This window comes from Syzygium oleosum, unplaced genomic scaffold, assembly GCF_021117445.2.
Source record: "Syzygium oleosum isolate NSW1041296 unplaced genomic scaffold, Sole_v2.1 Sole_v2.15, whole genome shotgun sequence".
NCBI lineage: Eukaryota > Viridiplantae > Streptophyta > Magnoliopsida > Myrtales > Myrtaceae > Syzygium > Syzygium oleosum.
In genome coordinates this window covers 4,265,392-4,325,907 of record NW_026607499.1, presented here as the reverse complement: position 1 = coordinate 4,325,907, position 60,516 = coordinate 4,265,392, and the positions used below count along the sequence as shown (strand labels likewise).

General features: G+C 41.8%; 8 protein-coding genes and 1 long non-coding RNA gene across 12 annotated transcripts in view; 3 read left to right on the top strand and 6 right to left on the bottom strand.

Moving 5' to 3' along the window:
- Window positions 1–727: 727 nt before the first annotated feature.
- On the top strand, window positions 728–4,342 carry LOC115689218 (uncharacterized). Its single transcript, XM_030615211.2, has 7 exons — window positions 728–1,142; window positions 2,046–2,216; window positions 2,790–2,954; window positions 3,027–3,191; window positions 3,608–3,742; window positions 3,838–3,935; window positions 4,027–4,342. Exons 1-7 carry the CDS (start codon window positions 960–962, stop codon window positions 4,220–4,222), a joined length of 1,113 nt encoding a protein of 370 aa, XP_030471071.2. The 5' UTR covers window positions 728–959; the 3' UTR covers window positions 4,223–4,342.
- On the top strand, window positions 3,198–3,589 carry LOC130140047 (uncharacterized). The gene is made up of 2 exons (XR_008818055.1): window positions 3,198–3,407; window positions 3,480–3,589. It is a non-coding gene; the product is annotated as an uncharacterized LOC130140047 (long non-coding RNA).
- Window positions 4,343–4,870: 528 nt separating the features above from the next.
- LOC115689231 (60S ribosomal protein L15-2) lies at window positions 4,871–7,317 on the bottom strand. The gene is made up of 4 exons (XM_030615225.2): window positions 7,221–7,317; window positions 6,428–6,594; window positions 5,400–5,597; window positions 4,871–5,289 (listed from the first exon to the last, which is right to left on the bottom strand). Exons 1-4 carry the CDS (start codon window positions 7,222–7,224, stop codon window positions 5,044–5,046), a joined length of 615 nt encoding a protein of 204 aa, XP_030471085.1. The 5' UTR covers window positions 7,225–7,317; the 3' UTR covers window positions 4,871–5,043.
- A 1,375-nt stretch (window positions 7,318–8,692) lies between these two features.
- Window positions 8,693–12,734, bottom strand: LOC115689230 (uncharacterized). Of its 3 annotated transcripts, none has more exons than XM_056318619.1 (10): window positions 12,464–12,734; window positions 11,619–11,678; window positions 11,496–11,535; window positions 10,468–10,646; window positions 10,286–10,324; window positions 10,007–10,093; window positions 9,796–9,847; window positions 9,351–9,475; window positions 9,050–9,141; window positions 8,693–8,939 (listed from the first exon to the last, which is right to left on the bottom strand). In XM_056318619.1, exons 1-10 carry the CDS (start codon window positions 12,509–12,511, stop codon window positions 8,825–8,827), a joined length of 837 nt encoding a protein of 278 aa, XP_056174594.1. In that variant the 5' UTR covers window positions 12,512–12,734; the 3' UTR covers window positions 8,693–8,824. The 3 variants fall into 3 exon arrangements, with proteins under 3 accessions (XP_056174594.1, XP_030471083.1, XP_056174595.1); XM_030615223.2 differs by having other exon boundaries at window positions 9,787–9,847; window positions 12,464–12,733; XM_056318620.1 differs by lacking the exon at window positions 10,286–10,324 and having other exon boundaries at window positions 9,787–9,847.
- A 6,318-nt stretch (window positions 12,735–19,052) lies between these two features.
- Window positions 19,053–24,281, top strand: LOC115689258 (probable glycosyltransferase At5g03795). The gene is made up of 6 exons (XM_030615259.2): window positions 19,053–19,270; window positions 20,071–20,707; window positions 20,805–20,935; window positions 21,761–22,109; window positions 22,762–23,633; window positions 24,043–24,281. Exons 2-5 carry the CDS (start codon window positions 20,213–20,215, stop codon window positions 23,449–23,451), a joined length of 1,665 nt encoding a protein of 554 aa, XP_030471119.2. The 5' UTR covers window positions 19,053–19,270; window positions 20,071–20,212; the 3' UTR covers window positions 23,452–23,633; window positions 24,043–24,281.
- A 2,226-nt stretch (window positions 24,282–26,507) lies between these two features.
- Window positions 26,508–27,760, bottom strand: LOC115689259 (transcription factor MYB1-like). The gene is made up of 3 exons (XM_030615261.2): window positions 27,418–27,760; window positions 27,148–27,277; window positions 26,508–26,921 (listed from the first exon to the last, which is right to left on the bottom strand). The coding sequence occupies exons 1-3, from the start codon at window positions 27,551–27,553 to the stop codon at window positions 26,603–26,605; spliced, it is 585 nt and encodes a 194-aa protein (XP_030471121.1). The 5' UTR covers window positions 27,554–27,760; the 3' UTR covers window positions 26,508–26,602.
- A 9,059-nt stretch (window positions 27,761–36,819) lies between these two features.
- On the bottom strand, window positions 36,820–42,433 carry LOC115689253 (uncharacterized). 2 transcript variants are annotated; one of them, XM_056318461.1, is made up of 5 exons: window positions 40,552–42,433; window positions 38,636–38,782; window positions 37,697–37,813; window positions 37,391–37,614; window positions 36,820–37,172 (listed from the first exon to the last, which is right to left on the bottom strand). In XM_056318461.1, exons 1-5 carry the CDS (start codon window positions 42,079–42,081, stop codon window positions 36,941–36,943), a joined length of 2,250 nt encoding a protein of 749 aa, XP_056174436.1. In that variant the 5' UTR covers window positions 42,082–42,433; the 3' UTR covers window positions 36,820–36,940. The 2 variants fall into 2 exon arrangements, with proteins under 2 accessions (XP_056174436.1, XP_030471113.2); XM_030615253.2 differs by having other exon boundaries at window positions 36,820–37,614; window positions 40,552–42,432.
- An 8,955-nt stretch (window positions 42,434–51,388) lies between these two features.
- LOC115689213 (ethylene-responsive transcription factor ERF039) lies at window positions 51,389–52,680 on the bottom strand. Its single transcript, XM_030615202.2, has one exon. The coding sequence runs from the start codon at window positions 52,409–52,411 to the stop codon at window positions 51,728–51,730; it is 684 nt and encodes a 227-aa protein (XP_030471062.1). The 5' UTR covers window positions 52,412–52,680; the 3' UTR covers window positions 51,389–51,727.
- A 5,111-nt stretch (window positions 52,681–57,791) lies between these two features.
- Window positions 57,792–60,516, bottom strand: part of LOC115689268 (transcription factor KUA1) — a 2,747-nt gene continuing 22 nt past the window's right edge. Inside the window, exons 1-3 of the mRNA XM_056318403.1 lie at window positions 59,946–60,516; window positions 58,863–59,071; window positions 57,792–58,598 (exon numbers count right to left, since the gene is read on the bottom strand). The exon at window positions 59,946–60,516 is cut by the window's right edge and continues 22 nt beyond it. Of these exons, the coding sequence (XP_056174378.1) occupies window positions 58,095–58,598; window positions 58,863–59,071; window positions 59,946–60,237 (1,005 nt within the window). The 5' untranslated portion in view covers window positions 60,238–60,516 and the 3' untranslated portion in view covers window positions 57,792–58,094. The remainder of the gene's footprint in view (window positions 58,599–58,862; window positions 59,072–59,945) is intronic.

The window sequence follows — 60,516 nt, the reverse complement described above, 5'->3', positions numbered from 1 at the left end:
CTGAGTTTTTCTGATTTTTATGGATTTTCTGAGAATTTTTCTGATTTATATGAATTTTGGGAATTTTTTAATTTTCTAATTTTTTATGGGATTTTTATGAAATTTTTCTAATTTTTATGAATTTTCGGAATTTTTTAATTTATTCTAAGCCATTATGTGAATTTTTTATTTTTATTTTTTTTGGGGAAAAGTTTATTAAAACTTTTTACTTTCCTGAAATTTGTCTCTTTTTATTTTCTAGAAAGCTTTTTATAAATTTTTTTAAAATTTTTTCAATTTCGGAATTTTGCAAATTTTTATGGGTTTTCTGAGTTTTTCTGAATTTTATGGATTTTCTGAGAATTTTTCTGATTTTTTTTGAATTTTTGGAATTTTTTATAATTTTATTATTATTTCCAGAAATGGACCGGATCGGTCTTTGAGACGGTTTGCCGACGAAGGATGGAGGAGGAGGGTCGCGCGGGCCGGACATTTCTATTTCTATTTAGGAATAAAGAAGTAGATTTTTTCTTCTATTCCAAATCATTTTGTGACTTTTTATTTCGAAATAAAAAATAAAATGCGTTATCAGATTTCGTTCTTTTGTTTGAGAACGAAAAATAAAAAATAGCGCGTTCGCGCCTTTTCGATCGCATCACGTGCGCATCGCATGTTTAATGTCGCATATTCGTAGGGACATTTTTCCTCTTCTTTTTTTTTTTTTTTTTTTTTTTGTGGAAGCAAACTCCACTCTGTGACACTGAGAAAAGATCTCGACTTTGAGAGAGTTTCTGGCATATTCCTGCATTTTTGAAGGTCCGGACTTCAGACGAATACGGGGGCCCGTGATTTACATCCATTGCCCCTGCGTTCTTCCCATTACGACGATTCGGATTCCACTTGGAAAGTGGACAGTGTGACTGGGAGTGAGTCCCCCGTGTTTGACTGAAAACTCGAAACTCTCTTGAGCTCCGAGAGCCATGGAAGGTGACAACACCGTGAAGTATGGCATCATCGGAGTAGGGATGATGGGCAGGGAGCACCTGATCAACCTGCACCATCTTCAACCCTTTGGCGTCCAAGTTGTCGCCATAGCCGACCCTCATGTCCCTTCTCAGCAGCTGGCTCTCGATCTCTCTGCTTCTTTTGGTTGGCCATTGGAGGTATTGCTTTTTTTTCCCTTCTCTTCGTCTCTCTCGGTTTTTTCTTTCTGGGTATTTGTTTTTAAGGGCTTTAAGAGTTTTCTCCATCAATCATCGACGCTAGGACTGATCATTAACGATTAGACTCAACTGGGCAATCGAATTGGACCGTGTGGAGTAAATATCGGAAGAGTTTTTGCGAATTAGACTGGAACGTATGCGATTCTTGGTTTTTCGGTGGTTCCGTCACTAATGGTCTTCGAAAATTACCGACTTGATAACAAAAGTCAGTAGCCCATATTGAGGAAATTACTATCACGTCGAGGGACTTATTGTCGCGGGACGGCTAACCCGTGTTTTTCGACCCTAAACTGTAGAAGGGCCGTGATTTTGTTCATTCATATTGCCTTGCAAATTGTAGTCAGAGAGATAGTAGGAGCAAGAAGTTGTTTTGCTTTTCCAAGGATAGAAACGAGAGTAAGTGGACAACCACACTCACATAAGGGATAGAGGGAGAGACGGGGTTCAGAGTAGGGTCACTGGCTCACTTCCAAAATTTTGGACAAATGAAACCGTTAAAGTTTCATGGTTGAGCTAGTCGTCTGAACAACTGCTTTTCTTTGCAATTCAAGTTTCATTTGCTTGATTCAAGGATTAGATATTCTGTATGTCCCTCACGGTATCAAGTTTCATAAAATTTTCTGGTCTGTTGCTTTTACTGCTCTGCTATATTCCTCTGGTTAATCCAAAGTCACGCCCTAGATTGTTTTTGAGGTCCAACCTGGTGTGTCTGCATTTCCTTGCTACTTCATTTGTTGTTACATTGCTAAAAGTTGGCTTAGAGTTTCATTTGCAGCATGTTTCATGGTTATCTTTGACAATTAGCAAAGTAAAATGGCCTAGTTGTGACCGCGAGATACACAGGTTTTCTCAGGACATAAAGAGCTGCTAGACAGTGGGCTCTGCGATGTGCTGGTTGTATCTTCTCCAAACATGACCCACTATCAGATCCTTATCGACATCATCAACCACCCAAAGGCACATCACGTTCTTGTGGAGAAGCCACTATGCACCACGGTTGCTCATTGCCGGGAGGTCAGTTTGCTTATAACTCCTGTAAGATGTGCTACAGAAAGAGACTCTGTGCACTAGAAGCAACATGAGACAATATAAACTGGTAGGTGTCTATGAGAGGAGGTGACCATTGCACAGTGAGTATGGTAATGGAACTAATCTGTGTCTAATGTCCTCTCTCAGTCTGTTCATCTGTGTTCTCTTCCTTTCCTTATAAATAATTCCTCTCGAACACTAAATCTAAATCGTTTTGTTTTCTCATCTTTACATAACTGCGATTTCACCAGGTCTGATGATAAATGACGATCCAATTAATACCTCATTATCATCTCTGATGGTTGATCTCTCTTCGTGTTGTTTCAAAAGGGGTGCACAATAACTTGTGTTCAACAAACTTTAAGTCTCTTAGCTAAAGAGAACCGACCGAAACGACGTGTTTCTTAAATGAGGAATGATTTGCAACTTTGGATCTTCCAGTTTTTAGGATATGCTTGCAACCTTATATAATTAATGACATTATAAGCTCAGTTCTTCAGGATTATACAATCTTTCCATATTAATTTGATTGATTTGCTAGCATAATCATGTAACCAGGTGGTGGAAGCTGCCAAGGGAAGGCCAGAGATGCTGGTGCAAGTTGGTTTGGAATACCGGTACATGCCACCTGTTGCTAAACTGATTGAAATAGTCAAGGGCGGTGCACTTGGAGAGGTCAAAATGGTGGCTATCCGGGAACACCGCTTCCCCTTTCTCGTCAAGGTAATACAAGTCACTGAGTCAGTATCGAGTACGTAGTCACGAGCAGCGAATAATCTCTCCTGTGGATGTCAGGTACACAATTGGAATCGGTTCAATGTGAACACAGGAGGGACTCTGGTGGAGAAATGCTGCCACTTTTTCGATCTGATGAGACTCTTCGCTGGGGCCAATCCTGTTCGTGTGATGGCTTCCGGAGCTATTGATGTTAATCACAAAGACGAATTATATGACGGAAAGGTAAATTTTTCATTAACCCATCGACTATGTATGTTTCAAATTAAGGTAATGGCTGTAAATTGCTTGCCATCAGATGCGGAAGAGCAAATTTTATTTTCTTTCAGTTGTGATGACGGTTAAGAAACGCAGTGTAAGGAAGAGCTTTAGGCAATAGCATAAATGACAGAGAGTACATGACTTATGATTAACATTACCCTGAACTCCCAATCTCTCATTGTGAGTCTGACCATCTGGCTCCTCTATGGCTTGGGGACACTCAGAGAATTTAAGATTGGTCGTTCCCTTGAGCTCTCTTCCGTGAGACCGTGGTAGACTTTGAAGCTGTTAGATTTCAACACTACCTGTCTGCTCTAGCTTTGTGATTCAATTCAGTTGTTTATCTGCGTATTATTTTGTGCTATGGTGGATGCTTTTAGGTGCCGGATATAATTGACAACGCGTATGTTATTGTCGAGTTCGAGAATGGTTCACGAGGCATGCTCGACCTTTGCATGTTTGCTGAAGGCAGCAAAAACGAGCAAGAAATAGCTGTCGTGGGTGATATCGGAAAGGTCCCTCTCTCTCTCCCCGGCATCTTTGTCTGACTGCGTGTGTGAAGTGGCATATTTTCATTCTTTTGTTAAGTAGCAAGTTGATCGTCCAACAGGGTGAGGCATTTGTTCCCGAGAGCATTGTCCGCTTTGGCTCTCGAAATGCTGGCAGGGAGGGTGTCCAAACATTAACGGCGGCAGATGACCGGATAAAGTAGGCTACCCACTTACCCGTTTCTTAATTCGAGACCCGGATTCCGCCATAGACAGCAAATGCCAACCTAACCAATGTGATTGTGTCGTAGATATGACGGCCTGCATCACGGATCAAGCTACCTGGAGCACCTGAACTTCTTGGATGCAGTTAGGGCTAAAGGCATACGTGCACCCGCCGTAGATTTGCAAGATGGGCTGATCTCAGTGGCCATTGGAGTTGCAGCACAGCTTTCTATAGAGAAGGGCCGGTTCGTTAAGATCGCGGAAGTCATTGATGAATTCTAAATGTGCCTTCGGGGCCCTGATATAACGAGTTTCTGAAGCAACATTCTAGCACTGTGAGCTAGCTTCAGCTTTTATTGTATCTCAGCCACACAAAAATTGAGTATGGATCCCTTTCAAACATCTAAAGTTCGATATCTGCTTCTACCAAAGTAACAAAACACTTGGGTCAAGGCCATTGGTATAAGCATGAATGATTTATATGAGACAGAACGCAATTCTCAAATCCCAAAATAATGCTCGGCGAAGCGTAGTATAATGGGAAACAGTTGGAAGGTCAGCAAAAACCGTAGATGAGCGAAGCGAAAATGAGAAGATTACTGAACTCGACCATCGTCATTAGGATCAGTAAAGAAATCAAGTGAGAAATTAAGGTATAAGGAAATGTTTAAGCATTCCTCGAATCAACACGCCACAGCAAAGTGGGCATAAAATTGATAGAAAACGGTGGAAGGAATGCCAGTTTTTCCAGTTGAAGAAGCACATAGTTTTTCCTTTTGGATTAAGAAAAATTAGGAAAAAACTGCCTTGCACCTGAATCATACGAGGACGGTTCAGCAACACATACCTTCGAAACAGGCAAGGCAAACAAGGATCGATTCATTAACCATCAATCAAGACAGCATCCAAAAAGCAATAAGCACCTATGCGTAAAACAGGCAATAGAAGTATTTTATCAAATAGAACATGCTCTTAAACAGTTTGATCTCCAAAATTTGACACCTCGCTCGACAAATACTACGCCCCTGAGAAATATCCAGGAAACAAAAGTACTGCAACAAATAACCAGAAACAAAAATAATCTGACAAGCAATGAGGCCATATCAACGGTATCGGCGCAGAGACAGGCTGTTGTTTCTCTTCCAAGTTGCCCTGCGTGAAGGGCGGGCCTTGTGGTGCGAGTGGCCCTTTCCACGGAGGCCTCTGTACTTCTTTCCAGCAGAGGTAAGGCCACGAAGCTCCCTATGTTTGTGCACAGCATTGCAAAGCCAATTGATTCTCGGGTCCGTTCGGATGGTCTTGTGGGCAACATCAACCAGAATTACCTCAAAATATTTGTAGGTCGAATCCTGCAATATATATTTGCAAATATCAAAAGCAAGCAACACGACAAGACATAATAGTTCAACAAAATCATATAAAGAATCAAAAGAGTAAGCCCATAAGAGAATATACAAACCTCATTGATCCAGTAGGAGTTCAGAACCCTGAGGCCTCCCAACTTTCTGCCAGCACGTTCCTCTGCAACAGACCTCTTGCTTCGCTGGAACTTCAGTTGAGTAACACCCTGATTTGTGGGCTTACCATACACTATACCCTTGGGAACAGGTCTCTTACGACCACCCCGTCTTACACGGACACGATAAACCACGTAACCCTGAAATCACTTAAATTAGTCAGATTCCGGAGAGTTGCCCCAAAAAAAAGATATTGCACAATGTCCAAAACCTCTATCTAAACAAGCATAAAATCGAAACACCAATAAGCTGCACTACAGAATAACCCATGACCCAAAAGAAATGGCAAGCCTCCAGCATAAATAATCAGACAACAGGCAATTAACCCTTGTAATCACTCGGATAAGACATCAAAGAATCCAAGCCATATGTGAAATTGCATATCCATATAAGGGAGGTCTTATTCAGGAACATAGACGTCGTGAAGCTTATAATGTATCGATCGAGACAAAATAAATTTCAAACTAATAGAACCTACTCAGGCAGTTAATACCTCGAGGAACATAGAAGTTGTGAAACTTATAATGTATCGATCGAGACAAAAGAAGGTTCAAAATCAGAGAACCAACTCGGTCAGATGATCGACTTGCTTTCATATAGCTGGTCTCAGGAAGCATCTAATCATAGTACGTAAACATCCTCCTGACGGAAGTAAACGTATCATGAAGCCGCTTAACCAGCGAATGGATATTCCCAGTCATGCCTGTGTCGGATGGATAACATGCTTTTAATTCATATTCATACTTCAAACCAAGAGCGAATGAGACATCAAATATCGACTTCGAAAATTGTTCATAAACAACCTCGCAGGGCAAGGTTTTCTGGGTCTTAGGAATGATCAAAAGGCAACCATTACCATTCAGCTACCATCTCAGCGACAATTAAATGACATAAAACTCCGAAAGCAACAAATTATCCTTCTAGAGGTCAATGAGCAACTCAAGTAGGCCATTGGAGTGTCGTATTTTACCTGCTTGGCCTTGTAACCCAAACGGCGGGCCTTATCAGGGCGCGTAGGATGGGTGACTCGCACGATAGAAGGGTGCTGTCGGTACTCCCAACACCTAACCCTCTGCAAGAACCTCATCACATCGGACTGCTTCTTCCTCCATAGCTCCGACACGTACTTGTAAGCCCCTGAAGACACACAAACTAATATTAGAACACCAACCCAGAATAATTGACAATGAAGCATCACACATAAAACCTGGCCACAGATATCACATTATCTCACAAAGGGGGCACAAGATAGACACAGAGCTACCCTGATTTGAATTTACTGCCAACGTCAACAATGAAAAAAAAAAAGGACAGATCTCGAGCATCCCTAGTTAAATTGTCGAAACTTTTGATCTTCACATACAATGAGCAAGTATGGAAACAGCGTTCCCATACTGAACGCAGTGACTTTTCAGCTCACTCGAGCTCAAGCTTCACCTTTTCTTCACCCCGAGGAAGCGAAAAACCGTAAAGCACAATCTTCTCAATCTATTGTCCGAATCAACTCCCAAGCCAAACCCGAAAATGCTAACAAGCCTGTCACCGACCGAAACCTAAACGCACGTCCACAAGCAAAGATTGTCCGCCCCCAACCAAACAGACGGAAAGAGCCAAAAGACCGACCAACCTAGCAGAACGAAGCTCTCCAAAAAGCGCTGAACCTAGACAACATCGACAGCTTATAAACGTGAACAGACTCGTCGGAGACCGCACGATGACTCCGAACGGAAAGCGCATGCAGATGGAGGAGGAGGAGAGCGTACCCATTAGAGTGGCGGTCTGGTAGCTAGGGTTTCCGGAGCTGCAGAAAATGAACAAGGGTTCAGTCGATGACGATGGTATTTATACCGGTCGAATCGGGCATGAGGAGTTCGTGGGCTTATTGTCCAACCGGATCCGGCCCGTTGGGCCCATGGATCGTCTCACGCTTCTGAGCAATGGAGGAATGACCTTTAATTTTTTGCCTTTTTTTTGTTTTTTTTTCCGTTTTATCTATCCTTAAGTGCTTGTGATTTTGACATGTATTCGCATTCAAATGATGTTTTCCCATTCATACTCCCAAACACACGCTTGTCCACTTTTTCCAGTTCCATATACTTGTTATCGTCACAATCGCGACAACGATGCATCGCGATTTCTAGAGCAAAAAATTAGGTAAAATCGTATGGCTCGACGTCGTTTGTGTATTAGTAATCAAAGGATTTTCTTTCGGTGAGGAACACGTACTAATATCCGAATTAAATTTAACTGTAAGGCCAGTGTGCTTTATTTTAACTACTCATCCTATCGCCGTTGATGTGGGTAATTTTGCTTTCAGTAGCTAACTAACTACCCATATCAACGGTAATAGATGCGGAGATTAGACAAACTACATACCCAATATTTATTTTAACATCCATAGCTTAGACATAGTTTGTTACTTTCATCTTAATATATCCAAGCTTCGCCGAGTTGCTTATGAGATTCATATATCTCCCTTCGGGCCTTTTAGAAACACTATGAAGTTTTATCACAAAGGGCGGCTTTCAAAACTATATTGATTACTTTTTTCTTGGGTCGGAAAATTGATGCAACTTTGAATGTTTGTTCATTACATGCTTTCTACAACGTGGGTGTTACTGCACTAGCCAAAGTTCGACATGAAGGATTAATTATGGCAGTTAAAAAAAGGGACAGTTAGAATCAAAGGCAACATTTTTAAGCACCCAGTATATCATCGCGGTTTAGTCGCAGAGGACGGTCTCCCGCAGGTATTGCAGTAGCCACTGGGTCGACCAAGCAAGAGGCAAACAGAAGATTGCGATGACCGGGAATCGAACGATCATCAGGAAAAGAGTGATACACAGTGCAACTCGAAGTAGCCCGGTGGATCCAGACATTGTATTTGCATCTTCAATCATTCATGGACAATGAAACCAAACTAGAGTAGGAAGAACGTCCATTGAAGCAATCAATTGGCACTTTTGATTCTCACGTGGTGGAGTTGCATAGCTCCATTTGGTAGGTACCATTCCTATTATGTCGACGAACTGCTACAGTGCTATTAAGTAGCTCGAGGAATCCGAACCGCAGTCATGAAATCAGATAATTACATATATGCAAGTTCAAAATTTCATCTTGTTAGGTAACCCAAGATAATGGAGATCAGCACAAAGTTTCATCTACAGCAACAGTCAGCGTTCTTGGCATACACGAAAGAAGCTTCCTCAGTAGAAGGGTCAGAGCACATCAAAAGTTCAAACACCGATTGAAATTCTTTCTTTGCATATATCTGCCTATACCATAAAGGATGAACTTGCATGACAATCAGTCAAAAGATCTAAGAGGGTCCGGAAAAAATCAGGCTACAGAAAGGTAAAAGAGAAAGTTATACATCTGTCAAGATCAATGAAGATACAATCACAACATAAGCAAGAAAGAAGAAGATGGCTATCTGAACGAAAAACTTGGGGTTCTCCCTCATGTTTGGAGAGGTTACGGACCTGCAAAGAAATGACAGCTAGTTAGTTTAACCACGAACTACGGATCACTAGAGCAAGGAAAAGAAGTAGTTTCGTAAAAGAAGTTTCTGGTAAATCTAAGAGCTCAATACCGAGCGATCCGCTGAGAAAGTCTATGAAAGGGCAAACTCTGGATGAACACGATCCCTGGCCCCGTCAGAACAGCTGTTACTAGATTGTCGCCCTGCAATTGGCAGACAACATGTCAGCGTTAATAGTCTTCCACAGAAAATAGATAGAGGCAGAAGCTGTTAGAACATGTGGACATGCCTCACAAATAAATTAACCAAAGACAAAAAGCTAGCTTCCATGGCCAAAAGCAGTCATATAGCAGAAGCATCTACATAACCTGAACTTTCAAATTTGGAATGATGCCAGAGAGATACAACTTACCCCAAAGACCGCTCTTCTAATGGGACCATTGTACTTAATTTGGATATTAACCGTGCCTGTTACAGCAGCAATGCAGGATACATCGACAGCTAAGACTTCTCCGACCTCAAGAATCTTCTGCACAACTGTACCAAAGAGACAAGGCAAACACGGGCTCTTTCAACTAATTCAAGAAGAATGCAAATTTGCAAAAAGTATTTCAAATTTTCAAGAACCCAAATACGAGTGTACTAAAAATGAGTGCAAAAGCAAATGGATCTTGATGAAAACTTCCAGGTACACTAAGTACAAAAGAAAGTATCAGTGCTTAAATTGCATGAAAAAGGAACAAAAGGCATGGCTAGATTCTCTACAGTTGGACTATTAACAGCAACCGTGCTTATCCCAACAAATGGATGTGCTACAGGAATTGAACTATGATCGTGGAGGAGCATACCAGACCCACCCGCAGCTAAAAATGCAAGTCCTTGGCCCGAGAGTTTCTGTCTCAAAAAACCCTACAATAGCATAATATACTTGTCAACCAAACAAGAAAAAATGAATAACTTAGCAATAATTATGTCGCAGAGGCAAAGATCAGGCAAAAGAGAATTTCCTAATTTCAACGGTTGGCAATGGTAGCCAACCAGAAAGTGTGATAAGGCATTATATCTCACCTCTGCACCAGTAACCACATGGCGTGCTCTCTGATCAATTGTACTACTGACCTTCACATCATTGATAGAGCAGAGAAATGCATCTGGCTACAGATTAAACGCAGGAAAATCAATTGATATACCAGGACACGGTAATAATAAGCTAATCAATTCGACCATCAAATGCACAATGGACCATATGCTAAAACATGACTTAGAAGTATCCAAACTGATTGCGACTGATAAAATTAGAGTAAAAGATTACAAAAGATAACGACAAGGCAACAGAGTAGGCTCTACCTGGCATAAAATTTCTCCACCAAACATAGCCAGGTCAATCTAAGCCATGCACAAACCAAGGACTGTAATTAGAGATACAATATACAATATGGCTCAATATGTTCGAGTAATAAGATATGCAATAACCTAGTACATAAAAACAATCAATACTACAATGATTTGACTTGTCTAGAAAGACAAACCGGGAGAATTCTTGCAAGAGAAGGTGCGGCTATTCCAACAAATCCATCATCAGGACCAGGGTTTCGAAGAATTATGCTCGTCACATTCTTGCCAAAAAGCCATTGCCACATACCCGCTTCATTCTCAGGTAGATAAACATTGTCCATTTCAATAGACCCAGACATGAAGCACATAGAACCTGCCGAATTTCCATGTATTAATTCCACAAATGTGGCAAAGGAAAAAAATAATAGCTGTTCAGACAGCTCAGCACCTAGCAAAATAGCAAATGAGAATTTCCAAACGAAAGCTGTTCAGTGATTCATGCCACGGTTCTGATCCAACCACTGAGGCATCCAGAATCAGCAAAAAAGTAGGAGCCCACTTATATACTCAAAAAAAAAAAAAAAAAAGGCCATCCCTTGTGTGGCCACAAAAAGATGTGCTCAATAGTACCATTATTTTCAGTTTATGCGTGCAGCATTTGTCCAAGAAAATATATAAAACTAGTACCTTAAGTCGCATTCACGCACAAAAGAAATAAGGAGAAGAACACATCATCGGTAACCAATCCTACACTGCATCAAATGAGCTGATAACATTCACCGAACAATAAAAGCCAGGATTACACAGTTCATTTGCAATTACCATTTCTGTTTCCGCAATCCGAAAATAGAAGACCGGCAGATATATTACCAAAAACAGATTTAAGAAGGATACTGCAAATAGCAAGGACTATTTGCCCCAACTCCATCACCCGCAAGGCCCAAACAGTTTAGGGAAAAGATTTATGAGTCACGACATGACAATGAAGAGCACAAAGCAATCTTAAGTTGGTGACCTATCTCTAGATACTAGATGCAGGATGCTCTTTCCTGAAGATCAATAAACTAACCTACTGCAGGGTCAACATTCCTTCACCGATATGTTGAATGGTAAGTAGATTGCCGAGTCATGTACTAAGCAGCTCATAAACGTGTCTCTTCATTCTTCAATAGTTTAAATATAACATAAAGGAAAAAGAAAAAAAATATTGTGGGCAACTTACCAGGTCTCGCAACAACTTTTTCTTGTGACTTCAACATTATCTAATAGCAAAAACATGGATCTGTTCAAATATGCAAAGAGATGATGATGGAACAAAAGAAGCCCAGCATGAGTAAATGTATACCTGGACCACCTGTGCTTCACCACCTAAAATCTGGAAGGGTATGACAGCATCTTGAGGACTCTGCAGCAAATCGACCCACATGAAATCAAGTGGGAAAGAAGAACCCGTAAACAGAGAAGAGGGCAGGAAATACTTGACAGTTCAGAATGCAACAAAATAAAGACAGCCGGTCTCTTTCAGATTAAGTTACAGATCCAAGTCCAACCAATGGCAAAGAAAAGTCTATCTTAGATCATGTAACATCCATTTGGTAGACTGAGATATGCTCCTCACAGCGACAGCACTAGAACTCACACTCCAATAACCCCCCCCCCCCCTGGTCACCGAGCATTATATCGGCATTTAAAAGGATTGCCGATGCTCTTTGCCGAGGACTCCTTCTCCAATTCCTTTTGAGGAAAAGTAAACTCATATCACCATACGACATACAGCAAGATACGCCTCGACCCATATAAACAGCTCATTCGGCCCATTTTCATCTCAACAAACTGTCTCGGAAATCTACTGTTTCTCATACCGACACCTCTGAAACTCCATTCCAGATCAAGGAACCTCGTTCACGACCAAACTTGAAATTCCACTCATCCAGACACTGATTCACTGAAAAGAGGAAAAAAATAAAAAAGAAGCGGCGCAGAACCTCTTCCTCCCGTCGCAACATACTAATAGCTGTCCCGCGCGTAAAACAAGCGAACCATCGTCCAAACTCGCCGAATTTTATTCCGAACAAACCAGCTTCACACACGGCACGAGCTAAGAAGGCGATGAAAACGAATCGAAGCTCCAACCGAACACGAAACCTCTTCCCTCCACCGCAATTCCGAGGCCAAAGATTCACGACTCACCTGGTAAACGTAGGGCTGAAAAGGCGTGGAGAAGAATGGCGCGGCCATGGCGAGTGCTGCGGCAACGACAAAGACTTCCGAGCTTCTTCCGAGACCGTCGTCACCAGCTATCCGAACGCAAAGCCCTAAATCGCATCGGAGGTCCACAGGCGAGGCTGCGACGGTCCTCCGATCGGAGACCAAATCATCGGCAGAAGAGATCGGATTCCAGGATTTCAAAGTAGGGGAAAGAAGGAAGAGGCTATTGGGCGTTTTCCATTTGGGTTTTGCATCTCTTTTTCCGCCTCTAGCACCGGGCCACGAGGGGCATTTTTGTCATTCCCGGTGATTGTCTGCTCGTCACCTGAGGTGTACACGTAGGCTCGATCCTGACGTGGCGTCGCATCATTGGTTCCGCTTTGCCGCCTGGACGTGGTCAGGCTTTCGCGATTTTGGGCCGATTGGAATGCGGATCTGGGCGTTCGTGATGGGCCGAGACTCGACCCGGCCCAGTCTGTTGGTGAAATGAGGCTAAGGGCCTGTTTGGCAACTTGTCAAATAGTAACAATTTCTGTTCGTTTGTTCCCAAAATCAGTTTGGGAGCAGAAATCCGTTTATTAAATTTTTCGTGCCCGGGCACAATTTTGCAAAAAATTGTTCCCAGAATCAGTTTTGGAACAGAATCAAGAAGAAAAAAAAAGTAACTTCTTGATTCTGGAACAATTTTTTCATTTCTGATTCTTCTTCCTTTTTTTTGGTTTGTTGTTGTTCTTCAGCTTACCGTCGGCCACCCATCGGCCGCAGGCGACCGGCCACAAGCCGCAGGCGACCGGCCACAGGCCAGAGCCGGCAAGGGCGACTCGCGACGGCGACAGCGAGGCCGACCTCGCCGTCACCACCCAGGCGACGGACCTGGGTGGCGACAGCTAGGTCGGCCTCGCCTTGGCTGGGCGAGACTCGACCTCACCTAGATTTGGCGAGGCCGGCGGCGAGGGCCGCAATGCCCTCACCAGCCCTGGCCTATGGCCGGTCGCCGGCGCTGGCGACTGGCCTTGGCCAAGGAAGAGAAGGGAAAGAAAGAAATATTAAAAAATTCAAAATATTATTAATAAAATGAAATTTTGTGTAGTTACCAAACGCATTTATGTTCTTATTCTATCCTAAGAATAGAAAATTTGGACAGTTATCAAACGCATTCAAATGCTTAGAAATTGTTTCCGGGCACAGAATCAAAAAGAATTATTTCTGAGCAGGATCTGTTCCCGAGTATAGAATGGTTGTCATGCGCAGCCTAATTCTCATTTGGAGATGATTATTGTAGTCTTTTATCTAGCTTTTGCCATGGATTGAAAACTTTTCAAAATACGTTTTAAACGCCACGTCAACATTCATTCAGACAAGTTGAAGTATCTAGTCTTATCAATTTATATCTGTATCAATGTATAATTGCAACTTTTTCCTTAAAAATTGCCTCTAAACTTTTAGGGGTGTCGACAACAATAAAAAAAAGCTTTATGGTATTAAAAAATGGTCAGCCCGGTCCAAAGTGAACTTGAACCGGAAAATTATGATAGTATTGGCATTGCGTCCGAATCCCTTATTTCCTCTATAATTCGTTGTTTTCGGCATTTCTTGATCCAATTGAGAGTATTGTAGAATATATGAATCTCACTGTTCCTAATTCATTGAAATTGATGATTGATGGCGTAGATAATCAAATTGGCGAAAAAAAAATTGTTTTGATTCAACATCCATAATCAGTGAAACCAGCAAAAAAAGAAAGAAAAAAAGAACGAACTGAATCAATCCGGGTCAATTTCTTGAGTGTGGTCACAGAAAACACGCGGCCATGTTCGGCTTGGTTTGGGTATATGTGTGATCCCAAATCCTTACCTCTCTACTAAACTTGAAACTTGGGAGTTTATGTAGCAATAAATTGATATTGTCCTGTTTTCTTGAGCTCTTCATTCTTTTTGCCCCATTCAATATCATGAAAATTATTAGCATTAATGAGTTTTGATGTTCTAAATTCACGATGCATTTCCCATAACTCTTTCTACTAAGTATTTCATTAGAAATTTTATTATCTTCTCCCAAATCTTTTGTCCAAAAAGAAAATTGAATTATTTTGTAATTAAATTATTATATTATGCGTTCGAGGTAATGTTTATAGTAACATTAAGCAAACATTTATAAATATACACAGGTGTTCTTACGATTATCATTTTGTAAAAACCATATCATCAAATTGCACCAGTTGTTTTATTTTTATTTTTTTGTTGTGTTTGTCACTTTGTGTGTTATATGTTAAAATAGTGAAAAAAATCCTTTCGTGGGCTAATAATATATTATTCTAGTGTTTGTTATCCCTTGGTTGAGAGAAACTCTAATCGGGTTTATATTTTTTATTAATCTAAACAAGGGGAATGATCCTTTTTATACAAGAACCCTATGATTACAACCATACATCCTTCACAATCCCATTCACAATCTCATTTAACGGTGGAGATTAACTAGAAGTCTCTAGAATACAAGTGGTTACACTCTAAAATGCCTGTATGAATGCACCACTTTGTTCGCAGTCAACTCTACTAGTATTCGATCAACAAAAAAAAAAAACTCTACTAGTAGGATTCTCTCACTCACTCCCATGAGTCGCACCACCAACTTTCTTGAATTTTGTCGAGAAAATTCGATATTTATGAAGAATTAACCCCATTCACACTTCTCTCTCAATCACTCGCCATGGTTGGCCGACCAACAAGAGCTTCTGAGTCGGGTCTCGATCGCATGCCTCGTCTACGTCTTGGCCTTTGTGACCCGAACATGGGCAATAGAAAGTGCGTCAGTATTAAGGGCGTGAGAAACTTGTCTTTCCTGTTTTTTTGTTGTTGATTTTTGGTTTATGCCAATGATATGATAGGATATAAAAATATTCAATTCTAAATTCGCAATTCACCGAACAGTAGATAAGATTTGATAAAATTCTTGAATTTCTTATCCTATTATATCCTGACTAGAAATCCGGGCAACCTATACATCAATAAATTGATATTTTTTATTTTTCTTGCCTTCTCCATTCTTTTTTCCCTAGTCAATATTGTGAAAATTATGAGATTATAAAAAATTCTAGCATTTCCCATAACTCTTTCTATTGAGTATTTCATTAGAAGATTTTATTATCTTCTCTCATATCTTTTTCGAAAAAGAAAAGTGAATTATCTTGTAATTTATTATTTTATTTATCTATAATCTTATGTTGAATAAAGGGGTGAAATTGGTTTGAACTTCCCGGTTAAGGTATAATGACATAAATGGTCATATATAATGTGTTCAACGTAATGTTTACTACAATGTGTTACGTAACATTAAGCAAATACATAAACATAGTGGTGTTCTTACAGTAATCCATTTGTAAAAAACATATCATTGCGTTGTACTTTTTCCGCTAGTGTTTTTCACTTTGTGTGTTATATGTTAAAATAGTGGAAAAAATCCCATTTGCGCGCTAGTAATATATTATCTCAGTGTTTTCTATGCCTTAATTAGTTAAGAGAAGCTCGATCCTACTTATACAAGAACCCCTACAATGATAACCGTAGATCCACAGCCTAATTCAACGGTGGAAATTGATAGGAAGTCTCTAGAATATAAGTGGATTGTCTAAAATGCCATGCGTACATTTTCCAAATTACCCTCGAAACATCATGGAGTATCTTATAAAACTTTAGATACAAGAAGATCATAGAATACCGGGCCAATTCATGGGCTATCTTGGCCTACTTGATTAGTTTATTGGGCTTGAAAACCTCCGGACCATGATACAAGACTCTATAAACCTAGAAAAGCCTCGTTCTTATTTCAAGCATTTTACTCGATGCATTCTCCACCATAAATGCTCCATCTAAGCACCATCTAAGCATGTGTTTACCACTCACCATGGATTATATATTCCCATCTTTTCACCTTAATGACTTACCTATTATTACAATCAATTACACGTGATATACGGCTACCCACGTAAGTTTCTGTGTTTAAGGCCATTAGAATTGTTAGATTATGCAAATAATAAATCATGCATTCATCAAATAATTTAAGCTTTTAGAAGAATTGACAATAGCCCCACCAAATCTTTCATGATACCAGAGCCGGAGATTTTAAGTTCAATTTTTTCTAGATCTCATTTGCCTCCCCAATTAGATTTTTCAATACTTTGTACTAGATAAAAAGACCAGACTAAACGTGAGGGAGAGTGTTAGAATATTTAAATAATAAACCACGAGTTAATCTAACAACTCATCAAATTTAGAAGGTACTTATTAGAGGCTTATTTTCTTGATTCGGTCATGCTAGAGAGCTGAGGAGATCCCTTCTATAAATCACATTCCATGCAAAAATTTTATTTTCTTTTCATGTACCCCTCCACGTATTGAATTTTTTCTTTAGAATAATTGCTACCGACTCACTTGTAATTTTTACGGTAAAGAGTACAAGAGCAACGAGTACATGTTCCCCGTTCGAAGACGTTGAAACTCTCTTTTTCGTCGTCCTTCGTCACCCACCTAAATCAAGATAGATCGAGGAAAGGTAAATGACTAGTCTTTTTTCGTCACGCCGTGTCGGGCACGAGATATGATGATTAAGGCTCCGTTTATATAATGAAAAATGAGTGATTCAAAAAATATTTTCCTTAAAATGATCATTTGTATCGCTCGAAATAATTAATTAATGAAAAATATTCATTGCCAACAACAATTCGTGTCCAAACAATTTCGCAGACGATGAAGATATTTTTCGTTCATTCATATCCGTAAGCGATACAAGCGATCATTTTTAAGAAAAATATTTTTCAAATCACTCATTTTCCGTGAAACAAACGGAGCCTAAATGAAAAATACGAATATATACTTTTGCCATACTTAATTTTTTTGAGAGCTACTGTAAGTTATACCCATGATATCAATCTGCTCATGTACGAATGTATATATTAATCCTAATGATCCCCGTTAGGTGGTCCGACTGACTACGTTCGCCTCGTCTGCTCGGGCCGCCATGGAAGCGGACGGACGTTGACATCCCCGATCCATGTGCTGGACTCCATGTGCTGGACAGCGCAACACTTACCATATCCTACGGTCAACGCCTGGATTGCCTACCTTTTGGGGTCCCCCTTGACTTATATATAACACTTCATAGTTCGAATTTTAGCCAAAAAAAAAAACTTCATAATTCGAAATCGCCAACCTCCAATTTTCTTTTAATTTTTGGTAAATTGCGACGTTTATGGTAAAGATGATCTCCTACTTTTAAAGATTCACGTTCCTTTTTTCTTCACGATATATGTTTGGGATGATTGATTCTCAAGCGATTCAGTTCTCATCTTGAAACCGGGAATCGAATCATCATGTCATGGAAACAGACTGGATCAGTCCACTCTGGTTCTCGAGTGGGTAAATGTTCTTTTTTATTTTTTTTATAGCATGTAATCCATGAACTTTTGGATTTCGTAACTACTCCTAATATATTGGCTTATGTTCAAGCCACCCTATTGTCAAACCTAGACATGTTTGTTTTGTGGAAAACGAATGCTTGTGCTACGTGATTTAAAAGAAAGATAATCTGCAAATTACAGTCAACCGCTTGAGGGGTAACAAATGCCTGGCAGGACGAACGAAACTCATCCTCCTGAAAATGGATAAGGGCTTTTAATTTTTACATATTTTTCGAAAATTAAAAAAAGAATTGGTCCGGTCTAGGTGGTCCGGGTGGACGGTTACATACATGGAACTGAAAATTGGAAACTGCCCAGAATTGGCCGGTCCGATCCGAGCGGTTCATTTTGCTCACCCATATATACGTATGTTGCATAATATAATTAGCAATCAGATATATAACAAATCGATATTATAATTAAAACTAACACAAGTATGATAAAGGACATAATGGGGGCATCTAGACAGAATCGGAATCGAAACATTTCTCTCGCCCCGTTCACCTCTCTTTCCTTCTTCATTTGAAGAAAAATTAAACTTCACTTCTAAGAGCTCTTCCGGGCCTTAATTTGAAAACCAAGTTAGGGTTACAGTCGAGAAACGAAGGACCGAGAAACAAAGAATCGAACTTTCGCTACTATCAAGTTGTTCACGAATGGGGTGATTGGTCGAGTGGTTGAGAGTTCCTGGCCTCAGACAGTTAAACTGATGAGGTCCCAGATTCAACTCCCACCGATCACATCTTGGGGGCTTACCCGGTGGCATTAGTCTTGTACCCCACCACCCCGAGAAATAGTCCATTGCACGTGAGATACCTTGATTATCAAAAAAAAAAAAGAATGTGAGCGCGTAAATAAAAACCGGCGACATCTTCTCTGCATGAGCACCCTCCTCCAATCATGGGAAATAAAATACACGACCTATGATTAGTGTCGTGCGTAATAGTGAGGCTCATGGCATTATTTTGAATACGACCTAACGCTAATCATTATTATTATAATACAAAGCGGACTTGTTTTATTACTATTAATTTTTTTTTTAAATTTGTTAATTACGTGTTTGTCCGAAGAAAGAGACGAGCTCGAGCTCGAGCTGAGCTTGAGCCGATTACATATGCGCGTACCAAAGCCGTTACGTTGCCGTGCGCCTCGCTCTTCCTTCCCTCCCATTCTTCAACTCTCTTACGCGGGACTCTCTCTCTCTCTCTCTCTCTCTCCCCTCCGCCTTTTCGCCTCCGTCCAGGGGCCCTCCGGCGAATTCGGTCCACGGGTCAATCGGAATCGCCTCCGGTCAAGCTCCGGCGGATTCCGATCGCCACGCGCTCTCGATCCTCGAGGTACGGCGATTCTCTTCTCGTTCGATTTTTTCTCCGTGTGTGTGTGGGGATGGACGGGGTCGAAGGAGCGCCGGCTGGAGAGACGAGTCCCCGGTTCTTGGCCGTCGACGCCCCTATTTCCGTGGGAAATCGGTCAGGACGACCGGATATGTTTGATGAGGAGTGGGCTTGACATCGTCTGCCTAACTAGCCACGCAGCTTTCGTTGCGCTCTTCGAGCCTGTCGAATTGATTTCGAAAGGTTCGCTGGGTTTGCGATTTCGATACCCGTTTTTCCGTGTTTTGTTTTTGTCTTTCTTGGGTGGGATGGGAAATTTTCGTTTCACGTGAAAGAGAGGTACGTTACTTCAAAATTTTCACCGCACTCCCTTTCGAGTGGATGTTGCTCGGCCAAATCCGTTTCGGGAGCAAAATTTAGCGATTGCAGAGTGACTGGGAAATCGGTTTTTGTTATTGCCCTATCTCTCTCGGCTTCATCCGTTTGAAGTTCCCTGCTTTTTGAGCTTTCGCCTGTTCTGGTTCGACTCTGGTGAGGTATTTTGTTCTCTCTACCGCGCTGAAGCTGCTTACGGTTCGTCAAACGCACGATCATTTGTGACCATAGGAAGCGCGGCGAAGTTAATGCGAGAATACAGTCCGATGTCTTCGAAGATTTTCTAGTTTCTTCAACCATATGGCTTTTGTGTTTTTGGTCTATTTACCGACTAAGACGGTTGGTGAATTGGTGGTTGGCAGCTCTTACCGATAATCCAAGCCGTATTCTAATTAAGGGCATTTACACCATCTTATTTGCTTGTCTAGGTGTGGATAGTGCGGACGTTGCAAATCTTGACTCTGTTATCTTCTGGAAGATTATTAGCATGATGTGCGCATACTTGAGACAAAGGGATAAGCCGGTCATTCTTCTATCGAGTGGCGAGATTGATCTTTCTTGCACTGTGAGATGAGAAGATTTTTACCAAAAATTGCTCTTGCACTGATGGGCGAGCTCTTCCGGCTATGTGTTGGCAAAAGAATTGACTGGAGAAAGATTTTCTATTTTGGAGTCATCATGACTTTAGCTGGTGTTCTGCTTCCAAACATCATCTTTCCTTATACACTGGACACATGGTTCTCCTCTCCTCCCGTAACGATTTCTCCATATGCTATATTCAATGGAACTGTCCATTTGAGTGAGACTGTCAATGGTGCAAGGGTTGAACAATCTCACCTAGTTCCAGCTGCCCCTGTCGCTTCTGTAAATACTTCAACTAACTTGACTCAGTTGGTGTCAGTTGAGGAGGAGACACCTGCAGTAACTCAAGAAGAAAAGCTGCAGTCTAATATATCAGAGAAGATCAATATATTGGAAGAAGAAAAGATTTTAGCCTCACCTCTCCCTTTTCTTGCTTCCCCTCCTCCCCCTCCTCCTAAAAGATACGTGTCCTCACTTTTGCAGGTAAAATTACTCCCGGATGGAACTCTATTCTTTCTTTGTGAGTAATCATGGAGAAGCTATGAGATTGTCTAATTCTGGTTTCATGTATCTTTTGTAGAGAGACTTATGGTCTTTGCCAACTCATGAGGCACTGACATATGCGAAAAAGGAGATTGCGCATGCTCCACCAGTTACCGATGATCCAAATTTGTATGCTCCGTTATTTAGAAATATTTCTGTCTTCAAAAGGTACATTCTATCTATCGCTTTGCATTATTCCTAAGAAAAACTTGAATATCCCCAAATGTTTCATTTCGTGCACGTGATAAGAAATCAAATAGAGAAATCTCCAATTACATATGGTGTGTTGACTCAATGGGTGAAAGTTGAGTGAGGAAGATTCAAGCAACCAAGATGGAAACACCTACATGAAATCTTTCTATCTATTGAGTAAATTTTCTAGGCATCCACTAATGGGGGGAAATAATATTTACCCTTTGAAGTTTGCAATGTGGATGAATTAGTCCTTTGAAGTTTATTCTTTCACTTCGTTTTTACTGGTACAGGATGCATTAGTTTCTCCCAAATCCTTGTTAGTGTTTTTCTGGCCAGAATGTAATCACTCTCGAGGCACGCGACACAAAAAATGAGGGCGGTGATGGGCATTAAAAAGATTCTTTGGACAGTTATCACCACTAGTTTCAATAGCTATACACCGCTAGCTTCGTAATTGATTAAATCCTGACGGAAAAATAACATTGATGGTAAGGTCTTGGGATGATATGTTGAAAGATATGCTGGTGATGGTTATCAAGCCTTTCATATATAGATCTCAATTATGATTTGTAGGTTGACACAACTTTCTATATTGTCAAGTGGCTCAATTATTGCACGTGCTATAATCTAGTAAACAGTTTTATCTATGGTAAACTCACTTCAAATTGAAGGCCAAGCGTAATTGAATTTTAACAGGCTCTCAATTGATTTAGTTTTGACGTTTTGAGTCTGTCAATGCTTCTATTTTTCCTTGTCTATCTAATTGAAGATTGGGTTGTATTTTAAATTCAATTTCAGGAGCTACGAGTTGATGGAACAAATACTCAAAGTTTATATTTATCCGGATGGACGCCGTCCAATTTTCCACCAACCCCACCTCAAGGGAATATATGCTTCGGAAGGTTGGTTCATGAAGCACATGGAGGGGAACCGCCAATTTGTCACGAGGGATCCTGAAAAGGCTCACTTATTTTATCTACCTTACAGTGCACGCCAGTTGCAGAAGGCACTTTATGTGCCTGACTCTCATAATATGAGACCGCTATCGATTTTCTTGAGAGATCATGTGAATTGGATTGCTGCAAAATATCCTTTCTGGAATAGGACACATGGGTCGGATCATTTCCTCGTTGCTTGTCATGACTGGGTATGGGAGTCTAAATTTATTGACAAAAACTATAGTTTGCCATTTTGATCCTGATGTGATGCAGATTGATGTGGATCTTAAAATGTCACCCTTAAGTAAGCTTGCCATATAATTTCAAGAAGGAGATTTGCTTGAAACAGCATCAGTTCTTTTTCAGTGCTTAGATTCTTGATGTCTCTTTTTGTTACCAGATGTACCATTCTCTTCTTTAAAAGTTTAAAATAGGCATGTCTTTAAAAAGGTTTCACCGTTCTCTGAGGATAATGAGCATCTAGGAATATTACCTGAGGAGTAATTTAATCAGTTTAACAAAAACTCCTTAGGTAAATCTGGTGAGTTGATAATGTGGAGAGAAACTTAATATCAGTACTTTAAGCTTTGTAGCTTGGAAGTCACACGTTAGATACTTACAGAGGTAAAGGCCGGATGCATTTAAGAGCTGATTTCCAGATGGCGCGCTTTCTCTTTGCATGCGCCATGTGCCGGCCATAACAAGATGGAGTTCCTGGTGTGGATTTTCGTGCTGGGGGAGAGGGAGAGACAGATTCGTACTCTGTATTTTGTTCTCCAGTTTGAATATTAATGTACTTTAATTATTAAAACGATATTGTCTTTTCATCAAATCTTCCTCTAATTTATTTTAGTCTTGCAGGGCCCATACACAGTGAATGAGCACGAGGAACTAAGGAAAAACACTATAAAAGCTCTTTGTAATGCCGATCTATCAGAAGGAATTTTTACTGCTGGAAGGGATGTTTCCCTAGCAGAGACGACAATAAGGACCCCAAGGAGGCCTCTTAGAAATGTTGGTGGTAAGAGAGTGTCTAAGCGCCCCATTCTTGCATTCTTTGCTGGAAACATGCATGGTCGGGTACGTCCCACTCTTCTCAAGTTCTGGCAAGATAAAGATGAAGACATGAGAATTTATGGGCCTCTGCCCAATAGAGTCTCCCGAAAGATGTCTTATGTAGAGCACATGAAGTCTAGCAAATACTGTATATGCCCCATGGGTTATGAAGTTAACAGCCCCAGGATTGTCGAGGCAATATACTACGAATGTGTTCCTGTTATAATCGCTGACAACTTTGTTCCTCCTTTAAATGAAGTCCTAGATTGGAGTGCTTTCTCTGTCATCGTAGCGGAGAAGGATATTCCAAAACTAAAGGAGATACTATTTGCAATTCCAATGAGGAAGTATATGTGGATGCAAGCCAATGTGAAGATGGTGCAAAAGCATTTTCTATGGAATCCAAGACCACTCAGATATGATTTGTTCCACATGATTCTGCATTCTATTTGGTTTAGCAGGTTGAATCAGATCTCTCTCCCATCGGCATACTAACTTTCTCGCTTTCCGCTGTGGTCTGAAGTCAAAGAGTGTGCTTGAGATCAAATGGATAAATTTATGCAACCTTAGCAGAAGAGATTAATTTGAACTCTCCGAAAGCGACAGCCCTGGCATTTGAGACTAAGACTTTGGCCGTACTTCAGAATCGATGATGACACTAGGACACCAAGTTGCAGGTACGTTTGCTCATCCTAATTACTAACTAACTTTCTTGGGGTTGGAAGACAAGTGCAGACGTGAATTTGTTTGGCTGAGAATACGCGTCAATAGATTGTACTGTGGATCCACAACTGTCTCTGCCCCAGGCTTGATTTTAACTTACACCTATTGCTTTGGAATTGAAGTCCCAACCAATTAGGCGAGCCTGGCCTGGGACTGGGTTAAAAAATCCTTGTCTACGCCCACCCTCGCTTAACTTCACTCGGGTCTTCTGTTTCCTTGGTGACTGCATTCGGTGCTATCCTTTTTCCATCATTTGTACTTTTAATTGTAAAAGCCGATCTCATGTTGTCAAGGAAATTATGTGCATCTCGTGTATGCGTGCATCTCTGCCAGCTTCTGAAGCTTTATGTTGACCTTCTGCAGCGAGACGGCCGCCCAGATGGTGGAACACTCTTAAAGCATGAGGCGGATTCGGTGAGTTGGTGTGGCTTTAAACTCCATATGACATTGAGGTGTACGGAGCCACTCTCTAAGAATGTCCGACTGTACAGCATAATTCTTTTGTTTGAGAAACAAGACCATCAATTTGTTCTGTGACAACAAGCCTTCAACAGTGATATCCTATTTCTTATCATCAATTTCCAGGGGAGAGATCATTTTTTTATTTTAGACTGCCTCTTCTGTGAAGAGTCTGAAGTACCTGGCTCGGACACGTCCTCTCTCTCTCTTTCTCTCTCAATTACATATATGACATACGTATGAACTAATCAACAATAATCTCGTGGACAAAATCAATTACAGCGTCGAAAATGAGTCGGAAAGCATTTTACTTCCGCATCCAGGGTGAATTGCATTGTTGCTTGATCGACGCAGATAGGACCCGACTTCATTTTTTTTATTTCACTGGCCAACCGAAAAGGATGGGACGAAAATCAGTACTCAATCGTATCACGTGGTGATTCCTCCATTGGTGCTGAAGGATCTGGTCGACCAGGCCGTGTCTTTATCCAAATACAAACCTCATAGATCAACAAACAAGGCAATCTACAGAAAATTCATTGCACCAAAACAGGACACTTGATGAAGACTCCAAAAAGGAGCTCGCGTTTCACTGAGCCTCCGTTCGTTTCGCGAAAAATATTACGTTTTTGGAAAATATTTTCTAGGAAGCTATTTTCCTGGAAAATGGCACAATTTTCTAGTGTTCGGTTGAAATCCGAAAAAGTCTCAGAAAATATTTTCCGTTGTTCGGTGTGGAAACGATTTTCCTCCTTGCATTACTTTTAATAAATTTTTTATTTTTTTTTATTTTTATTTTTTTTCCTTCTTCTTCCTCGGCTGGTTGTCGGCCATAAGCGAGATCGAGCCTCGTCGGCCTGTGGTGAGGCTCCGTCTCACCTGATTCGGCGAGGCTCTAGCAACCCCGGGCGAGCTCATCCTCGCCGGATTAGGTGAGGTGGAGCCTAACCACAGGCCGGCGAGGCTCAAGCTCAAGCCTCGCCGGCCTGTGGCAAGGCTTGAGCTCGCTTGTGGCTGGTCGCCGACCGTCACCGTGGCCGGGCGACCGGCTGGAGAAGAAGATAGAAAAGAGAAGGAAAAAGAAAATAATAAAAATAAAAAAGATAATTGAAAAATAATAAAAATTTAGAATTTAAAAAGAAAATAAATTTAATTATAATGAATGATGAAAGAAGGAGAGGGGAAAATGTTTTCCTCTTTTCAAAAGGTGAAAAACATTTTCCTCACTTTTGAAGTTGTTTTGTGTACTGAGGGAAAATGTTTTCAATGGCTAGTTTATTTTCCGTGAAACGAACACCGGAAAACCCGGAAAATGTTTTTCTAGAAGTTATTTTCCGTGAAATGAAGGGAGCCAATTTCGACAAATTGGAAAACTTGCCATTACGCATGGAGACACGCACCATATATATCGCCTCTATGATGATTTAAGTGGACCTTTTTCTGTCTTAAAATTTTAAAAAGGGGCTTCCGCCCAAAAGTGTGGCGACTAAAAGGTTGCCGAGCTAACCGTCAATCTCAGGGCTTGCACACCAAAATATAAGTACTAAAGGCCATGCTTTCTCAGATTAGTGCTTTTGGAGGACACCAAAATTTGCCTCAAAATTTGCCCCAACATGTTAAATTTTTGGCTTTGATGTTGGCCCAGCAGAGTAAGAAATCCACTGTTTAAGGAGAAAAGAAAAAAAGAATACAGGAACGAAGATGGAAAGCTTCAATAAAAGAGAATTGATGGTGTTTCCAGCCAGCCATGTCATGACGTTGCGATCTCATTACGCTTTTCAGCACGGTCAAAAACAGATTAATTCATGTCGGGAATGATACAATCCTGGCAGGCGCGAGAATCGTTTCTTCGTCGAGCAGGAATCGAATTTGAAAATTCACGCTTCAAAGCAACTTTAAGCGACCCCTCTACGAGGAAAAGCTCCCGAAGATCAAATCCCGTTTCTTGTCTTGTTATTATCTGTCTGATGAAACTTTCCATCTGTAGTCTTTTAAACAAAACTAACAAGTGGCTGCTTTTGCCGAGCCCCAGCTAGACCTAGGGGACCACTTACCGTAGTTGAGAAAACATCGATGCTGTCGCCTCCATTTAAAAGCTCATCAGTCGCTTGCATGGATTAAAACAGATACAGAGTGTTTTTGGCTTGGTGACATAAATAAGAGGTTCAGATGCATTTTTTCTAGAGACTTAAAGTTTTCCGAACTGCTTTCTTTCATCTGTGAAGATTATTAAATGCAAGAGCTGCATTATAATAGACTCGGTGTTAGTTGAACACGGAAATCAATTGCTGTAAAAGTCGAACTTAGAGCTAGGCTGCTCAAAACCGAATGAAATTATCGCACAGTCAGTAGCATCGACACCAATACCGTTACCGCTCGAAATGTCTGGATGTTATAATTATATATAGACAAATTTAGTGAATGTTCAAAGAGGAGCGCTCATCAGACCTCTCTCTGTCTGGTTTCACCTCTTTTCGGTGAGCCACTGGTCCTCGTCGAGCTCGAGGAACTTATTGACCCACTCGAGGCCATAGGATCCTTCTGTGGAGAAGTCAAAAAACTCATTTATGTCGAAAGTGGGCTCTGAGCTCCCCACTATCTTAGCCCCCTCTTCCTCCATGGGTGCTGCATCCCGTGTTTTGAGCTGCGGCGTAGTCTCCTGCGCCGTCGCAACTTCTTGCATTTTTTCTTTTTGATTTATTTTCTTGCTCAAATGAGAATTCCAGTAGTTCTTGATTTCGTTGTCAGTTCTTCCTGGAAGTCTCCCAGCAATCAACGACCACCTAAAATCAAAGACACAATGTGCATTAATTTAACTACAGCAGTTATGATTTTCTACCATTCTGTTACTTTGCTGAAACTCTACACATCATAAAGAAAATGGTCTTATGAACGAATGTGCTCTAGACACTTGTTAGTGTTACCCATCAAAGAAATGTTTTCACTGTCAATGCACTGATTTCACTAGGGCGCTTGTTAACAAAATCCTGAAGAAAATCATGGTCCAACCTGTTGCCAAGCAGCTTGTGCAGCCTAAGTATCAAGTCTTCTTCTTCATCTGATATGTTGCCTCTCTTGATATTGGGTCTGAGATAATTCAACCATCTCAATCTACAACTCTTCCCACATCTGTTCAGACCTGAAAAAAAGAACAGAAACCCAACATTTCAAAAGATACAAAAGCCACAACGTAGCGAGCTAGTTATGAAGCTGAAGCTGAAAAAAATGCAAAGAACAGGACAGAAAAAGATAGAATATTGATGGTATGCAATTTATTACCTGCTTTGGCTGCAATGGTCTTCCACCTCTTGGCACCATGGATTTCGATGTACTGAGAGAGCTTGCTGTCTTCTTCAGCCGTCCATGCCCCTTTGTTCATTACCTTTTTAGCTGACCCATCATTTTTAGGTGCCATTATAGCAGTAAAAACAAGAGACCTTTGCAATTCAAAAGTTCTTTCTTTCCCCCTTTTTCTTTTCTTTCCTCTGTGAGCTGGGAAAGAAGTCCGGAAGTTATGCTGCTTCTAGGATACTGTGAGGATTGCGAGTGAATGTCTGTGTGTGCGAGGCTCACTTGTTAATTGTTATCGGTCCCAGCCTGTGTTTTTTTTTTTTTTTTTTGGGGGGGGAGAGACACACAGAGAGAGAGATGGCTTTGGCTTGGCTTTGGTGATGATGGGGAGAGAGTGAGAGAATATGCGGGTTTAAAAACATGGTGGTGCTGTGAGTTAGGTCGTATGGGGGATTGAAGGGTCAGTAGTCCAAGTCTATCTACCCTTCTCAGGGGAGACAAATGAAGAAGCTGAAGAAGGAAGAAACTCAACTACCAGTTCATACAGTTTTGTGCGCAAGAAAGGGAAGTGGAGAACAAAACTAAATATATACCCAACACTCATGTTGTCTCCCTAATACAGCTTTACTTTAATTATATTTTATGCACATGGTCTCAGAATCCGATTATTTTGAACACCATAAAGATGACAAATTTAAAAAAACGAATGTTACAAAAAAAAAAGAAAAGAAGAAGAAGCTGCTACTGTATTTTTCTTTCCTAAAACACGTTTGATGTTTCCACTAGTTTTTGGCCATTATATGAAAATTGTGAGGTGAATGACTAATCTTTTGGGGGGTTGTCCTGTGTTTTGTGCTTGTTTTGGCAGTTTTCCCCATCTCCTAGAAAACTTTTGATCTGCTCATGTGAAAACTTGGAAGCTGGGGACCCTCTAGAGATCAAAAAAAACCAAAGGGGCTTGCTCTTTTGGTGGAAAATAACAAGGGGAGAGGAAAAGGGCACATGCTACAAATTCAATATTAGTTTTTTTTATTCACACCACATTATTACATATAAAGAACTATGTGCATAGAATGCCATTGAAGTTGAATTCATGGGAAGGTGAAGGAAGGAAGGAAGGGGAGAATACATGCATCTTGCAATGTCCAGCTATTTTGTAGTGATTGAGAATGAGGAAAGCAAAGACTGCAGACGAGAGAGAAGGATCCAAAAGCACCAGGTCATTCATTCTTTAAAATTAATTACCAAGAAGACATGGCCTGCTTTCTGATGGTGGCTCGTGTTTGGTCAATTGGGATACGCTGCCCATCTCATTTGAGGGCCATCATTGTGAACTTAATCAAATTTAGTCAACAATCCACAAAGATTAAGGCACATACAAGACCTTGCCCATGCACACTTTTCCATGGAAACTTGCAAGTTTCATCAACTCGGTCATCATACAGGCAATTATCACAGAGAAGTAATCACGTTATGGCTCGTTTCGTTGCCCATGGTGGATTACACAATAATATGTATTTTTTCTCTACATCTCAATTGAATCTCGTTTTTTCATCTGAAAGAATATGTAACCCGATAACCTTAATAGCATTTTCCATGTGGAGTCAATACTGACGACTTTTCTAGAGCACAAATCCCAGAGATCATACGTCCTCATTATGCACCACCTAATGCAAGTGTTTTTCTAACCCCTCCTGGACTAAAAAAAAAGTGTTGACTAAATGAATCGCAGCCATTGACTCAAGCCCATATTAAATATCACGCAATAATGTGGCAAGGAGAACTTTCTCGAAGGTGTACTATTTGGAAAATTAATGATGCAAGATGTTTTCTGACCAAAAGAAATAAAAAATGATGCAAGATGTTTGGGGGAGAATAACCCCATATTTTACAAACATGACCTTGGGTAGTTAATGAAGGACAGTCCATCGTGGCAAATCGAAGGGGAAGCAAATGGGACACGGGCACCACCGAAAGACGATTAACAGTGACTCGTCACTAATTAATCATTCACCACCCAACAGCAAGACAAAGTCAATGAGGGTTCCCTAAAAAGGATGCCCCTTTTCTCCTAAGGCGGGAACCTGGTGGAATTGAATTGTCTATCTAATTGCTGTTGATGGTACAGACGCCTCCATTGACAAATTAAGCCATCTTGATCACTCCTTTTCACGAATTTCTCTTTGGGTTACACTGATTCTACGTTTGAGACAAGAGCGTAGAGACTTTTGGATCTGAGCTGTGCGTTCACGTTGGACTCATTCAAATTGTGTTTTGCATTGTTGTAGCCCCTTTCTCATGTCCTATAGACTCTGTTTACTATGCTATCTGGCCAATGATACTCGGATAGATATTTGGTTTTTGGCCCGTGAAGGAATCTCGATTTATGAACAGTTTTTTTTTTTTTAAAACAGAAAATGTGAAATTTTGACTTTACGATAGTCAATCACAGTTTGCGGTATTAGAAAACAGCCAAGTATGAAATACCTTTTAAGAATATAGATGGATCGACGAGTGAATCAACAAAGGTTGCAAATGATTCTTTGTTAATTTTGGATGGGAAAGAAAATAACAAGAATTTAAAGGTGTTGAGATCGGAGGCAATCACGGTCAGTTATATAAATGGCAGGAAAGTAAAGATAAAGGATAAATTTATGAAAACTCTGAGTTTTTTTACTGACTGAAAGGGGGTTTTACAATGAGTCTACTAAGGTAATTATAACCCTCTACCAACGGTTACGTACAATGGTTACTTAATTTGTATAAAGAAATAACTTCCTCACCCTATTAGTAGTTATAAGAAGTGACACGATATTCTATTATCTGACAACACTTATCCACAAGAATTTATAAAAATACTAAAATAGCGTCAATAAACATAACTACCCGGTGGATATGTTTTTATGTCGATGACTTTGTCAACCAACTTTCTAAGTCTTGAAGGGCTTTAATTCGTTGATAACTTTCACGCTATGTTATTACTGATTTCACTAGCGAGTTGTCGATGCTCTTCAAGTTGTCAATTGTTTTGTTCATCAATGTTTCCGTTGTTCACCAAACTTTACTATCATCGACTAAGCTTGTCGCTTGTCGATTATAACCAAAAGTTAATTAGTTTTGGGTGTCAACATATACCGCTTTTTAAAAAAAATCGAATGATTCATTGATTATTCGATTTTTTTAAATATGATAATCAAGATGCACCCTTGTCATCTTCAAATTTGATTTTTACTTACCAAATAGCTTCCCGAATTGTTTTCTTGAAAATAATACAATTAATTATGTTATGACCCCATCAATGGTGCCACTTTCAATATTTTTTGTTACTTATGAATGAACAAGTAATTTTATCGAGCCATCTTTTAATTTTATAGTAAATCGAACGGGTAAACTTGAGTATCTTTAGTGCTAGCCATTATTTTTTCTTTTATTTTGGTAGGCTTTGAGGATAGACAAGCGTAAGACTTGTCGAGACTTGCCATATTTATTACAATGTTTCCATTCGGGTTAGATTCATGACTCATAACTTTCCATCAGAGCCGCCTAAAGTATTCATGTGCCCGTTATTCCTTTTCTTGTCGGTTGCTCATATATAGACGCTTTCGTCGCCACTTGAAATAAATTATATTGAAACAAATCATCAAAGTCTTGGCCTTCGTTTATTTCTCTAAAATTGAATTTCAATTCATCAAAAAGCTAGATGTGTGAATTATTTTTTTGAAAGCGAAGTGATATATCTAATTCTAGTCTTCTTAAATCGAGCAATAAGCTAATCGACCGACTCACTATTATACTGATAGAGTATAGCCAAATCAACAACCGATACTTACGGCATCATTCTATAACCTAAGTCTTAAAAATTTGTTCCAGCTTCCCCGCACTAGGCTATAGATTGAACAATGTATTCGGACGGTCTATCATTCATCTTCGTCAATAAAAACAGCAAAATCGAAGATTTTAAAACCTCTTGGAAAAAGGCTGATTATTGACTCATTCGGGATGCGGTTTCCTATAAACACGTATGATAACACCCTGTTTAATCCTGATTGTTGTCGAACTTCTTTGCCAAATTGTGTAGGGCTTAACTGTGGATTTAGTTGGCCATCTTACCCCCTAAGCGGTAATACTGTTCTTGCCAGATTATTAACGTCAGTTAATTGGTATGTTAGGTGCCCAATAAGAATATTCACATTGGGTGATACCAATGGACTCATTGGCCTTACATTTTCAACAATTGCAGTTGATAGGCCTGTCAATCAGTTTGATTTGCCAAATTATATTGTCAATTTGACTATATTGATGAACATTGGCCTGATTATTTCCGTTATTTTGACCTTGATTAGAAAATCTAGGTCTTTGCATAATTCTAATAGGGGTTTGACTACTTTGACTAGCATTATTAGCATCAATAAATGGAGAAAGATTACGAACATACTTGTTGAACGATTTGGCCTCAAGAGGATATCATTCACGGCATTAATGATCAAGTCGGATACATGACTCGCAATGTAATTAACCATACCAATTTCGAACATTTTTTCACGGTCGACACGATGTTGAGATTTGGTGCAACCTCCCTCAATTACTCATCAGTGTGATGTGTCGGAAGACGAACTTTCTCACGTCGATTTTCTCTAGCAGCTAAAGTCTCACAATGTGCAGCAACCTCGTCACCAGTTTGTGGCACCGGATTGTTACCGCCAGCAACATTGCCAGGCACTACTTGTTTCTGGTTCTTGCCGTCGCAGTCTCCTCGAATTAACATAGACGCTCTCTATCATTTCTTCCTTCAATTAAAAAGAAAAAAATGATCAGAAGCTGTTCACCCGTTCTCATAAACGATAATCACAACACACAACACAAAAAAAAAACAGAAGAGGAAAAACAGATGGCCAAGCGTACGTTCGCAACATAGCAAAGAGGAGAAGCGAAGATAGACACAAAGCGATAATGAATTCGAGATGCGAGTCACGGGGCAGCTGGCTTTCCACCTAATTTTTCAATCATCCATACACGATCAGAATCGAATTGACGTCGTCAGTGCGATTAGGTCTCCAGTGCCTACTAAATCGACCACATCGGCATCCAACATCAGTTGTGATTCTTGACCCCATACGTATTCTTGACCCCATACGTATCGATGGCCCTTCTGCAAGAGAGGGACGCCGCCAATTAGGAACGCCACAAGGGGCATGAATAGCTTTCCGTTTTCAAATCATGCACATTTGCTCGCGTTAATCGTGGGCCACGTGAAGTAATAAAATGTTTTGGCACAGATACTACGCGAGACACATGGAGAGGGACGTGAGCGCGAAGTCGCGGGACAAAAGGGTCCGTCCTTGAAAACGCGACGTCTCGGCGACTATCTTTCAATTCAAGCTTTTGAAACCGCAAAACGCTTACCCCCGAGAGTGCGGTGGGTCCCGAGCAACGTACCGAGCCGCGAATGGTGCACCTAAATGTTAGAATAACGATAAGCAAATCCCGTGGCTGATCAGGAGTCTCTGCTTAACGGAAGTGAAGTGCAAAGATAAGTTTAGGTATTTCTAGCAAAACCTTCCTCTATCGTAATAAATAAGCCCGTCCCAGATAAATAAATCTCGGCCACGAAAAAGGAGCCCGAGGTGTGATGCGAGCCACCACGACGACCCCGAGCCGGGGGCCGGAACGTCGTAATTCCTTCGCAAATCAGGCGGTACGAAAAATCAAAAAACAATCGTCACCCATCGAATATAATATCATTAGTCAAAAACTTACTTTATTATGCAAAGAAATTTCTTCGTGTAATAAATGATGGCCGGAGACTTGATGACCGGAGGCCCAATGTCCCCCATCTCTTGGTCCACCCAATAGCCCAAAAAACACAAAAAGAGCAAAAAAAATTAAGGAGGAGGAAAGTAAAGTGGGAAGCAAATTAAAAAATAATAATAAATAATTTCAATTTTGTACCGAATTTAGCAGCCAATTATGAAAGCACCCCTTTTTGTATTAGACCCACCAAAAAAAAAAAACCAGAAAAAAGAGGCGAGCTTTCTTCCTCCCCCCCCGACATAAAGAGGAGGATGACGTCATCATCTCACTGTTTCCCCCGCTGTGCTTACCGTACGACGACGGACGAGAATGTTAGATAGGAGGAGATTAGCCGTCATCGGCACGTGCAACCCCTCCCCCCCCACACACGTGCGGGCCTCTTCCCTCCCCTTTCCTCCCTTGATCTTTAGGTCTGGATTTCCATTCAATGCGTCCGTGTACTTTCATCGGGTTTCCTTTCCTTAACTTGATCAAACAAAAACAAAACAGCAACAACAACAAAACAAAATGTGACCATTCTACCTGGCTTTATGCAATTTTTGCCATACTACTACTACTGCAGGTGCTGGTTGCAGGTGGGTACAACGTGCCATGGCAAGCTGAAGAAAGTGCTTTATGCGACGGATAAATATATTTATACGAACATAGGACGGATGGGAGATTGGAAACGTAAGACCCTCGAATTCATGGTACAAAGTAACAACTATAGTCTCTCCTAGGAAGCAAGGAGTTGGCGGTTTTAGGGTTGGATTGAAATCTGGAACTTACACGTACAATGTCGGTTCTTAAATTTCGAAACTAGGAATCGACCCTTCTGGTCGGGTGCGATTCTTAGGGGTCGATCCAGAGAACTGTTCGATTTGTTTTTTTTTTTAAATATTTTTTTTTGTAATTCTTGAAATGACAAACTTACTCTTTCAAAGTACATATGCATGAATGCACGATATTTGTAACTACGATACTTAGCAACAGAACGATGAGAAGTAAAACACCGGTAAAAGAACGTTGAGAAGTAATAACAAAAGCCTCCACTTGCCAAAAGCAATAATTCATAAAAGATGAGCAAGTAAAATGAAATGAAATGAAAAATAAAAATTTCAAAACGCGTAGCATAAAACGTGAACCGTAGAATTTCATTGCTCATTCGTTCGTTAGAAAATCGCTCTAAATTCTTATCACCTAAAAATAAAACAAATAACAAATACAGTTAAAATATGTTCAGTCCAGGGTCGATCTGCCTGTCTGGTTCGGCACCCTGACCCTGGAACCGGACCGCACAACGCCGATTCCCAATTTTTATGTCCGAGGACAGGACCATTTCCCACAGGAACCGGACCACATAATGCCGGTCCAATCCTCTTCAAAACTCATGCGTTCGCTATTGAAATATTAGGAAAGGGTCCAAAGAGAATGGTCCTAAACAGCTTTTGTACCCTTTAAAGAATGCCAAAATGTACAAAACATGCGACTAACTGCCCTAATATTCCATCACCCAGTACTAACCTGACTCGTAAACGATAACCAATCATATTAACACATCTACTTGCACATAATTTTTTTTATCAAACCTAATCCATCTGACTTAGATGGACTCAGCCCTGATTCTACACTCAATCCCCAACTGAATTTCATGACAACAACTCCGAGTGTCCGGTCAAATTAGAGGACGAGGATCACATCACAAGCTCGTTGAATTGGAATTTGTTGCGAGAAACCTCAAAGATTAGCTGCGACTTAGAACCCGGTCGAAATCGAGGTGCAAGGGACGCGAACATGTGTGGCTGTTTTCCTGTCGAAAAGAAACAAAAAAAACGATGTTCCAACTGAATTTCTTCGTAACCCTAGGTCGACTTTGAAGATCTGATTCGCTTGAAACACGAGTGGATTTGACAGTTGATTGATCGTTGGGGTTTCTTGTTCCCACCACCCAAACCGACCCCATTCTTGTTCTTTTTTTTCTTCGATTTTTTAAATGTTTTGCCGGAATTATTTCGAAGACCCATGTCTCCTGCACTGATGGGGCCATATCAGGGCAAGTTCTTTAGAATAATGCCTGCGATTTCAAATGATGATTGCGATTCACTTGAGTCCGATGTCGTCCAAGGTTTTAAGGATTTTGATAAACAACTCAGGTTGGCACAATGGTGTTGAATTTCTTTTGATTTTTTATTTATAATTTTTTGTTTTTTAGTAGTTTAAAAATTGCATGAGTCGTTTTCAAATGTTTAAGAAATGGGGACACTCCCATGTGCAATAATAATGCTGGCTAGTTCTGTAATGCCGGGAGCCCCACCGAGCTATGGTGCATTTTAATTTCAAGTGGGATATTGGTTTTTTTATCTTTCTGTTTTTTTTTTTTTTGAGAGTTGGTAAGTGGGATATCGGTTGGCTTAGTTTAGTCCTTTTAAGGTTTTTATATTTCCCAGTTTCTCCTCTCGGGGGGAAGACAAGAGGGTTTCGCTAAGTACGGACGAATCAAAGATGTTGCGATCGATTCATCGAAAATTGTAAAATAGACCGTTTCGATGGACCGAAAATAGTCATCCACCGATTTAATGCCTGCGCTTCGAATTCGAGAAATTGGTGATAAATTTCGATTTATGTGTAAGTCAGTCAATTGCTAGGATTCTCACCAGTGTTGCAAAGGAGGTCATATTTCTTTGGATTAATACCACGAAAAATCCCAAACTGATATATCTGTAATAATTTTACTTCAAATTAATTTTTTGACAACCAAAAATCTCAAACCGGTACACTTGTAATAAATTTACCCTTAGTTTGTTTCCGTTAAATTTTACTGTCAAATTGTTTTGTTAAATAATACGCGACAGTTAACTGATGTACAAATTTTATGTTTTACCCTCTATTTATCACATTTGTACCAATTTGTAATTTTTTGTGGTATTAATTCAATTTAATGGAAACAACAGAGGATAAATTTGTTATAAATGTACTAGTTTGGGGTTTTTAATGGTCAAAATATTAGTTTGGGGTAAATTTATCACAAGTGTACCAGTTTGGGGTTTTTTGTGGTAAAAAAAATAGTTTGGGGTAAAATTATCATAAGTGTACCAGTTTGAGATTTTTCGTGGTATTTATCCTATTTCTTTTGATTGTAGATTTATTTGATAAAGGTCATATTAAATTTGCCAGATTCTTGAAAGAAACAGTTCAGCGGGACTTAAATTATTCAGACCGGACAAGAGATTTAACTGTGAGCCGAAAGCATCCTCCTTAACAAGTTGGTAAAGATTCGGCTAAAACCTCGGAGGAAGCGAAATGATAGTTCGAGCAAGTCCAAGGTTAGGGTACAAAGAATGTTTTATTAAGTACCGGTAATAGACTCTAAATTACAGTAATGTCCGTTGAGCTCTACACTATCGTAGGGCAGTTAAGAAACGACGAACAGTTTCGATCAAAGAAGAAGAAATCTTAGCTTCACTCGGATCACATGAGCCGTCATCTAACATGGAATGCACCGTACCGTAAGTCGGGCTCCCCGAAAGTACATAAACAGTAAGATCTCATCTGGTAATAACAGTAAAACGGAAAAAAAAAAAACGTTCGATGAACCGGGAAGGTGAGTAATCTCACGCTGCGCATTTCTCACTTAATTACAAGAGGGTAACAAAAGGCAGCATCACTCCAAGCTCGGGAAAACCATATCCAGGAAAGTAAAAAAAAACAAAACTCTGGGTTGCTATCTATCTACATCTTTCACGCTTCTCCTCTCTCCTTTTCCATAAGCGACGTGTGTATTCATCATAGATTTTGCTATATCCCGACGGCTTTCTTCAACAGAACGAGCAAACAGCAGGCGACGAAGACCATCACAATCTTCTTCGACGCTAATATTCTCAGATTCACCCTCAGGCCATGCTTTCTCATCAACCCGGCCACTTCCCCACCCAACATCAGAAGCCAAGAGCCAGCTGCACACAATAGTACTTTCATCGTATTCACAGGTCCGCACACGTCTGCAATGTCGCCCGACACCTCAACGTACGACCATGTAGAGCCAGCATCACCACTTTCGACATAGTTTAGCCTAAGAGCTTTGTTAAGCCAGCCCGACAACCAGACAAGCAGATTCACGAGCCAAGCAATTTCATCGTCTGACACGGGACGTTTCATCGAGTCACCTTTGTACCTGATATTGGCAAATGCATTAGGGACCACTCTTCTGGGCTTGAATATTCCATCTCGAGCTGACCGCTGCTCTTGCACTTCGGTTGTCACTGACAAAGGCTTAAAGAAGTTACCACCAAACAACTGGCTGAGCTGGGATTTCAAAGAATCTATGTGTTGAAGGTTTTGTGTGAGGTTATTGCCAGAAAGGGTCTGCAGCTCGGCTTCAGCTCGAAGTATAAAAAGCTGCAGAAGCAAAACATCAATTTTAAATATATCAGTGAAGGAGTGGAAAATCTATTAGAAGGAAACCTGAGACTAGGTCTACCTGCAGTAGCTGTTGTCCACCATCTTCACCGTCACTGAAGAGCCGTAGGTCCTTGTTCCAGTTCTCATGCAAGAAGGATCCATCAGCATCATTCTCGCATAATCCATCCTCCCAATCCTAGCATCGACAGGGAAACCATTCTTAATTGTCGAAATAAAATTTATGACACCATAAAGTAAAAGAAAAGAAAAGAAATATACAGCACCATTATCAACAGTGTTCTAGTCCATCTTCCTGAAATCTCATAAATGGATTCAACACAAACAGATGAACAAATTTCAGAACATGATACAAGCACCACAAATACCAGGAAGGATCTGAAGGAACAGAATGATACAGCCCAAAGATTCAACATGATCATTGTGGCCCAAGTGTTGACACCTTTACCAGGTCTTCATGAAGTATCGGCTGTTGCATTCCAATAAGCATTCTACTAGGTGTTAGGATTAGACCATCCCTATTCGGCAATCTTATCCAACCACGGCTCACTTAATTTTCTGTAACTCTTTATTCAATTAATAATAGCAATCGTTTGCTTTTAGATAGTGTACTGTGATCTAAAATGTGATGCTTGAGAAACCCTAGTTGTGAAGCTTAAGAGCTTAGGTTGCAATGCCTGATTTTTAATTTAACAATTTGATTCCATGTCACACTTTCGACCAAACCTTTAGCATGAACTTTCATTAAATTCAATAATCTCCCATAACATTTCAGCATAATCATTTATTTGCGTATTCAAAAGAACTATTAAGTATTAATCGAGGTCAGGAAGACTATTTCCCCATGTCATCTCCCTTCAATCAAACAGTCCCATCTCCCATAAGTTCAACCAGCACCTCAAGTCAGAAAGAGCACCAAAAAAGGCTCTTCAACATTTTTTGTTTACCATATCCTCCAATATAAAATAGGCAAATAAACTGTACAAGACGGAGAATCTACCTGTAGCTGTTCTCGAATTGATGGAATGAATCCATACAAGTCATTTAATGCTGATTTGCCAAAACCAGCTTCTTTCATATGAAATAGAGTATTGACATTCTTTATCAGATCGAGCAACTCCTTAGATGATGTCAGTATACACAGAACCTGTTATAAAAATGAAAAAAACAAATAAGTACACTGTATAATGTGAAAAGGCGTAACGGGATTGAAAAACGTTATGGTGAAGTCTGAACCCAACACAAAATGAATCAGCACTCAGCATCAAAGCCTAGTCCAACAAAAACCAGCTCGTTTCTTGTCTGACACATTCAACTGCAGTTCCTAATGCTCATCTCGCCATGTCTCTTGTGCAAAAAACAGCATACTGAAGACTCGGTTTACCATTAAATACTATTTCATTTCATTATAACTTACAAGCTTCACATGAAAAACTAAAAAATACTGACAGCAAGCCAGGCCAAAAATGTTAAAAAGAGGTAGCAAAACTCGAGGATTACACATCCAAATATCTAACATGCAACTTTTATACAAGGAGTGTTACACAAGTTTCCCGTCTATTGCTTCCTCTCATGTCTCTGCCTTTGCTCCCCTCTCTCCTCTCTAACTTTGAAGATGGAACACATTATAAAAGAAAAATGGTCTGTGAAATTGGAGAAAGGCAAGGAAGATAGGTGTGTCAATCATTGCTTCTAAATTACAGCGATGAACTCCCTCTATGTGATACAACTAAACCTTGTAAACCCCTCTTTCTCTGATATGCCTATTACTATGTGTTCCGTCTCTTCCTCCTTGTTCAATTTATTGTTAACGGCATATTGGTTACTATGTCCAGCCACAAAATAACGTAGTAACGGATGAGAGAGAGAGAGAGAGAGAGTATTCCAATTGTTCAATTATTTCTTTCTTCCATTCTGTACTACTGCTGCTTATAGAGTTGTTAAAAATGTATCTTACAGCAAGGATACACAATCGTGGCTCAATGACAATTTGCCTACCAAGCAAGGCAATAAAACTAGAAGATGCAAACCAAATATAAAGACAGCGGCTCTCAAGATGCTAGTTCAATCATATACAGCGATGTCACCATTGTTGTTTAAGGAGGAATTAACAACATCATAATTTCCTCATTTCCCATTTTCACCAAACTCTGCAGCATCCTCCATTATATCTTCAAAGTTCGAGCGGTGAAGAGAGGGAGAGAGAGAGTTGGATGAATCCTACTAGATATACTAATTTAAACTAAAGCATTGCCTCTGAGATAGCTGAACTCCATCATACATATACTCATGTATAGTTTATTAGTTGTGACAAACCCACATTTCACTCGCCTACATAGGTTAAACCGCCAGTAGATAAATTACCAAAATATGCCCAAAACAACTAACCAAGAGTCACCACAAAGTTCTGCCACACCTATTACGTGTCAAGTGTCAGAAAGGGAAGCTAGAAAGATAGAGATGTGTCACTTTTCTTTAGACAAAGGAGAGACATCTCTACCTGTTCCAAAAACAATGCTGCCATGCGTAATGGCGCATCAAAAGTTGGCTTCCCCATGAATAAACCACCAATCTCCCAACATGCAAAGATTCAATTTTTGTCCATCAAAATAAGACATACTCCGAGGCATTGTCTATCGTAACGTTCATACGTATACAAACATAACATACATACACAAAGACGTACTTATTTGTATAAACACACACACAAAACATCTTCCCTCACGGGTAAAGTACCGCCATACAGATGCTATCCCATGTGCATTGCACTGGTTTCCATAGTGAGAAATTTAAATAAGAAGCAACAAGAGTTCCCAGTCTCAATCATCCAACTAAGCATAAGTTCATGCAGTTTCTGAACTAGAAGCATAGTAAGTATTCCAGTTGAATGATAGAATACTGTGCTAAGAGACTAACCTTCAGTACCATCTGTACAATCACTTCCGGATCAGTGTGAAGAAATTTATGAGCAAAGCCAACAAAGTGCATAACCAACGAGCTATAGTAGAGATAGTTGGACAAAACATATCCTCGCCAGCGAGATGAATATCTACCCTCTCGAGTGAGAGATTCCGCCTTTTTCTCATTCTTTGCAGATCCACCAACAATTGCATCAAGCTCAGCGAAATCGCTTGAGCTGATGAACCAAGGTTCCATATAGCTAACCCAAACAGAGAACACTTGTGAAGCATTCTTGATGGAGGCTTCCACCGGACAGAACAAAAATGTCCGCAATACATACCGATACAGAGGCCTCTGAATTCGCAAATTCCAATTCCAAGATCCACATAAAAGAAAATGAGACCCATTTACACTATCCCTCAACTTCATAGCATCTGAGGACCTCCACACTTTCCAACTTGGACCTCCATTATTCTCCACATTATCAATCCCTTCCGTACCCTTAACAGCACTCAAATTCAAATACCTCACAAATAACTTCACCACTTCGCCCAGTCCTGGAGTTGGCGGAGTTTCTCCCAAAACCGAACGAAATGGAAATGACACACCAAACGACTTGCTTACATTTGCGGATACAGGTGAGAAATCGTTATCAGCCAGCCAATAGTGTATCAACGTGTCAACAAAGAACTCAGCTTGCACCAACGCCGATCCATCATACTCCGTTGGATAATGCAAAATCGAGCTACGGTACGGTTGATGCGCGTCTGCATCACTGACCGGGACAAAAGCACGTAAATACGCGTATAGCAACCACAAATATAGATTACACTCATCGTTCCGCTCATTGCCGCGCTTCACACCCGAAAAACCACGAATAGGACCGGTCCAGTTCTCCAACCTAAACTTCCTAATCTTCTTCATCGAAACACGATCGGAATTCTCACAGTTCCCCCGACAAACAGGATAATAAGCGAACCAGAACACGAAATACTCGAACACATTCAGTTGCACTTGACACGAAGAGCCCTTCACCGAGTCCTCCTCGACTCTACCTCTAAACAGAGAGCACAATTCGCCCAGCGCCCGGCCGTCCTTGGCGTCGGCGAGCACGAACCGGGCCCACTCCGGCAACCGCTCGTTCGGGAACACGAACTTCACGAGCCCGAGCCGATCGACGGCGAGGATCGAGCTCACGAGGGCACCGCTCGGGGCGAAGAGGCCGAGGACCCGGGCGGCGAGGTCGGGGCGGTCGCCGGAGCCGGGGGCGGCGGCGGGGGCGGGGGCGGGGGCGGCGTCGATCCAGCCGTGCCTGGGGGAGGAGGCGGGGTCGTCGCCGAAGCCGAAGAGCTTGGCGATGAGGGGAGGGAAGGCGAGGGAGAAGAAGTGGCGGGACTGGTCGGTGGCGTGGGAGTGGAGGAAGGAGTCGACGGCGGCGCAGGCGGAGAGGATGTGGGGCGGCGACGAGGAGGAGGAGGAGAGGAGGGCGGCGGCGAGGTCCTGGGACTTGGAGAGGGAATCGAGGGCGTAGGAGTGAGGGTGCATGGCTTAGGGTTTGAGGGTGGTGGGAGGGAGCTCGATCGATCGATCGATCGTGAGAGAGAGAGAGAGAGAGAAAGGTGCGGTTTTTAAATGAGCGGAGAAGCAAATGGCGGGGGATTACGAGGGACGTGGCGACGGTATAGGAGTCCGGGAGAGAAGAGGGAGGGAGAGAGAGAGAGCGGCGAGCGAGCGTGAGTGAAGCGGACGGAAGCTCCCGCACACCGTTTGTGTTTGTGATATTAGCGTGCATGTCAAGTGTTCGACGAAATGCGTGAGGCTTCGCACAGCGAGAGACAGAGGAGTGGCTCTTTGGATCTTTCGGACTATACGGCCCAGTGGCCGAAATTCTCACTCCACTATCTCGAAATCATAATTTATGGTTACGTGACCAGGAGGGATGTTTGAATTTACATTTATCTTCACATGTCCTGAGCACCCTCAAGTAGGGGTAATCGGTTTGAAACGATTTAAAGTAAAAGATGAATAACAAAAATCACTATCCGCCAAAAGTAACAATCCCCAAAATGAGCAAGTGAAATTACAATACATTAAAATCAACAATCCAAAAGCACTATGTGGTAAGACATAGTCTAATCGCATAAATATTTAAGAGTCACATTTCCAGGGAATTGTTCAACATGTTTAGCTCTTTATTTTGTGCCATGATGGGAGAACTCCTCACTTCTATTTCCAAATGAAATATCCTGAAAGAAAAATCAAGAGACTTACCAAGAAAGTATCTGCTCTCACTAGAGAAATGTCTATATGTCTCATATGAATCACACAATATTTAGAAGACTTTAAGGGCCGTCTTTGTTTGCTCATAGTTGTGAAACGGATCCCAATATTAAACCGGAAACCGATTCTAAAACCGGTGAAGTAGGGTAACGTGATCTAAGGTTTTACTTTTTTTTACATTATCTCAAACTGGTTCTAAAAGCTGGTTCGGGTTGGTTTTTACTTGAACAGGAAACCGGACGGTTCTAACCGGTTCCAAAAATGGAACCGTAGACCGGACTGTTCTTGTTAGAACCAATTCCCGAACTGTTTTTCGGGTGGGCCGGTCCGGTTTCCGGTAAACCCGGTCCGGTTGCACACCCCTACCCTCAAGTCCAATAATGGTACATGGCATCGCTCCTCCTTGTTTTTTTTCCTCCCAATTTCTTTGGATTCTATGCTTACTTAACCGATCGCGGGCTTTGTGAAACGACAATAATTATAAGTATCGTACGATTGAAGTGTGTTGCGGCCCGTGAGATAGAGGGGGCGAGAGCCGACGGAAGAGGCGAAAGTTTAAGTTTAAGGAGGTCGTGTGGTATGATATAAGCTTCGGAAAGCAATTTGATTTACGAGATGAATTTCGGAAAGTGTGATCTTGCTTAGCAAAAGTATCAAAATTTTTAGCAACAATAATTATGTGTGCCACGATGCAAAGGGAAAGATAGAGTCCCATTCTGGCCCGGAGTGTCCAAATTTAGAATAGAACTAGGCCGATTGTGAAGAACATGGACCTCGGAGCAAATTCGAGGCCCACTTAGGAGAAGCCCATTTCGCATTACCCAATACGGCGTATCCACGCGTCAAAAGGAAACTCGTATGCTCCCATGTCGTCTCGAGTCCTTAATTGTACGTATTCCATGATGCCCTCGTTGTCGTGTCGGAGTCGCTCGAAAACAAGGCCTCCAAGAAAGGAGGAGAGACCTCACTCGTAGATATCATTTCTTTCGCGCAACGTTAAAGACGGGGACGGCACGCGAAGAGGGATCCATTTTAGAGCACGCGGTCCTCTGGAAAAAAAAAAATTTGAGGGAAGTGGTCCTGGCCCCGTTGCTATTGGTGTAGCGTTCTTGGGACACTGTCCCTTCATGTGTATGGCCCTCGATTGGAACCGATGCGCGAGGCTCTTCAATTTCACAGAAAGAGAAGTCACAACCACAAAAAGCTATGGACCTCATGCGGAGAAGCTAAGTGAAGAGGTTCGTGCCCTTGGGATATTTGAAGGTTTGTGTTGTATCGTATGAAGGCTAGCAAGTGAATCCCGATGCCACGAGTGCTTGGGGACGACGAGACGGCGGGAGGGGCTGAGCGCGTGGCTGTGAACGAGGAGAGCACGCCGGTGACAATGGAGGAAATGGGGGAGGAAGAGAGAGAAAAAATACGGACAAGTTTTTAACTTTTTAATACTCGCCACGTCATGGACACGTGTCAGATTATGATCGGGTCTAGGTGAAAAATGCATGCCACATCAGCTTATCATGCCGTGTCCCGTGTCCACTGAAATTTGAAGGTTTGTGCTGTGCGTAGGGAGACTAGCAAGTGAATCCCAATGCCAAGAGTGCTTGACTAATCAAATCTTTAATAAAAGCCGCATGAGGTGATATGGCATCATAACTAATAAGGAGTGATAAAAAAAAGATTTAATACCATGAAAAGCCCCAAATTGATATACATGTAAAAAATTTACCGCAAACTAATTTTTTAACCATAAAAGACCACAAACTATTACACTTATCACAATTTTACCCTCCATTAGTTTCCGTTAAATTTTACCTTCAAATTTCTGAGTTAGATGACATGTGACGGTTGACGGGTGTACCAGTTTGGGGTTTTATCTCTCCGTTTGTCACAGGTGTACCAGTTAGTAATTTTTCGCGGTATTAATCCAATTTAATAGAAAGGTAAATTTATCACAAATGAACCAGATTAGGGTTTTTGGTTGTCAAAAAATTAACTTTGAGTAAATTTGTTACAGGTGTACCAGTTTGAAATTTTTCGTTGTATTAACAAAAAAAAAAAGTGTTCTAAACTCATTCTCTACCTTTTTTCATTGCATTCAACTTTTATAAAAAAAAAATAAGTATGTTTTCAGAGCTAGAGTTGTAGCTATAATCATACCTAAATGAGTCCATTTTACTTATATTAGCAAACACAAATATCTTCTCGTTCACATAGAGTTAACTTTGCTACCTATCACGTTAAATACTAATAGATTTTTGACTATGTTAATGTTCAGAAATATTATTCTCTCAATATTTTCCTGGAAAATTTTGAAAAGAATTCATTCTCTCACATATTTGTTGTACATAGATGACTTGATATAGTTAACTATTTATATTTAGGTTGAGATTTTAAGATATCTTCATTAAAGTTTTACTTTTCTTAAAAAAAAAATATTTAAATCTTATTTGGAAAAGAATAGAATCTTCATCAAATTGAATGCATTTAATATTCTAACGAAATATTCAATTTAAAAAAATATCGAAATTTCATTCGAAAATAAAAAGATGTTTTCTCATTAAGGATAACGCATTCAATGTTCAAAAGTCACATTTATCATGATATATTAAATCCGATGTGATTTTCCAACCTCGACTGATTGCGACATGTGTGCGTGATGGGCCCAGTGGCTGGCTTTCGCAAATGCTTATACCCTTAATCAAGAAGTCTCATCTTCCAAATTGCCACATTCTACGCCCACTTATGATTATAGATGGGCAAAATTGTAATATACGAATATCAAGATTATTGTCAAGCAACTAATGAATCTCTTAACTTCTAAATTTAAATTAAAAATAATATTCCAATATCCTATAAACTTCTCATCCTTCTTTTGATGACAATTGAAATCATGTTAAAAAAAGTAGCCCGATTCTCATTTTTGGGGACAATTTTCAGGTGCAACGTGTCACGGGCCGACAGATTCTTGACCGCGGAATAACTCGCGCGGCACCTGATAAAGCCGAGAACACCAGCTCAGCCTTGCATTCTATAATTGTTCCCAAGGACGACTTGGCAAATAGCATCCTCGAATCGAATCGTACAATGCCCAGTTTAGCTTGAGAATCTAATCTCTCGCGCGAGACGTACATAATACTTCGGCACAATACCAGGAGAGCGACATCAACTCCCGATCAATTTGTGCACGCGATACCGACCTTGCCTCTAGAGCTCTTCGGAGTGATAATCATTTTATCTTAAAACTCTTAACATAGGTGCCCTGACGCCCAGCCTTATGAATCAGTTACATCAAAGTCATTTGCGTTACGCGTTTTTGACTCGGATGCCACAAAACTCGACTCATAAGGGTAGCGGCGGCACGAGAGTACCGAGAGTACCTAAGAATCTCGTCCCGTGAAAAACGTGTGTACGGATATTGAGGATAAAAGCGAATAAAGCGCGAGGGTAATTATTGGTTTCGGGGGAAAAATTTTGACTTCTCACTACGGTAAAAAAAAAATCAAGTCAATCCGCATCCTCATCTGATATTTTTTTTGGCACCACGTGGCGCTCAAACCACCCGCACGTGGGGGGGGGGGGGGTACACGATGCAGGAATCGCCACGTGATGGCAATGGGAAAGCGACACGTGGGCATTGGGAAGATGATGGCTCGCCAGGGTCAGCAATCGGTCATCCGCCGCCCCCCCATCGGTTGAGATGTTCCAATCCTCTAGGGCGTGTGATTAAGAACGATTTTTACTGTTTTTATTTTTTATTATTTTTTATTGGTAAAAGCCCGAAAAAGAAAAAACCAAAATTATTATATCTTCACCTCGCTTAATCACATAAGGTTGAGGTAATGTTCTACATATAAAGTCATGCACATGACCCCCAAAATTATTCCGAATTTAAGAAACCGAGATTCAAGTACGAACACATCACATCGAACCAATTAAAACGAATATATCGTGTTCCCGTCGGCATGACGGAATTGAATTTTATGTTTCTGTCATGTTATTCGACATCGAGATGCGAAGATTCATAACGAATCATTTTTATCGGGAATTTCATTCAAGAGGTCATATCATATAGAAAATACGATCCTTTGACCCGGCCCTTTTATAAGAGATTCCTCTTTTATTTCTTGGGTTTAATCTTTTCGGCAAATCATCCATTGGCCTTTATAATTACGGTAGTGGAGGACAAATATCACTCGCACCACGATGTTGGATGGGACTAAAGGAAGGAGCCTCGTTTTCAAAGGCTCGTACCATTATGCTCCCTCAAAATATCCATCCGCTCCTCGACTGTTCACCGTTTCCAGGCGCACTTGCTCCTTCGCAACGAGACACATCGTCCTGTCGATTCGAGCTTTCTTTCCGGGACTGTCGACCCTTGCTGTTCTCTCGCTCGCCTCGTTCCATCCACATGAAGCAAGCGTTCGAGGTTGTGCGAAGGTAACGCCAGAACAAGTCGAGATCCATCGGGGCCGCCCTGCCTCTCATGGTCAAGCCGAGCTATCATTGAGTAAGTGCAGATTTCAAAAGCGACGTATCGGGATAGATAGTTCGCGCCTCGAAAGGACGATGACTTTTCTTTAAGCTCCGACCACGATCATGTGGTGAGCACACAGCAGAAACCCGAATGCTATCTACCCCAAGGGAGATCGCCAAGAAAAAGCGTAAGTCCGAACCCGTCAATATATCTAGTTGGACTCACCTTCACTTGAAATGTTAAGCCAATAAGTTAGGAACCGACTAGGTACATCCTAACAATCTCCTCTTCAAGTGTGAGCCCAACTCCATCCCTAGTCTTTTTCTCGACTAAAGCTATCAGACCTGCATTGCTATACCCTTCCTTGAGATATTTACCAAATAACGATACATTGGGAGTAGGTTACTAATCAATCATTGACTCGGACACCATTTGTTGTAAGCACATAGCGGAAACCCGATACCATTCACCACGGGTGATCGCCAAAAGGGAGCCCAAATCCAAATCCATCAACATATCCAATTGAACCTCCATTCATTTAAATGTTTAAGCTAATGAGTTTATGGGCCAGCTAAAATATATTAACTGCTCCACACGACACCAATTTTTCAATGCTAGACTTCTTTAATACAACTTACACGTGCATCTTAATAAACCGTACTCGAGCTGTAGCTCGAATCGATTCGAAGAAGAATGATTAACCAGCATGGAGATGGATGGTAATGGCTAATCACTCATGAGATTAGAAAGAATCTCTGTAAATTCCTCTTGGACGGTCAGCAAATGAAGTTGGCCACGAAAGAGAGGGGAAGGCCCAGCTCCTCGGATTCCCTTCTTCCCTTTGCCCGCTCGTCGCTGTCAAAGCTCAAGCTCGAGAGCAACGCTGCCTCACGTCATCATTACCTCTGTGGTCCATCAATTTCTATTCTATTTTATTGCCCCCCTCTTTTGTCTTTATACTTTTCCGAATGACAAATTTGATGGTCTAATCAACGAATTGCATAATGGAAAAGCTTGAAAAGAGTCCCCCAACTGCATTTTATCCCACCTAAAGTGGTTCGTCGCTGGCCATGCATTTCGTCCCTAAAGTTTTGATACTTGTTGAATAGACAGGGTTAACACGTCATTTCTCTTTACAATCTCAATTTCGAAATTTGGTGTTACATGTTTTTGCTTAATTATTGAGGATAGAGTCGGCAAGTGTTTTTATATTTACACGAACCAGATCTCTCTCATCAATTTGCTCAATCTATGTATATAACTCTTCTTTTCCCTAGAATTATTATTTATTTATAGCACTTTGCAACACCCAAATACGGCTTTGGGGCTACTTAATATTTCCACTTTGGATTCTCACTTCTTTTGGTTCCTTTAGTGAGTAAGATATTGTTAATTCTTTTCTCGCTTCCTCTCACAAATACTGGTAATCTGTGATACTGGAACTTGGGAAAAATTTACCGAATCAGTCATAAACCTTGTATGGATGCTAATTCATTTATATACCTTTGCGTGAAATTCTAATGTAATCGTTTTGGCCAATTTTCGCCTGAAAATGCTGAAGTTGCGGTCCAATTATCGCCGGTCGGCATTTCAGATGGAAGAACTTAAGTGAAATGATGTCGTTTTGCATACTTTTCTGAATTTTCTTAGCCTTTTTCTCTATTTCCTTTTCTTTTCTTTCCTATTTTTTTTTTTTCCTTTCGTGGTTATTGTTCCGCTTCTCCGGCCGTCGAAGCCATGTCCGCAACTCACTCATACACCAAAAGTGGACCATCGATCTCTCCCTATTGTCTCACACCAATTGGACGAGAGAACGGTAACAAGGACAGGTTAGGTCTAGGACTTGGCTCGAGGGATTGACGTCCATATGGGTTGGCGGCGACCTTAGCTGGTCGGCACAAGCATCGAGGGTCGTCGTCGACCCTTTGCCTGAGTGTTGCAGGGGGAAGGAGGGGAAGAAGGGAGAATGAGCGGTTGACCTTGGCTAATCCGAGGTCTAGACGGGTCAGCAGCGGCCTTAGTTGGCCGTTGCAAGTGTCGAAGGGCCGTCTTAGACCCGGGTAGAAGGGAAAACAGGCGGTTGCCAGATGGATGCCGAGGAACATGAACTATAACACAAAAGAAAAAGGGAAAGAAAAAGAAAAAAAAAAGAAAAAAGGAAAAAATTCGAAAAAGTGCGCAAAACGACATAGTTTTACTTAAGTTCTTTCACGTCGGGCGTTGGACACGTCAAATCGAGGATATTCATAATGATCACTGAATCTACGATATCCCGCGAAAATACACCTCCCTAATCAGTATGGTTACATTTGACCCAAAAAAAAAAAAATCAGTATGGTTACCTAAAGACCATGGTGTAATTTTCCTGAACAAAATCCACCAATTAGTTCTGACCCTTGTTCAGCGTGGAATCAGACTATTATGAAAAGCTAAGTGACGTGTGGAATGAGTTGGGCATGAATGGAAAGGACCACGAGGGACCATGCTGCATCAATGTCTGCTTCAAAAGGAGAGAAGGACACTTTGTCCGTTTGACAGGAACCACAGTGACAATTGAAGAAGACAGAAGAAATTGCCAGTTAGTCTCACATGCTATAAATGGGAATTTTAGGTCGGTCCTACATGGGCCTTCTCATGCACAGCTTCTTTAATGTCCGAATAGCTTTCGTTTTCGAGCGATGATGGCAAGTCATTGGCGCGCACTTATTTTCTGTCTCTCCGCACATCCTGAATTTGGAATCGTCGCGTTCTATGGTGCCTTCCTCGCTTTGCCCCGCGAAATCGAAAGCCGAAAATGAAATTATACCCAACATATCCAAATCCCAAGAACGTGAGGAGCAGTTTGCACATTCGTTTACCAGATGAATTTACGGCCGGTGGGTCGTTTGGACTCTCTCTCTCTTTTCTTTGATTTCTTCACTCGGTTGAGATGGTGCGTCGACGTTGACATCAGGACAGGCCTCCACGAAGGTTGGGGTGGAGTAGACAGGGTGATTCTATGGACGCAAAATTCGAGGTTTCCATGTGGAAATACGCCTACTGTCAACCCATTGTTTTGTTGTGCTACGTGTTCTTTGGGCCATGGTTGGCCGTCTCACGCTCGTTAGAATAATGCGTGCGAAAGGAAGAATCTTCACCTACTAATTGGAATGTAATGCTGTGCATTCCACTTTTTCTAAATTTCAATAAGAAAATAAATGAAATGAAGTTAAGACATAAGCATTTTGGAAACTCTTGGCGTGCTGAGGTTAGGTTTAACTGCAACCGGTTTGTTGTCATTGAAGATAAGCTTAAATTTGTTGGCGGATTTATTGGCTTGATGCCAACTCTTGAGCTGTTGTTTTGTGACCTAAAAGTGCATATTTTATATGGTAATACGGTTTGTCTAAGGACGTGGTTTTCGGTTCGTTACTAGGTTTTAGATCGAGACCGAGAATCAAAGCGAGAGGGAGCAAAGACCCTCCTTCGATTTTAGAAGTGAGATGTTCGAGCATGTTGTCGAGTTTTTTGTTGGGATTGTGGTGAGATTAAACACGGCCCAAACCAGCGCGTGTCGGGGGGGCAAAAAAAACAAATAAAGGACAATCGGATGTTAACGGCGATTGTCTTGGCCAAAAATGTTTTCAGGCCGTTATATTCGGTGTCGAATGTTTATCTTATTATTCGAGACTAATGCGAGCCAATCGCGACATGACGTGACGAGTCAGTCAATCGAATTTTGTAAAGTAAGATTTTGTTGAAGGCAACTTGTACTTGTAGCTATCCATAAATGCGAGAGAGCCTTTAGACTTGGAGAGTTTCTAAAATTGTGACTTCATCTATATGTGCATGTGGCCTTTTACACGTTTATAGTTGGTTATCACATCTCTATGAATTTTCATCATGTCAACAAACCTTCAAAAGTGAAGCAGATAAGTATTTCATTTCACTTTCGCCAAGTAAATGGAAACTTACTTAGTAAAGATGGTGCTTTTTATAAGATGACAAGCAGATTTCTTTTCATCGTTTATGATAATATTTTTCTGGGTCAATTTCTTGTGATCCCTTTTCACTTAGGAAAGCTTAAAGAAGGTCCAACAGAAGAAAGTGACAGTAGCAGCAGGGCAATTGGCTTTCTTAAGCTGCGTGAGGAAGATCAGGATCAGCAGAAGATGATGCATTTTCCAGAAACATGTACAAGGAATGACGAACTTATATACACTCTCATGCCCAAAAAGAAACAAGAAAGATCCAAAATAAACTACCTTTTGAAACAACAGCTCAAGATGACAGAAAAAAAAAAGGGCTGTTCTGTTCCTATCATCATCACTCAATTCTACTGCAACTCGCATGTACCCAATCATTCATTTTCTGTTGGCAGCTAATTGAGGTGCTTGTGTGTCTCAATTATAAGCTGGACTCAATCCCAACGAGGCCCGATTGAGCTGGTAATGATGGCTAATTCCAGAGAAAAGGGTCGTCTCCGGGGCTAAACCTTGTGCCATCTTCCTCTTGCCATGTGAATGACATGCAGAGCTCATCCATTCTGTTGCTGAAGTCCACCAAAAGATCCGGCAGGTTGATGAAGGTGTCGTCCAACGGCGAATTCGCCGACTCCTGGGTGTCGAATGACTCCACCGTGGCGTCCGGGGATTGCGGCCGGCTCAGCCTGGCCTCCCCCGCGGCTCCATCGCTGCCCGGGAAGCTGATCGTGGCGGCCAGGGCCGCGGCCGCCTGGATGTCCTTGGCCGACTTGCTCGCGGGCCGGGGGAGCAGCTCGGCCAGCTCAGGGAAGTTGAGGTGGGCCGACCGGCCCTTGACAGTGAGCGCGGCCACGTCGTGGGCCCGGGCCGCCATCTCCGCCGTCTGGAACGTCCCCAGCCAGATCCTCGACTTCTTCCTCGGCTCCCGGATCTCAGACACCCACCGGCCCCATTGGCGCTGCCGTACCCCGCGGTAATTCGGGCCGCCGTCCGAGCTCGGGCCATTCCGGGACCGACCCTTTTGCTTCTTGGAGTCACTAGAACCACACTCTGGCGCTCCGACTTTCTCCGAGCATGAGCCTGATCGTGAGGGAGTGTCTGTGGAGTAGGAAGTGCCCGTTTGAGCCTCAATGCATTTACTGTTGATGGGTGGCTCCATTACTTTGTTGTTGTTACTTGTGAGGGACAGGGAGAGGGAGAGAGTGGAGTTGAACGTGGACTTGGAATCGAAGGCCAAAGCTTAATAAAAGAATGAGAAGAGGAAGCAGGGAGGGGCGAGGGGGGGCCCATGGCCAAATGGGATCATAGCTTCTGGTCTTTACACGGGCTGATCTTCGGATGATGTTAGAGAGAGGAGGGCATTTTCCCTTCCGTTCTCCTGTTTCTTGTTTTGGCGTCATCTTGTCCAGTTCCCTGGCTTCCTGGCCTCTCCTCATGTCCCATTATGGAGCCTTATCTGATCGACCATAGGGCATTTTATAAAAATTTTGACCCCATTTTCTCAGGTCTTATTAAATTAGGAATTTTGCCAATTTTACCAGTCTTGCTGCTGCTTAAAGAACGTTGGACCAACCACCACCCTCGATCTCCACCCTCGATAGAAAAAAACACTTGGGGTCCAGCAGAGCATCCTGTTTGACGACGGCTATTAGCCATGGCACAGCATTGGTCTCTTCTCTTGTATGGACACGGCAATGGCGGGGGCGAATATATCATATTCCGCGCCAATGTATCAACCTGTTTAGGACTATTTCTGTAGTACGCGAGATTTCTAGTCTTTGTTAATATTATTTAGGACTACTTCTGTAGTACGCGAGACTTCTACTCTTTATGTATTAACCTAGATAGGTCTCTTCTCTTGTATGGACATGGCGGGGCGAAAATATCACCGTCCGTGCTGATGTATTAACCTATTTAGGACTATTTCTGCAGTGCGCGAGACTTCTAGTCTTTGTTAAAACCACATCACGTGTCTTACCAAACTCATAGATTTACGATCGTCTGCTTCACTGTAAAGAATCATTACATCGCGTAACGTTTTTTTGACCATGGTTCTCAACACAACGAGACGGTAGCCATTGTGGACTAACGGAGTATGGAAGAAAACTCCAATTTTAACTCTTGAGCCGGCAGAAAGATCATAGAACCTGCCCAAGAGGGACCAGCATGCAGAATACAGCACGGGGAATCATGGGACTGCGCGACCGTGTTTGTGGGGATAAGCAGTGTGAGCACAGTAACAGTCCAAGGTTTCGACATGTGGTCTCTTTCCTTCCTGCTCAAGACTCGCCGCCCCACCCCCCCTTACCAGTACCACGACTGCTACAGCTTTTCTTTGTAAAAAAGAAAAAGAGAATGAAAATTTAGCCCCTGTTTTGTGCACTGGGAAAGTGATAGCAGAAACAGAGTCACCCACTCCTTCTCCTCCTCCTCCTTCTTCTTCTTCTTCTTCTTCTTCTTCTTCTTCTTCTGTCTGCATCTGTATTTTCCGAGTAAGTGTCTTATCGATGAGCTACATTTTAGCTGGGAAGTTGATCTTTTCTTGTCCCTCTTGAATAAGATTGATTTTTACAGCATATACATCAAGATGCAAACATCAACCTTTCCCAATCAACTGTTATTTTGCACTGTGATTATTCACATTATCCTCAGCAGGTAGCTCAATTGGACACATGCAGGACCTTGGGAACAATTATTTGACAGTATCAGAAGCCAATAATGTTGCATGAGAGGGGAAGATAGCTTGTGGTTGTTAGCATGCCACCCTCCCATGGGTTTGCTTTTGTCTTGTAACTGGAACAGTAGTTGTACCTCTCTTAGTACCAAGATGCTCCTTGGAAATTTCCACCGTTTCAAAATGGTGGCTGGCGATTGTCGGGGGATTTTTTTTTTTGGTCAAAATAACATTTCATTCATTTTCACGAAAATACAAGAGAAAAATAATATAGTTCAACAGCAAATCAAGATAAATCCCAGACAACTTCAAAACAAAACAAATTCCTGATAACAAGATGAATCATCAAAACAAGATTAGGGATAACCTGCTCAAAAAGCAAATTTGTGACGGCTTTGCCTTTCTGCATCCCCAAAATCATGCCGTGTAGAGTAATAAGGTTGAATTAGTACAGATCTGACAATCATGAGAGTGAAACGTTCACAAAGCTCCTATGATCTTCTTTGAAACTTTACTTGCACACCAACGGAACTCGAGGAAAGCGAAACCTCGAGATCATACATGAAAAAATCCCAAAATCTAGATTAAATCGGGATAGAAACCTGCCCAAAACGAGAGAAAAGCTCATGAATCTAAACTAGATCATAAGAGAAAAACTCCTCTAAAGGAGAGAAAAACAAAAAAAAAAGAGAATATAGAACCAAATCAGCCAAAGAAAAAGGAAAAAGAAAGGAGGAAGAGATCTAGCTCAAACCCTCTCCTCTATGGTGATTAAAGAAGAAAATTGTGTGAAGATGAGAGGGAGAGGAGAAAACTCTAGGGAGAAGAGGGAAGGCGGCGCGCACTAATTGTCGTGAAATCTTGCAAAGTTTGAAGCTTGTCTAGATATTTCATTTTACTCACAGAAGAATCTCAAACACTATCCAATTATCTCGTTTTGGGGGAAATCAAGAGAGAAATTGTCACTCCAAATTGATATTGATTGTAGCTGTATATTAGTGGTGGGAATGGCCTAATGGTACACGATCGTAAGGAGTCTCACATGGAGGTGGTTTATCGTATTCTCCGATTCGTGAAAGTTGCTCAATATTCCTCAACACAAGATCACAGCTTCGAACCGGCTTACCGTAGCCATGCAAGTGTTTTGCTTCAATGAATGAGTTCTAATCCTCTAGGATCTCGGTGGGGAGGTGGTGACGGAGCTCATACATAGGTCGTAAGTGATGCTAAGTATGATCTTTACGCGGTTCTAATTAAATCTATAGCGGGTGTACGCCCTTCATGATATCGTTTAAACAGAGTAGCCAAGTTGATCGCCCCTCCCCATCCTCTACGGTAGCAATAAAAAAGAAATTCTCGTTGAATTCCCTTTTTCCAAAGAAAAAGCTCTAAAGATCAGTCTAGTCATGCATTAAAGGTTAATTTTTTTTAAGACTATAGTAGGTCCGGAGGGTGTGTAAAAATGGTCTAAGACTAGTTAATTACCACATATGTGTGTGTGTGTGTTTTATAATCCTATTATAATATATAGTTATACATAATTTGATTTTTACTCAAACATTTGTCCTCTTTCGTCTTCACTTTACTTACAAAGTAAAGAGGCGGCGCATGACCCAGTTAGCAGCCGAACCAAGTTATGCCCTACACGGTTTAATTCATAACCACTCCGCCGTCTTAATTTTCATTAGGAATAATCAATTGTTGGGCGGAACTTGGAATCTCTTTCCGAACATTCTCAATGCTCACCTAAACATCAATCAAAACCACCTAATGTTTGTTTCCATTACGTAAGAAAAAGCAAGTCATCACATGTTTAACAATTTCTTGCTACAAAATTTCTCATCTAATTAACTATGCACTCCCCAACTGCTGTTGATGAGATTTTTGTTGACGGCTAAGTTCTCCAATAGGTTAAATAAACTCCCGGGGCTTCATCTTTTGTCCTCAAGCCAATTCAACTACAGCAGCACTGTCTTTGCTTGCTTATTTAAACTACAGAACCTGTTTTCTCTTCTGGCCCGGCATCTTCATCAATGATGTTTTACTCCAGAAGTTCAACGAATCCGTGATCAAGGACCATTTCAGAGAGCTGACCTCTAGAATGACCTGTCCTCCATCAAGTCCATAGCGCAGTGCGCACGCAGGTCGATGATAAGAACAAGGTTTGTCTCGGTAAAACCAGTCAATGAAGGGAGCTTTTGGTCGTATCAACATGATTAAACACCCGCTCATAATTAAAGCCATCTCCCTCTGCTTTTTGCAAAACGCCAAGTTTTTGCCGAACAAGATGGCTCAACTTACTGATGGGCTTGGGTTAGAGTACAAACACGTTGCCAAATTGGAATTTGTTTGCATGGATAGAGAGAATCTTGAAGGCCTTTGTGATGTTGTTTTTAGGAAGATCCAAGCATAGGTTAATGGTGTGGGCACATATTGTACATTGTCAATCCGCAATTTGATGTGTTTGCCATCTATTCCTGACTTTTTCTAGTGTGTCTCTCTCTGTCTCTCCCCCCCATTACTTGTCAAATCTTGCAAACTGGCATGCAATATAGTTTGGTTTGTGCGCAATGATCATTAACAGGGGGCTTGTCTGGGTGGCTCTTGTGCTGCATGCAACTTGCGGAGAGATCAATGTCAACCCTTATCCACCTTTTTTGGGGTTTTGGTTTGAAGCTGTTGAAACGTACTGAGAATTCAACAGTAACATGTTTTTCGGTTGCAGCGCACACGAGCGTTCGTGGGGGCGTGCGCATATAGCCGATTCGATGTCAGAGGCAGTTCCACTCTCTGTCATCTCTTACCGCGGCTCAATTGTGCTCATAAAGCTTTGACATGCACCAGACTCATCTGCTGGTGCAACGGTCTTTGATGTCGGAGGGGTATCCGCTATAGGCAGCCCCACTCTGGATTGCCGTGAGCACGGGTATCGTTACTCAGCCCGCGGCTCACTCGCTCCCGCATCGCCTTAAAAACACATCGAGTTAGTTTTGAGCAGCACAACCAATCTACGAGCATCTCAGAGACATATTTGACCCCGACAGTTTAAATAGACCATGACATGACCGTGAGCAGCACTTCAAAGTCGAAGAGCCCTGTGCCGGAAAAACCAACCCGACTGGCCGAAAACACGACAACCGACACACCTCTTGTGGATATTGGGCTGACTGAGGGTCCAGCCGGGCCTGACCCAACCGTTCGGTCGGGTATAGCGGTGTGGGGACTGGGTTCATTGGGGAAGATTGCTTACCTGGATGGTTCAATTCAATCTAGTGACAAGCAATACTTGAAAGTAGTCCGTGAGGATCATTAACATGATGAGTAGAAGATATGAGCGTAAATGAGGAAGAGCCCCAAGGAGAGCCAACCGTAGCTCAAACTATTGGGCCTGTCTCAGTTTAAAAGAGCATTACAGCTTCTTTCCATTTTTCTGGGACAGAGACACATGATCTGTTTGAGAACGCATTCCGTGAAGCTACAATGATCGGTAAAATGCAAATAAGTAGTTCGAGAAGGTTTTCTTTCCTAATAAGAAGAGAGCATTTTTAAAAAGCAGAAACTCGAAATTGGTTCAGATGCATGATGCGTATGAGGACTCGCTGATTAGTTCATTACACCACATCAGCCAGACGATCAACACATCAGATACTTTCTCGTCTTGCACGGACTCTGGACCCGCTTCACCCCGCCCTCACCTGGGGCAGAATCACTTGCTCAGCATCAGGCAAGGGGTGGGTGGGGTGATCCCACGCCGGGCAAGGGACTTATAATTACTCACCTATATGAGGTTTGAGACAGCTATTTCTGGGTGACTCTCAGATGTAGTTGCTCACCAAGCTTTGATTAATTGCTGGAGAATCATGAATGCTGGCCTATCCTTAGTAAACATTAAAGAGCTTTTGAGAAAGACACTGAATTATGAGATCCAAATGAATTTCCTACAGATGCTACTAAAACCTACAATCTAGGAACTGTTCTCTGCCACTAAATAGAATGACGACGACCTTATTCAAGGTATCCTACAAAGGCAATTATACTAGAACTGCTCAGACCAGACTGCACATTATTTCCCTTCTATTAACAATAACACAAAGCTCACCTCGGCACTCGGTTGATAGATCAGATCGCAGCCTTTGAGCCAAAGGTTTCCCGCTTGTCTTTTTTCTGATTAACTCACAATGCTCGAGTTCATTCTTGAAGTGCTGGAGGCCGGGTTGGCATGGAAAGCCGACTGTCTGCTACTAGATCCTTCGAGCAGTTTCAGCGATAGAGAAGAGGGACCAGTGTTGCCGATGGAGTCTCCTAGACTGAGCTTCGACATGCCGACAAGTTCATCCACGTTTATCGGGCTCTTCGAGTGAACCGCCATGGGCTTGAGCACCTCGTGCATCTCCTTGGTCGAGTTGTCCGCCCCGAACCCAGTTGTCCACAAGGGGAATGAAAGCGGGAAGAACGGCGAAAAGTAGGCTGGGTATATCATTGGATAAGACGACTGTGATTGTGAAATATCCGGCTTTGGCGGGGCTGAGTCTCCGTTATTCGAGTTGGTGGAGTCCATAGATTCACATTCTTCGTCAACAACAGGTGGCTGCAAGGCATCATTTACTTCTGTTTCCGGCTGTTGTTCATTGACCGTGAAGAAGTCCCTTGATCCCATTGGCACATCAACCGACTGCAATGTAAATGAAAATGAATAGCATGTATATGCACTAATAATGCATGGGTAAAAAAAGGTCAAAAAGGTGACGAAGATGGCAATTTGAAGAAACAAAAATTTTGGGTAGCATCTGGGTTCCATATTATTCACAAATAAGGAAAGTAAAGCCAAACTCAATTTATGACCAGTCCGTTTTGAGGTTTTAAACCGGACTTGGGGATGAACATATGCATGTAAAAATAGGTTCCCATATAGATAATGGAATACAAGAATACTAACTTCCTCTGCCACAATATCAAACAGGCTCGAGCGTCGTTTTCTCCTCGACACGTTAGATTGCCTGATGAAGTACTTCTGAGCATGGCTCGCCACTTGTGTCGGCGTCCTAGAAATGACGTAGTTGCGAGAAATCCCACGCCAATCACCTTTGCCGAGCTTTTGCAGACCCAATAGAAACATTCTGTGCTCCTCTTCAGTCCAAGGAACACCTGCATCACAAATTATTATCACTTTCAACGAATCTCAATAGCAAAACATGTATCCTGAACACATTAATCTAGGACTTAGAAACCTTATCAGAACGAGAAATTTATTTTATTTTACGAACTTGACATTGGAAATCCGAGAATGGGCACAGGCATCTCAAGTAATTCAGTCTTATGGAATTTCTGAGAAAACCGTAGATATCAGCATAGTACTGATTGATCACAACTTGGATAGACAAACTGCTCCATCATACAATACAAACAGCAATGCCATCTCAACGACAAACTCAATTTGGGTAAACAAAGCTCAAGATATCATTTGAGCATGTGAGACGAGTTTCCCGTCCTTATTTCGAGGACAGGGCTTCTTCAGAACTTCACAATGCATACAAACTCATCGACCAACTGATCCCTCGGCACGATTATCTCGAGTAGATCAACGACGGAACCTCTCCCAATGCACGCATCAAAACAACTGCGATTTTTAAATCGAAGTGCCGCATTGATTTGGCAATCACTTCAAAGACCGAACCTCCCCCCCCCCCCGATGAAGCGGCACACGACAACCCATCCCCCGAACGGGAAACCGGAACATATGGAGGCAACTAAAAAACCCCGATCATCAACAAAAATCGGGACTCTGCACCTCACGGTTCCATCAGCATCAAGCAATAAATCCATGTCATCATCAATCCAACAGCCTTCCCGCCGATCGGGCAAACCGTAGACATCACCGCCTAATCCTAACCCAAAAACATGCAAAATCCCAAAACCCCTTTTTTCCACCGAGCCTTAAAACTTTGTCCACGACCCAACAACAATCGCACAGAACCACCAATCAAATGAAACACCAGACGATCACAACCAAAGCCATCACCTTTCTTCCTCTCGCGGCTCGAGGACGACCCGGGAACGAAATCCTCGGACGCGTAGCCGTCGCCGTGGTCCGGGCCGTCCCCGGGCGAGCCCGGGTTGTTGCCCCCGCCGCCGCCCCCAAGGCCGACGCCGGAGCCGGAGCCGGAGCCGGCGTAGTGGCTGAGGTTGCCCATGCTGGCGCTCTTCCGGATGGACCCGTCGGTCAGCCTGACCCCGAACAGCTTGACCCCGCGGTTGGGGCAGGTCCTGGAGTTGTGCCCATTGTGGCTGCAATGGGAGCACCGCCGCGTCATGGGGCGCTCGAGAAACACTCTTCCCCCCCCGCCCCCGCCCCACCCCCCCGGGTCGAATGCGTGATCGGGAAGAACAAGGTTATGGCTCGTGTGTGGGTGATCTGAATTGGAGCTCGATTTGGGGATCTGAGATGTCGGTACGAGCTCACGGGATCTGAGAGAGAGGGAGATGGGGTTGGGTTTTAGGGTTGATTACTTCGTGTCTCTGCTGTGCTTCTTCCTCGGCTTTTCGCAGGAGAGAGAGAGAGAGAGAGAGAGAGAGGGGGAGCCACAACAACG

What these genes read in the sequence shown, in the direction of transcription:
- LOC115689253 (XM_030615253.2), bottom strand. Translation starts at nt 42,081, where the DNA reads ATGCACCCTCACTCCTACGCCCTCGATTCCCTCTCCAAGTCCCAGGAC. An exon ending in TTGTACAGATGGTACTGAAG is followed by an intron (nt 38,783 to 40,551) that starts GTTAGTCTCTTA and finishes TTTTTATAACAG; the next exon opens with GTTCTGTGTATACTGACATC. An exon ending in GTGGACAACAGCTACTGCAG is followed by an intron (nt 37,615 to 37,696) that starts GTAGACCTAGTC and finishes TTGCTTCTGCAG; the next exon opens with CTTTTTATACTTCGAGCTGA.
- LOC115689258 (XM_030615259.2), top strand. Translation starts at nt 20,213, where the DNA reads ATGAGAAGATTTTTACCAAAAATTGCTCTTGCACTGATGGGCGAGCTC. An exon ending in ACGTGTCCTCACTTTTGCAG is followed by an intron (nt 20,708 to 20,804) that starts GTAAAATTACTC and finishes TATCTTTTGTAG; the next exon opens with AGAGACTTATGGTCTTTGCC. An exon ending in TCGTTGCTTGTCATGACTGG is followed by an intron (nt 22,110 to 22,761) that starts GTATGGGAGTCT and finishes TTAGTCTTGCAG; the next exon opens with GGCCCATACACAGTGAATGA.
- LOC115689230 (XM_030615223.2), bottom strand. Translation starts at nt 12,511, where the DNA reads ATGGCCGCGCCATTCTTCTCCACGCCTTTTCAGCCCTACGTTTACCAG. An exon ending in ATGTGGTTACTGGTGCAGAG is followed by an intron (nt 9,848 to 10,006) that starts GTGAGATATAAT and finishes ATGCTATTGTAG; the next exon opens with GGTTTTTTGAGACAGAAACT. An exon ending in TTTAGCTGCGGGTGGGTCTG is followed by an intron (nt 9,476 to 9,786) that starts GTATGCTCCTCC and finishes TCTTTGGTACAG; the next exon opens with TTGTGCAGAAGATTCTTGAG.
- LOC115689259 (XM_030615261.2), bottom strand. Translation starts at nt 27,553, where the DNA reads ATGGCACCTAAAAATGATGGGTCAGCTAAAAAGGTAATGAACAAAGGG. An exon ending in GACCATTGCAGCCAAAGCAG is followed by an intron (nt 27,278 to 27,417) that starts GTAATAAATTGC and finishes TCTTTTTTTCAG; the next exon opens with GTCTGAACAGATGTGGGAAG. An exon ending in CACAAGCTGCTTGGCAACAG is followed by an intron (nt 26,922 to 27,147) that starts GTTGGACCATGA and finishes CTTTGATTTTAG; the next exon opens with GTGGTCGTTGATTGCTGGGA.
- LOC115689213 (XM_030615202.2), bottom strand. Translation starts at nt 52,411, where the DNA reads ATGGAGCCACCCATCAACAGTAAATGCATTGAGGCTCAAACGGGCACT.
- LOC115689231 (XM_030615225.2), bottom strand. An exon ending in TGGGTTACAAGGCCAAGCAG is followed by an intron (nt 5,598 to 6,427) that starts GTAAAATACGAC and finishes AAGTGATTTCAG; the next exon opens with GGTTACGTGGTTTATCGTGT. An exon ending in ACTCCTACTGGATCAATGAG is followed by an intron (nt 5,290 to 5,399) that starts GTTTGTATATTC and finishes TATATATTGCAG; the next exon opens with GATTCGACCTACAAATATTT.
- LOC115689218 (XM_030615211.2), top strand. Translation starts at nt 960, where the DNA reads ATGGAAGGTGACAACACCGTGAAGTATGGCATCATCGGAGTAGGGATG. An exon ending in GCTTCCCCTTTCTCGTCAAG is followed by an intron (nt 2,955 to 3,026) that starts GTAATACAAGTC and finishes TGTGGATGTCAG; the next exon opens with GTACACAATTGGAATCGGTT. An exon ending in GCGGCAGATGACCGGATAAA is followed by an intron (nt 3,936 to 4,026) that starts GTAGGCTACCCA and finishes ATTGTGTCGTAG; the next exon opens with ATATGACGGCCTGCATCACG.